We start from the raw sequence: 69,410 nt of genomic DNA, 5'->3' as shown, positions 1-69,410 counted from the left end.
ATTAGTTTTTTTTTCTAGAGGAATTTGAGACTCTTCATACCATCCATTTCTGCACTCTATGTACAAGTAGGACTTCTGGAAGGACTTTGTTCTTTTATAGCTTCAAAAATAAGCTTCATTAATTATTTTGATAAGATGGTCTCCTTGATAAATACATTCTAATTATACTCCAGTATGTTACCAAATTCTTTACAAATCATGTGGAACCATCTAGTTGCACACAAGTCAACTTTTAAAGAATAATTTCTCAATAAATACTGGGAATACTGATTCAGAAGTCTGGCCTCCCTGATATTGCTTGACTGTCATCATGTTTTACTGCTAAAATGATTAAATCATTAGGGCAAATGTCTAATTCCCATTACTACGCCTTCCAATAAGTTCATAAGCCATTGGAAAACTGCCATCTTTTCTCAGAACTGATTCTCTGATATTTGTTTCATTACACAAAATGTAACATGCTTCTTTATTCCTTCCAGCTGTTTTTTTTATACTATGTTGTCACTTTACTGCCTGCTAATTTTTACTTTTTTACCTTCCCATACTACAGCATGGACTAAAAATATATATTCTTTCTCTTAAATATGCATAAAATACTTTTATATGACTTATCTATAATGTATTGCACTTATTTGTTGACTGCCCTTGTGGTAGAACACAGACATGAAATTTCAATAAAATATGGTTTAAAATTGTGTAACGATATTGGTGTAATCTCACAAAACAGTGTAGATGTTCAGAGGCCCATGAGACCCTGAAATAACCATGGACCCTGTGGCAGAAAGAAGGCCAGAGTACCATGAGGACTCTGGGTTGATCACAGAGGGAAGGGGTGCCCCTTCCATGGCAGGCAGGAGAAATTCAAGTAGGTTTAATCCTGGATGTAGGCAGTCAGCTTTATTAAATTCAGATACTGCTAAACCCATCCAAGCCCATGGGAAGGGATCAGTCAGTGCAGTGAGTCAATGAGGACAGTGTTGCCTGCAGCAAATCCCTGCTCAAGCTGTCAAGGCATGGAGAACAAGGCATATGGGAAGCAGGGGGGCTGCCTGCATCAGGGCTGGGATAACCCCTGCCCCACAGCACTTCTCACAGATGTGTCCTGATCCAGAAGGCCCTTTTCCATTACCAGTTACAATGTTAATTCAGAATGCTTCAAATAAACTGCATGTGTGAACAAAATCAGAAGGCAAAATCAACAGATGAAATCTTGTGCACTGATTATCCATGTTATCTAGCTTATTTAATAGATGCAGCTAATTTATTTTTCTTAAATGATCAAAACCACACAACTTGAAACACGCTAGAAAGACATCTTATTATAAATTAATTTCAAAAGTAAAATCATGTAAGATACAGCTGTGACTGCTCTCAGAAAAACTAATGACCCTTAACTCTGGTGAAGATGACTCAAGTCTCCAGCCCTGACAGCAACTTGTAGTATTCACTCTGCATTTGTAACAACTCAAGCATAAAATGATTGTACTCTGTTTTCTGCCTCCCAATGGGAGGATGATTCATGCTGCAACTGAATGCCTTTGCCCTGCCCCAATTAATGACAGCCATTTGCATTGGTAATTCAAATGTATTCAAGTTCAGCTGACAGATTCTATTATGGCTGCTGGTATCAGTGAAGTACCAGATATAATTGGGATACAAACTTTGTAATAAGCTTTGTTGGCTGCCAAATGAAAGAATGCAAGTCATGACTTACCTCTTCTAAATAATGAGTTGTGCTAACATGAATTCTGAAATATTTATTACTATTTCTGTAAATATCAAAATCTATGTACTATGAAGCACCCTAGGCTGATTTTTCAGAAGACTCAAAGTTGAAGGCATCTTAAACAATCAAAGGCTCATGTTTTTATATATGTGATATGAACAACCAAGAACTACAGGCATAATATTGATGCAGACCATTGATTTAGTTCTAAAAGGTTGATGCCAGGCAGGGCCATTTCCCCAGTACTTCCCCTATCCTTTTCCTGACTAATGGACTGTAGCATCCACAGAAATAAAAAACTTCAGTTCTGAGTTGTCTCATCTAGGCAAGTGGTGATGCTAGGAACAAAACCTCCAAAGTCTGCTGCTGGTCTGACACACATGACAGTTCTGTCACCTAAAATCTGAGTAGTTCAGTTCCTGTATCAAGCTTCCACCCAGCAGGTGACTTGTCTGGGCCAGGGAAGGACTCCTGCATGTTTTACATCGGGTACAAACTCCTCTGCCGTGCTTAACATCTACATTCCTTCTTGCATGTCATCGAGCTCCTCAAGCAACGTGCCAGCATATTTCTCTGTTTCACTGCCAGCAAACATCGTGCATGAAGTCTAATCACCTATATGAATATGAGCTCATTAACTTTGTTTGATTTTACACCTGACGTTCAGTGGGCATCTGCACCACAGAATGAACTTTGCAAAGCCAGGTGCTGCATCCCCCTCCCGTTCTGGAGTGAGGAGCAGGGTTCAGCAGCTCATGCCAGAGTCAGCTGTGGCTGCTGCACTGCTCTGGCCCTGGCTGCAGGTTGTGTCCCCTGCTCCTTGAGACAGCACTGGTGTCTGTATAAGCTGTGTTCAGCGAGCTGGTCCTGCAGGAAACTTCTCCTCCTTCAAGGGATGAGTTTCCTGCTGATCGTGTCAGTGATGGTTAACCATGCTCATTGTTAGGGGAGGGGAGGAGTGAAAAAGCAGAGTGAGACTGCAGCAACTCGGATTTCCTCCATTTGCTATTGGAAAGTAGCAGTTCTGTTTGCTCTTCTCTGGATTTGAACATATGGAAATTATCAAATTGCTTCAAATTCTGAAAACAAAAGAATTAAATAACCAGAAGACTCTTCCCACTAATAGTGGCTTTCATTTGCTCTCAAGATTTGTTAGATTCAATTTACAGACCCAGAGCAGTATTTTAGGTGATCTGCTGAAGCATTTTCAGGACAGACTGTGATCCTGGATAACCCTACTTGGACTGTTCTGGAAGGCTTGATTCATTGGTTCAAGAATTCCTTTTTTCTTCTTTTTTCTTCCTTTTTAAAAAAAATCTGGTCTTGATTTTTTGTCTTGCTATCTTACCTAGAACCTTACATGTAGATAGAACAACTTGACATGGCAATGGTTATTTGCTGCTATTATAATTATCTTTTTTTTAATCTCCTGACACCAGAGAAATGGAAAAAGTTCCTCACTAACCTTCATGTTTATTTATAACTTTATGATGACTTTTTTTCTTTTTTTTTTTTTTGCAATGCAAAAGCAACAACAAAAACCTCTTTCCAAAAACTGTGACCTCAGAGATATATTGGACTTGGTTCAGTTGTTTCTGTCATGAGACAACAAATAGTGGAGGGGAAAAAAAAAAAGCTAAATAAACAAAGTTCAGCATTTATCTTACAACAGAAAACTGTTGCTGCTTCTAATTAAGGGTCTGGCCCTAACAATCAAAACTCAAATGAGAGGGCACTTAATTTTTCTCTTTTGCTGTTGCAAATGGAGTTTTTTAAACTCCATTAAGATGACTCTTTCCTCTGTATAATGGATATTTTCCTCTGAAGCCCTTTCTCAGCACCTGGTCTATCTTTTTTTATAAAACATTTATTTCATCGATTCTGCAATTAAAGGAAAACATAAAGCCCAGGAAACAGGAATTAAAGTTCCCCTGAGGGCTGTTGCTGAGAAACAAAAAAAGATCAAACTAAGAGAGATTAAAACTGAAGCTAATATAACTTTCATCACACAATTCAAAAGAAGATGCCTTTAGTCTCGAATACAAACATTTGAAAAAAGTTTAATACAGTTTTGGATTAGGATTAATCTTCCTGAGTTTCCTCCTGTAGATAAACTCAGCATCTCAAGAATCTTGTCTAGGCCTGTGCTCAGTTTCTTCTCTGAGCCCTTTATTAAAAATTAAATAGCCCATGACAAACCTACCTATGCTAAAAATGTAACTGATCTGAAAATTGATGCACAGAGTGGTATTTTTTCCAGCATCTTAATTGTACACTAAAAACTACTGCCATGTTTAACAAGATTGTTGTAGAAAACCTTGATACAGTTGCTCTTATTTGAATGTGCAGAACCTGGGTGAGTAGGAAAGAAATGGTATCTCAAAGACTACAAAAATTTCTCAGTTTCTAAAGCTGAGATTAAGGTTTTTTAGTAGAAATTACTATTCCATGTATCAAATACAGTTATAAGTAATTTTACAAGTGAAGCAGAAGTTCCTTAAAGTAAATAAACTTTGAAGGTAAGTGGCACCATAGTGTCCTCTTGTGGTCTTTTTAATGTTTAAGCTCTGATACGTTTTCTAGCAGAATAGCAAAATTTCCAGCTGTCTTCAGCAGAAGAGCTCCTGTCTTGCCACAATGTGGCCTTTCCTTGCCTTACTTTTCTCCTGGAAATGCCTGTGGAGAATTGCACACTGCATTTCCTACAAGCATTTATTCCATGGATGCTTGTGTCGTGGAGGATCTCTTCCAGCCACTGCCTGTCCTTGTCATGGGAACTGTATCCTGGTCTTTATGGGTGAGAAACCTTTACAGGCAGGTTGCCAGTTCCAGCCTGCTGTGTCCACAAGGCTGGTGTGACCCTCACATGTGGAGAAGCAGGAATGTGCTGAAAGCCAAAGTTCACTATGGTGAAATGCTGGCCATGAACTGGCAGAATTCTTGCCAAGCCTGATGTCCTGGGAAACTGTACCTTGGCAGTGGTGAATTTTGTGTTGTTATTTTATTCCTGATTGTCAGCTCTTGGCTATTTGTCACCCAGGTTCCACTCTAGTGGGAAAAATCTTTCAAAACAATACATAACAGTTACAGATTCCTTGCTGTGTTAGGGGCAGCATAATTCTAGAGATGATTTTTTAAAAATTATCTGAATTGCAATGTTATTACTTATTTCTACAGATGACACTTTTTGCTTGGCCTTGATTCTCCTAGTTAGAAAAAAACTAAACTATTTAAAATTAGACATCTCCATGAAATTCAGGAAGAAAGGAAGATAAGAAAAGCTGTCCTCAAACAGAGTTTCAGATGCTGTGTCTATCCTTTAAACAAATAGGAAATCACTTGCTTTGAGAAGGAATTGAAATGATGATGCTTTTTGTTGCTTGATTGAGCTTAACATCACATGCTGCAAGTCTGGAAGTTACCAACACTTTGGAGCTGACGCACCAGGACCTCCAAGGTGTGCACCACATCCCTGGTGAGGGCTGAACCCTTGTAAATGCTGATGGTAATTCTGATTGCAATACTGACGGTAATTCTGTGCTCTCTCTCTCCTAGGATGGCTGAATGAGCACCACAGGAGAACCTCTGAGTGCTGCTGCCAGGGAAGGGATGAAAGTCCCTGCAGGCGAGCCCAGCCTGTGTGACAGCTGAGGATGTGTGCAGTCACTGTCTCACACTGGGCTGTAAAAGCCGAGCTCCTTTTTTAATGCTTCAGAGGTGCCTTTACCTGCAGTAAAAAGTGTTCAAGGCAAACTTGACCTCTCTTGCCTGCCCTGAGGATTTATATCAGGCTCCACAGCAGTTTACTAAACCACCCTTCTGGAAGACTCAGAGTTTCTCATCCAGCCTTTGAGGTGAAAAACACAGTTCTCCACTGTGGAAGGGTACTGACCTTTCAGCTGGAAGCTTTACCTGCTAAAGGTAGTTCACAAATATCCAGTGGCTTACCAATGAAGAACAGAACTGTGTCTTTGATTACATGATTTGTAGTTAGTACCAACTTAAAAGCAGTTCCTGGCTGTGTATCAGAGGGGAGATGATGGATTTGCTGACCTTTAGGCTGCTGATTTCACTGATGCTGTAAATGTACACTACAGTACTGAAAATACAGACCTCTTCTAATAAGCCTTCTAATAATCTAATAAGATTCTTCAGAGCTGAACTCATTGTTTTTTTGCTGTGAAACCACCTGGCTTTTTTCTTAGAAGTGCAGTTTTTCTCTGTTGATATTGGAGTGGGATAGAGAGGAAATTAAAATTAATGTCTCTGGTTTTTGTTTTCACTGACCAGTCTGTACCTATATGAAACCATAATCCCAAATTCTATTTAGCTTTGTAAAAAAACTGGTAATTTTCGTCTCTGTCATTTAATGAGAGGATAGCAATGTTGTTTCAGGTAAATACAGTAGTATTGTAGACCATCCAGTTTCATTCCAGCATCATATTCATATCAGAAAACTTTTGAGCTTATGATGGTCACTCATACCATTCAGAATAAGTCACTTGCTATCCCCGGAAAAAAAAAAAAAATTAATCATCCAGGTTGAAATTGTGTTCTCTTACAAACCAGATGCTAAACAAAGTTGATATGGGTAGCTCTCAATACGGTCTTTCTGCAAGTCTGTAAAGAACTCCTGTCCTTAGACAAAAGAAATATTTTTGCTTCAATAGACTTGAATGGTTTCCTAGGGCTCAATTCTCTCCTAAGATATTTGGATATAGTTTCCATTCCCCAGAAGGGAGTTGCTGGTATATGTGCATGAGCCTAAATTTTTTTAAAACTTTTTCTGCTCATGGGTTACCGTATCAGTACCACTGATTCTATGATACTAAAATATTTTGTGATGGCATAGACGCAATTTTGGTGCCTAAAGAGTGTTGTCTCCTTGCCACATCTGCTTTCAAAAGTGTGAGAAGGAAGCACCCAGTTTAATACTTCTTTCTGAATTGGCATGACTCCAAAAAACATTAACTTTGGAGACTTATTTCTTACAGTCCCTGTCTCCTTTCTCTAGGCCAGTTTATTTAGACCAGATATTTTCACTCAAAAGCTTTATAAGGTTGAAAAGAGGAAAGGAGACTGAACATGAACAAATGTGCTTAAGGGTAAATTAGCATCTTGCCCCTTTTCTATATAAAATTATTTGTCCCCTATCAATTAATTTTCCTGTTTTCTTGGTGGGACTTATCTTGTTGGGTCAAACCTTTCCTAAACACTAATGAAACATAATTCAACCACAGAAGGTAAAACAGAAAATGCTACTTTTTGGCCCTTTGTTCTACTTTCCTCTGGGGGATAAAATTATTGCTTGCCCAGAGAAATTGTAAGTAAAACTTTACAGATCTCAGGGGACCACATTTACAAACATGCTTGTTTTAGGGTTACTAGAAAAAAGTAACTTTAAGTCTTCAAGAAACTAGGAGTTTTCAACAGAGGAAATTCTGTTCTTTTTTTTTCAGTCTTCTCCGAAACTGACAAGGCTGTTTACAGAGATACACATGGCCATATGAAGATCCTTGCTGTTTCCCCAACAGAGCAAGCATCAAAAGGAAAATGGAGGTTATATGAAAGCATAGGAGTCTTAGAAGTCTTTCCACCTGTCTGATCAATACCAAGAGGTGGAATTACTCTGACTTGCCCCAGAGGTGGTCCACCAGCAACCTTGTGTTAAGTGAACTGAGAGACCTGTACCCCCTTGGCAGCAGTCACTCCACAGCATGGATCCTTCATGTTTGTTTCAAACCCCAACTAATTAAAAGTAAACTTATTAGTCAGTTCTCATGAACAAAGCATTCTCCCCCATGTTTGTCTCTCTCCTGCTCATTACAAAGTTTTCTTCCTCTCAGTGACCTGGGGGGTGCTTTGTCAAAAAGGCAGGACGTACTCAGAAGGCTGGGGGTAAGGTGGTTCTGAGCACAGGAAAGGTCCGGCCTCTGCTCTAAGCTTTGTGTCCTCCTGTAGACTCCTGTGTGATCTGAAGAGAAATTTGTCATCCGTGCTGGAATGTCTTGTCACTGTACACCCGTTTCTTTATTAGGGAATATTTTAGTCTACAGAAATCGACAGAACTAGTTTGAAATGACAATCTATAGTAAAGCACACAAACTGTTTTCTAGAGTTTTCTTCTGGTGATTACACAAGACATTAAAAAGAGATCCTTCTACTGTCAAGGCCAGCTTTCAAATGCAGACAATAAATGGCATTATCAACTACTAATTCACATTTAAACTCCATGTGAAGGCTACCACACGCGAAACGAAGGCCAAGATACCCACTGCTGGCGCCAGCTCCCACAAATGTGAAGGCAAAATCTAATTTTGCTCACTCGGGGGGAAGAGCTTGGGCGGCATGTCCCGAGCCTTACGGAGGGGAGGTCACGGCTCTGCCTCCAGAGCGGGACCGAACAATGGTGTCCCCCGGCCCCGCAGCCCCTGGCTGAGCAGCGCATCCGTCTGCTGCCTTAGCAACCGGCTGCTTTGCATACAGCCAGCAACACCCCCGGCCCCGGCCCGCATGCAAATCTCCGCGGGCAGCGCCCTGCCCGCTGCCCCAGCCTTCAGCGCTGCCACGTTCCCGTTCCCGCGGGCTCGCTCCGCTTGCCGTGGCCCTGCCCGGGGCTTCGTGCCGCCGGAGCCGACAGCGCACGAGGGAAACCATGGCAGGCACAGGGAGCGGGGACAGCCGCACATGGCCCGGTACCGGCACCCGGAGCAGGGACAGCCGCACATGGCCCGGTACCGGCACCGGGGACAGCCGCACATGGCCCGGCACTGGCACCGGGAGGGGGGACAGCCGCACATGGCCCGGCACCGGGAGCGGGGACAGCCGCACATGGCCCGGTACCCGCACCCGGCTCTCGGGATGCTGCTGCGCCTTCCGCCCGTCCCGCCAGCCCCACGCCGGGCTGGAGCCGTGCTATCCCTAACCAGTACTGTCACTGCCCGGAGAGCAGCGTCACTTGCTGATGCTTGCCCGCACCACCCCGGCCCTCCGGGCGTTCCGGGACCATCCGGCTCCATCCCCGGGGCTCGCCCCGCCATCCCCACGCATCGCTCCTGCCTAACAAATGGCGGCACCGGGGAAGGGAGCTCGGCCAGGGCGGAGGGGAAATTTCCTCCCCGAGGCAGCCCGGCAGCGCCCGCAAGGGAGGGCGGCGGGCGCCCGCCTCGCCCCGCCCCGCTCCCGCCGCCCCCGGGCCCGGCTCCTGTCACGATGAATGCGGGAGGAAGGCTCCCCCTTCCCCTCGCCGGCCTCGCCGCCTCCGGCCCCTCCTCCGCGCCCCCGCTGCCGAGCGCGGCCGCCCGGCGGAGCGACCCCCGCCCCCGCGCCCGGTGCTCGCCCGGCGGCCCCGGGGGCGGCGAGATCCGCACCGCCCCGGCGCTCGTACTGGAATGGGTGGAGTTGAGGAGCGCGGTTTCCTGAGAGGAAGTGACCGCACGGGGCAGGAATGCGCCGCCGGCTCCGCGCCGCGTCCCGCCTGCCTCGCCGCGGTGCCGCGGGGAGCCCTCTCCGCCCCGCCAGCCATGCCGCACTTCACCGTGGTGCCGGTGGAGGACAAGCCCCGCGCCGAGTACGACAGCGTAGAAGGGCTCAGCTGGGTGGACTACCGGGAGCCGGCCGCGGCGCCCGCCCCCGGCGACTCCTACGACACCGTCAGCTCCGACGGTGAGCGGGCACGGCCGGGGCGGGGGGCGGCGGTGCCCACGCTCCGGGGGCTCGGGCGAGCCCGGCTCCCCTCCCCTGCCGCCGGCCACGGCACAGACAAAGGCGGGGGTGCCGGCGGCGGCTGCCGGGCTGCTCGGGGCGCCGCGCCCCGGGGAGGAGCCCCCGGCAGCGCCGGGCGGGCGGCGGCTCCGCAGTTGCCGCGGCCGGGATGCGGAGCCCGGCGCGCCGGGGCAGCGCTGCCGCCGGTGTCAGCGGGCCGGGCCGGGCCGAGCGGTGCCAGCGCAGCCCGCCCCGCGCACCCGGGGATGCCCTGGACACGGGGTTCCCCCGAGCGCACGGGAGCCAGCCCGGGGTTCCCTCCGCCTCCCAGGCGCTGGGTGATAGCCCGGGGTGCAGCGGGGAGCGGGGCCGGCCCGGGGTATAGCTCTTATCGGTGCTCCCACAGGCTGCTGTCTCCAGAGATGATAAGAGTACGTGGAGATAGGCTCAGATGTTTTCAGTGCTTCACTGCCAAAATAAACGGGTGATAGAGCATTCGGTTAAATTAGCTGAATTTAACGGTGTCTGCTTTACTTGTTTATATCATCCTTCTAAACGCGGCTGCCCAGCAAGGTCTCCCTCCCGCAAACCGGGCCCCTATACTACAGCAAGTGCTTTGTGCCTTGTGTGGCTCTCACAACTGCTCCTGCCAGGCAGAGCTGCTTTTTCTTAGGGGTTAATTTATTCCAATTACAGAAGAAGATCACGTAAGTAGGAGGGGATTTTGGGTGGTGAGAAGTACATTCTTTAACTAGGCAGCTGGTATCAGGGCTCAGCCTGTCTTGATGTTTTGCTGTGACTTTGAGATATAAATCACTTTAAATACAGTGAGTGTTTCTAGTGGGAATGTGAAGGACGTTTAGATTTGGGCAGTAGTGTAGTTCTGGTACAAGCTTGTTTCAGCTCTTTGTGCAATCTGTTCTTCTTTTGTCTGCCTTGGTTATGTTTAGCTTTCTGTAACCTTTAGGAAGAGGATCTTCCCATGGGCTCATCTGGTGAATCTGACTTACCCTCTCTGAATCATGAGTGACTCTAGGCAACAAAAGAAAAAGCAGTAAACACCTGACCTGTTCTTCCTTGCCCGTGCAGTCAGACTTTTCAGATTGCAGATGTTATTGAATGTACAGTAATCCCTGAAGGGAGCCTGCACTGCTCAGGCCTGTGCTTAAGGAAGGCAACGGGGTTCTTTTGCTGAGTGATCCTCAACTGTCATAAGAACGAAGTTCAGTTCCTGCCTTGTTAACTTGCTCATTTCTCTGAGAATATGCGCTTCAATCTCCAATATGTGTGCATTGGGAGTTTCTTTCTTTCTTTCTTTGTATCCTTTTCAAGAAAAATTTTAGATTGCGAATACTGAGTTGCTTACCTAGCCCTAATGCCCGTTCTTTCCATTCCTAGTGTGAGTGTTTTAGGATGATGAAAGGGAGATGCTTTTCCCAAGCTGTCTGTTACCACAGACAATTTGAGGCACTAGCCCTAAAGGCTGTGCAGGGCCTTTAATTTGTTTTGTAAAATAGGACTGTTTTACTGTCAGGCTACATTACCATATAGTCCCCATGTGTATGAAAGTAACAGATGTTTTTTACCCGTCTCAGCAGGTCGAGGTGGACACCTCGTGAAATGCTTTTTCCAGTAGATAGCTTTGGCCATGGGTTGGTAAGTGTGGCTTGTGGAAGTTACTGCCGTGGTGGATAAAGAAAGGTCAACTCACACCACCTCTTACTTGGGTATGAGGCTCCCTGTAGGATGTATGCAACCAACACATTTCAGGATACCCACTCGGCTCCTGTCAGAGTCCATCAGTCACTGGCAAGCTGTGGCCTCTAACGTGCTGCTGTCACAACTGCAGTGCACAGCCATGCTGGAAGTTAGCTGAGTCTCTCTATTTTAAAGCTGATAGAAATCTAGTAATTTCTCTACTAATATATGGTAGCTAGTTCTGTTTCTGTTTGAACTCTAACTACCTTCCATTTTTTAATTTACTTTCACAGTAATTAAGTATTGTTTCATATCCTCGGGGTGTACATATAAAGATATGTGTCTTGCCTACCTGTACTGACAAGCATAGTCTTCCCCACTAGCCTTTTCTGTTTTTTTCCTAGGTTTCTTGTGTGTGTAGCTCTCTAAAGGGGAATCTGAACTCGATCTGGTGTTATTCCTTTCGGTTTTGGTGGTGGTTTCTACATCCTGTGCAGTTACCCTGGCCTGTCACACAGGGGGGATTGATGATATGACACAGCTCCTGTTGAAGGCAGAATGTCTCAGAGCTGTTTAGCACTGGCTGGAGCCTGCAGGCTTGGGGCTGGAGGGTGACCCTGCCGAGCCTTCTGTGGCACCTGATTATGGGGCTTTTGGAGAGATTTGTTGGTGTTTGGTGATGCCCCTGATTCGAGATAAGATAAACTGTTTGACTTGAGTGCAGAGTTCAAGTTTTGGGTTGTGGCCTTATCGAAGTGCACACAGTTGATACATGATACACGCTGATACACGGATGCACACAGCTGCCTGAGCAGTGCCCGTGGTCCAGGCTTTCTGTGCCATTGAGTAGCTCCACCACAGGCTGTGTGAGAAGCTGGTTGCAGTTGTTGTGGTGAACCTTCTGCTGGGAAGATTTTATTTAGTCAGGTTGCTGTTCAGCACCTGGTTTCAAGACTTGTTTGGATTGCTCAGTTTGATTGGATCTGTTGAGGTGACTCAGTAATGACATGGCCCTTCCAGAGTGTGGCCATGGCACTGCAGCTGTTTGTAGCTGCTCTGTAACAGTCTGCAGAGTAGTGGCTGTGTTGTCCAGTACTCCTTGCACAATATCTTAGGCTGTTGCTTATGATTCTGATGGATTCTTTTTTTGGTTTCATCTTTTTACAGCTGCGTTTATTTGTCATATCTCTGTTTTTGAAGGTTTTGCTTTTTTTTCTGAAATTTGCTTTTTTTAGGACATCAAGTGATAGGGTGTCATCTAAACTCTACAGATGTGAAACTGTTCTGCAACAGAGTTTCTCGTCAACCATTTCTATAAGAAGACATTAGTCAGTGTGCAATAATTAAGCCTTGTCAGATAGTTCTAGTGCTTGCCTATGAATAAAATCAGCCTTTTATTTCTAAGTAGGTTCCACTGACTGCCACTGCTTATAATAGACTTTGACATCTTTCATTTAGAAAAAGAAGTACAAAGAATTATCCTGTGATCCTATGATAAACACGTGAGCCCTTCTTTATGGATCGTCAGGGATGAGAAATGTGAATTTGGCATCCCCTCTGTCTTTGAAATAAAGCCAGAATATTAGGTTGGGTACACAGGGCAAGAAGAGGGACAGTGGGGTCTGAATAGTGTTTTAAAAACCAAATGCACTTTGCTTTAATAGAAATCTCAGCTCCACAGTCATTGTGCACCCTGTTAACCAAAGTATGGCAATGTCATGTGTCCTGTGGGAAGTTATTTATCTTCCCTTGACTTCTGTGTGGAAATGAGACACTGATCAGCTTGGTGTCACTAACTAGCTTTGGTCAACTGCCACCCTTGGTTTTTGCCAAGGAATTGCTCTGCTTATGTTCCAGTTATCACTTGGCTTCCTCCAAGCCCTGAGTTCTCTAACTAGACTTGAGACTTTTACCTTGATCTTACATTCTGTGTTGGCATGTTCAGTGTTCTTGTGCAGCAGCAGATTGTGCTGCTCATTTGCAGTGAGCTGCTTTGGAAAATGTGGGTAAAGTTCTGGTGTGATAGCAGTGTGCTTTTACTTTAAACTTCCTGGTTCACTGCTTTTATGTGTGGTAACTTAATGGTGAAGATTTTCAGTCTTTTGCAGGACTTGAAACTAAGCTCACAAGAAATGTATCTGAAGATACTTTTAATATAGATGCATAAATCATTCAAAAATTCTTCTTCAAAGTGCTTAATTCTTACATGTAGATGCTTTGGCGAAATCCAGAGATAAGATAAAATTGGTCACATAATAAATTAGACACTAGGGCTAAGTGGGACCGACAGAAACATGTCCAAATAGCATTTATGTTATCTTAAAAACTTCTGCAGGCAGCAGTGTGGCTAAATGGCACTGTTATGGTGACTGTAGTTGAATATTTTTGCATAACCTCTGTACCACAAGTGTCTTCAGCATTTTTTGTGTTGCCTAAAAGCCGCAGAAAGAAGTCACAGAGGAGGCAGCCTGGGGTGGAGTTGAGGCAGAACCTCTGAATTGTTTCAGAGAAAAGAAAGTAACCTGAGAATAGCAATACTGATGTCAGTGAGCTGTCTTTGCTGGTGATTTGTTAACTATTCTCTTACTGAAAACAGGGTGGAGACTGCATGTTCTTCAATGTAGGTGCATTTTGATGATGAGGGTTGTTTTTTTTTTTTACTGTTCTGCTAACATCTGGTTACTCCTCTCTGCAAAGTACGATGTGTAAATTTTGAGATATTAAAGGTGTCCTATCAGTGCTAAATACGTCAATATTTATTTCTTTTCACCAAGGGTACTTGGAGGATCCACAGCAATAGTTATAGTTTTCAGTGCAGATCCTGAAAGGGGTCTTTGCAGCAGGGTTATACTTTAGAAGTCCTGGTAGGTTTTTTGTTGTTAGGACTTTTTTCCTTTTCTTTTTCTAATATTTTTTTTCTTTCAGTTTGGCCAATCAGCAATTAGCACAGCACTGATTGCAATGCTAAATTCCAGAATGCTTTTCTCAACAATACAGGTGAATAGAGAAGTGGACTCTTGCTTCAGATAAGGAAAGATAAGAGCTCGGCATGTGAAAAATGAGAGTGGAAAAGTGCTTTGTGACATAATTACCTGTTTATAATAGCTGGGTGGGTGAAGGAGGTGATATATACTTTCCTTTGATTACAGGGTATAAAGAATTTTTCTGAGGAGCTCATTTTCCTGGAGCCAATGGTCAATACCTTTAGTTTCTTTTATTGGCTTGTAGTATAGTAAGGTTTAATGTGTTAAAATCCTTGTCTAGGAAAACAGAAAAGTTCTTAGTGCTGCATTAACTGCTACTTTTGCTAAGCATGTCTCATACTTCTAATTTGTGCAGTGATTAGGACCGAGCTGGAGAGGCTGCAGCTGTCCAGTACCAAGGGGATCGTGGTGCCAGCTGCTGGTGAACAGGAGACTTAGCTAAATATAGGAAAACATGGGCCTTCTTGTGGGTTCTGTGGTATTCCAGTTATTTGAAAAAGCTCTGGGAAGAATCTTTGTGATATGTCTAAGTGATGTGAAAGCAGCTCCCCTACCCGTTTGTGTGTGGGTCTGCATGTTGCAAAAAAAGAAGAGAAGATTGTTAAACAATCCCAAACAACCCTCTGTTGGTCTTTTGCAGCTGCAGGGTTTTTTTGTGTTTTGGAGAACACCTGCATTAGAAGGCTAAGCAGTTGTACATGAAAAGACATGGGTTTTCTACCTAATTCTCTCTGCCGATGCTTGCTAAGCAGCCATTCCGAACTTGAGTTAAGACTTAAGTTTGGGAATATTTGAATAATGCTGAAGTTATATATTCTGTACAATCTCTCAACTTTTCTGAAGAATTTTAAGTACATTTTTGGGTGTCTTGTGTTTGTAGTACATTTCTCTCTCATGCATAAAACTGATCCGTGTGTGTTATTCAATTTCCCCTTACAAATTTCTTCAGTGTTTCACTTCCTCAGAGAAAATAGTGACATCTGCTTTCTTTTCCCTACTGCAACGAAATTAAAGCATAAGCTTTTGCATGCTTTTCAGTATAAAATTGAGTTTTGGCCTTTGCTCTAAAGTTCTGTGTAGAATGGAGACTGAGGTAGTTTGCAGTCTCATTTACTAGGAAATGTAGCCAAACACAATAATTGCTGCTGGCTGAGGTTGGCAACAACCACCTTGAGAACCATCAGAGTTAGTGATCCCTGCCTTGTTCTGAAGTGCATGTAACAGGATGGGGGATACCCAGTGCCACAGGCAGAGGAAAGCTGCATTTGGTGAGTTTCCCTTTCCAAGACCAAGTTAAGGATTTGCATCTGTTTTTGATTGTAATGCAACAAATAATGTGCAGACTGCTTTAAATTACAGAACAATTGCTATTAGCACCAATATGTGGAGCAAGAGTTCTCTGATCAAAGGGTCCGTGCCTTCAATTTCTTGGTTCAAGGTTGCTCTTTAAATACTTTGCTCTGTGACCTGAATTACAGAGAAAAAAATGTGCCATTTTAAAGGCATGGTTTAGAGCCTATTTAAATTACATTTTAGGAGTGTTTCCTTTGTCATCAGTAACCTCCAAATTGGAAATTTTGCATCTCTTAATTGTATTAAGCTGATTTTTATTCTCAGATAATAAAATTTCAGGGTTTTTTTTATGTTTTTGTTTGTTTGATTTAGTATTGATTTAGTAAAACCTCTTTCTTAATTATTAGTTATCAATAGGCAACAGTTTAAATGCTGCCAAGTGGTTCCTTAGCAATGAGTAGTACTGTTCTTGTTCTTTCAGTTGAGCTGCTTTGGATGATTTCTTTCAGCATACTTGGATTTTGTCATGCATGAACTGAGCATCTTTCACAGAGGCTGCTGTAGCAACTGCCAAGCAAACATTTTTTTTTTAAGCAAGCAAAATAACAAAATACGTACACACACAAAAAATTAGTCTTTTCACAGACTCAAATGCATGACAGTTAATATGTCTGTATTTAAATTTAAAAAGTCTACACAAAAATACAGTCCTTACAATGCATGTATAGTAAACCTCTCTGGAATTTGAATATGACAACATTTTGTATACTGTAGCTGCATATGTATATATATATATGTAACTGTCTCTGGAGGTTACTTTGTAGCCTGTTTATTGCATATTTGCCCCCTGTAGCTTTTATTTTAAACCCTGTTTCACAAGTTTCAAACTGTCACTTCTGAACCATAAAAAGAAGTTGCTGGAGTGAATGGAATAGCATTTTTTTCCTAACAGACTTTTAATAAGCCTTTAGATTTTGTGGTGGGTTCTAGGTATGGCTTGGAAAAAAGTTTTTTTTTTTGCTTTTCAGCAGTCTTAAATCATGTCTGAGCAGTAGAGATACAGTTCTGGGAATACATTTTTTTCAAATCTTTGTTGCTGTTAAAGGTACCTGGTGGAGTTCTTTCTTAATCATCTTTTGATCTTCTTTGTGCTTTGTAGGACAGAGAGATGGAATTTGACATGCAGAATAAAGTGCTAATTGCCCCCAAAAAGCTTTTGCTCAATTAGTTTATGGATGAATGGGGAAGTTTGATAACTTGGCAGTTATGCTTTGCTGACTGGAGGCAGCTTTAGACTTGTTGGAAATGTAAATGAAATGGCATTTTGCTGAGCAGAAGGTGAGAGGCCAGTGCCAGGCAGGGCTGGGCAAGGGAGGAGGGAGGAGGTGGCTGGTCCTGGTGAAGGGGTGGCCATCATCCCACCTCTCTATTGATGGTCACAGTGCTGCTCCAGCAAGCCAGGAACTCCTTTGTGTGAGGCATGGTGTGCCAGCGTTTCCACAGGTATTCACATTTTGTGTCTGGATTTCTGCCCCACGGGTCCATCCTCTTGAATGCAAAATACTTAATTTGCCCCTTTCTCTCCACCCAAGTGACCTGCATTGTCCCAGAAGCTCGTTCATTGATCGGCACATGGGCTGTGCTGTCATGAGGATGCAGTGCATTGATTACTCTGAAAATGAGAATCAAAGCAGAGAGCTGCTGTTGGAGCTGGCTCAGGGCTTGTATAACACACCGTGCCACAGGAGCAGTGACGCAGGGCTGTGTGTAGGGCACAGGCACGCTGTGCTGTGCATGGGTTCAGGGTAATTACGCCTCAACTAAACTAAACGGGTTTGTTTCCCTGCAGTCTAATTACCACCCTTCAGTTTCGTGTCCTACCAGTAGCCAGCAATTTCTTCTGTTTGCCTGAGGGATTTAGAACATCATTCAGTCCCTGCAGTTACCCTCTTATCATGGAGCCGACCATACAACCTTCTGACTTTCACTTCCATGTCGAAGGGAAGAAAGGATTTTTATGGTGTGCCATTAGAAACTGCTCATTTGCTGAGTTAAGAAGGGCAAATTTGTTGAGACTTGCTCTTGCATACTTTAAATTGCTGATTGCTGCAGTAAAACATAGTTTTTATGCCCTGGAGTATAATTGTTTTCCATAAAATTATCTATAGCAATGCTCCTTTGTTTTATGGCCCTGTCTCTGCTTGCAAGCTGAGTAGCCCTGAGCTTAGTTACTGTGTGCAAAGTCCACCTCTGGATTTCGTTGTTGGAGGTCAGATCTGAGTCAGGACTAGGAGTAATTCAAGAGGATGGCATAGCTGCTGCTGTCTCTGGACAGCACATTACTGTTTCTCCTCTGCCTTCTACCTTTGCATTCAGGAACTTTGTCTTGCTGATCCTCTTCAAAATAATATAATATATCTTACTTTTTCTACTACTTGCTGTAGTATATATTTGTGTCCAGAGCTGACACAAAGGTAGAAGTTCGTTAATTGGTCTGATTTTAGAACCTACTGCTCCTGAATATTTCTGTCTTTGTTCTGCTAAGGTTTTAATTGTCCAGTCTGTGATTTTACTATGTAAAGTGTTTGACAGTGGTGCCCCTTGACCACCTCCCATCTCCTCAACATCATCCCTTCCTTTCCCTTGATTCCTGTTTGTGTTCTGCACCCTGTACCGAGGCACAGATGTTTTGGAAGCATCAGAAGCCAACACTTGCTTCAGCTCTTGCATGGAGCTTTTATCTTGACTTCTTTGTCTAGGCCAACACAAACCACTCACTCTTGATGTGTTTCTGTGTTCCAGGAAATGTGGTGGCCATGTCAGGGGTTCATTTGTGACAATCATGAGAGGAGGTATAGTTGAACCGTGTTTGGTAAATCCAATTCTGTGGGATGATTATCTGCCTTGTGTTAAGATGCCTTTTAGCACACATGCAAGGAGCTTTAAAGCTCTAACTCAAGGCAACACAGAATTATTTAATGGCAGTATTTTGCCTTTGCCCTTTTAAGACACTGTATTGTAGACTTTGTGGTAAAAGCATATATTTAGCAGGAGCAAACTCACTATTTGTTATACATCTTGGAGTGTTTTCTGACATAGGTTGTGTTCCAGCTGCCTAATTCCTGACTGCTGAAGCAGAAAAATTATCTAATATTGCTGATTGCTCCTTGAAGAGTTTCTCTAAGCTAATGTGTTATACTCCACTCTGATGCTTTTGCAAACAAATGAACTTACTGTAAAATGATGATAAAAGCCACTGTGGCTTCTCCAGATATCTGACTTTGTCTTGGTCTGTCCTGTGTTGCATGGTGTGAAATATGTTGTGCTATTTTGGGAGACCTGTGGGCTCTTTGTAAATGTCTGTCAAAATATTTGTGTTTTAGAAGAACAGTGGTTTGTTCTTTATGTGCAATGTAAGAACTCTTTCCACCCTCTAAAATGTTCAGTGGGAAGGAGTGACTCCCTTTGCTTGGAGAAGTCTCATGCTGACTTGTTCTTTCTGTAAGTATTATGACCGGAGTTCGAGTGAGTTTTGGCTGTTTGTAGCACTTGATACTGAAAGGTCATCCTTGGATTTCAGCCTTGGACTATACACAGACTTAATTTTTTTTTTTTTTTCGCTCCTCCTTAAAATGCCCTCCTCCTTTACTTTTCCCTTGGCTTAAAAAAAGAATCTCCCACGAACTTTATTTTCACATGGAACACTACTTCTCAGATGTAAGAAATATCTGGTATTCAGCACTTTCTGTATGAGTTAACTGACTGAAAACTAATGACATTCAGGGTTTCACAATCGGCTTGTAAGTGGTTACCAATGTCTTTCTGCTGTCTTTCAGGAATGGATAGTAGGTAGATGTCTGTAAAATGGACATTTTGTAGTGTGCAATGCACAGAATGTACATACATTGCAATGTTCAAAGCAATGAAATCTCCTTTCTTCAGTTATTTTCTGCATGTCTGGAGCATATTTAGAATCCTGGCTCTTACCTTCTTTCTTTCCACTTGCACCCTGTTGGAAGTTTGTTGAGGTGGTGGCAATACTGGCTTTTAGTGGTCACTGTTCCCATCTGCTTTCTCTCATTCCAAGGTTTGTGCCTGTACAATTGTTTCTTTGGCCTGTGTTGAGCTGGAGCAGGGAACAGGTATGTCCAAAATCGTGATGTGTGTTTTTTGGACTTATTTTTTTGTTATTCTCTCTTTTGTACTGTGAAGCCATGGTCAGTTGAACATGTATAGGGCTGAAAAGAATTCTCTGTATTTGGTATCAGAAAGAAAGGTGAATTTGAATTGAATATTGCATAGAATCTGCATACTGGTCTCATAGATGTATGTTGCAGTCTTTCAGAGAAAATAAGAACATTTTATAGCAAGACAAGAGGCTTTTCCTGAGGCAGGGGAAGTTCCAGGATGCTGCTCCCTATATTCTAATAGAAGGTGTGCTGTATCTGAGGTGCCCTCATGCATGTGAAGGGATGGAGTTTCAGGGAGGATAATCGTGAGAAATGGTTTTGGAGCTGTTCCACATGAAAGAACCTCTGAAGTGGATTACAGTGAAATAAAGGTTGTTTTTATAGTGTTTTTTTTTCATCTGGCAGTGACAGGTTATATTATGAAAGCTCCCAAGTGATGTGAGTTCCTAAATCCAATTTCTCAAAAGTGACTTGGCATCTTTAATGGCACAGGTATTCCTGGTGACTGCACCACTTCATCATATAGATAAGTCTTAGGGAGATGTGTGCTGGTATGTATCCAGAGTCCCTCCTTGTGAATGGGCAGAATGATGGGGGCCCTGGTAGTTATGAAGTGCTTAGAATCATTAAGTTATTATTTCTTGTGTATCTTGTATAAACCTCCTATTTCATCCTGCTGTTGCTAGTTAGGTTTTTTTTTGTGTGATCTTGCATGTGGTTCATCCATTAATGGGTCATCATATTCTAATGTATTGAAGATGGAAAGAAACAGATCACTATTTTCACTTGAAAGCTGCAGTGCCTGCAGGGCTAACGTCACAGAGCTGCACTTTTCATGGCATTAGCAGGTTTAAAACCCTGTGATTCCACACTCAGCAAGCAGCAGATCTGTGGCACACTTTTCTGAGTAAGTGTGCAAACAGCTGCAGTTTGCCTCTTAAATGTGGCTGGGCTTGGATTTGACAAGTAGCATTTTCTGTAAGATTCTGATATTTGTGTATTGTCTTGGTGTTGAAAGGATTCTAATGCCAGGATTATATCAGTGTCGGCTTAGCTTTCTGTAAGGAACTCTTGCTTCCTGGAGGAGATCAGTCCAACGTTGCAGCCAGCACTTTTCCAAAGCAGGTAGAAAAAGTTCATTTGGAAATACAATATTATTGAAGTTGTCCAATCCTCAGGACTTCACAGAGGAAGCATTTACTAAAACATGTACTAAGAGCTGAAAGAAGAATAATGGTAAACCAAGTTACTGAAAATGTCAAAGAGCTATTGCTAAAGGGTAAGTACCTTGTTGATATTATCACCTACAAAGAATTGTAGTGTTCTGAAAAAATCAGTGTATTTTAACTGAAAAATAAAGTCATAGTGCTTTCTGAAACACAGAATTATTAAATGGTTAAATCCTTCGAGTTGTCTAGGGTCAGGCAACTTGATGGGTAAGGCTATTCTCTAATCTAGTTTTGCAAAGTACAGTAGAAGTCTTCACACATGTTTATCTAGGGATAAATCCAAGATCTGTGCTTAATTGTATACTTAATTTTGTACTCTGCTCCAGCCTATCTGTTGCATAGGGTGTTGTCTGAGAAAGTTCTGGCTGTTTCTTTCAAGCAGGACACGAGCAAGTGCCATCTTTTTAAATCTGAACTGGTTCAGAGGAATGAATATGTTATCAATAATACAGCTTTTTGTTTTATTTTTTTGGGTACAGTTAGGCTTTCTTTGTGTGACTTTTGTAGGTGCCATAACTGTTGTTGCTGATAATAAATGTGTACTGCAATGTATTATGTGCAATGCAGTCAGTTTTAAGAATCACAGCTTTACTGGTTGGGTAAAATCCAGTAAACTCCAAACTATATTGACAGTGTCAATTAACAGTGAAGTAAATAATGTTATTACATAACATAATATTGTTATAATAGTGAGTAAACAGCATGTACTATTAAAATGAGAATGAATGTCAGTAGTTTGGTGTTTAAGCTGCAGTTTCTGATGGAAATGTTGAGTGTTCAGTGTTGCCAGTGAAAGTGATCGTTTGAACAGAGGATCTCAAAGCTATCCAGGGGAAGATCTGTCCTTTCATTCTGCTGTGCTTTCCTCTCATAAGCCTTATTGTTGCATGGGTTCTTATCTAGTGTGACTTTGGCCTTTATTTTCATAAAATACTGGGTCAGCTGGGATTTTACAGCTTGTACTTTCTGCCACCTTCAGTGGAAAAGACCTGGTAGCCCAAGGTCTTGTGTGAACAGGCATTAACAGATTTCAGTTAGTTATTTCATTAGCAGTGCCTAGTTTGTAGTGTGAATGAGTTTTATCTAACTAGATGCAATGCTGGTTATTTCCTGTTTCTCCTATTTCTAGTGTATACAACAATAAATACAATAATTCTGTTGAAAACCCCCCCCCACCTAAACCAGCCCAGCCTCAAAACAAGAACCTAATGCAGTTTTCAAAACATTTTGAGAAATGTTTTTTTCTGAGCACGGAATATCACTTTGCTACTTCTGTCTTTTTCTTACTGCAAAATAAAGAAGTTATTTTCAGTTTTGAAAAATATGAAACTTAAATGTCTGATTTCTGTTAATGAAATATCAAGGCAGTGATATCTGCAAAAGCATAATTGTACATTGAATTATTTGGTGTAGCCTCATGAATGAACCAAGAACAATGTTCCATAACAGTTCTGAGACTGAATAAGAGTTTTGTTTAGTCCAGCCACATGTGAGGAACCACATGAATGGAAGCAGACTTGGAATGTATTTGAAATCAAATTGTTGTCTGCATGTTTCTTAGGTTGTCCTAAGACAGTCTCTTGATTTACTTCAGCAGTAGTCTTGATTGCTTGGCTGCTGAAATGTGGGCATACCAGGGTTCTTGGAGTGCTGGCAAAGTACAGGAAGATTGTTGAGGTTTTCTGTTTCTCAGCAATACTCAGACCTGCAGGTCTTGGGTGGCCTGTGAGTGACGAGCACTGTGAACATCACACAGCCTTTGGGAGGAACAGTGTGAGCATTATCCCTACTGACACCTGGGAAACGGAGTCTCAAGAACTGGTAAAAAAAAAAAAAATCCCGGACATGGACAGCTTTTTATGTTAAAACTTTATCCATAAAGCTGTGAACAAATGCCCTCAAAATAATCTGACTAAGAAAACCTGATTATGCAATAATTTCTGTTTGGAGCAATCTCATTGTTTCTCCATTTTTTTTTTCCCCCACTAGAATACTTATTTTGGGCGTATTCATTTGCTTCTAGGTCTTGTGAGAACAGTTAAGTGTAGCAAACCTATTTTGATTTCGTGGTCAGAAATTAAAGTAAATTGTGTCTTAACTACCACTTGTGTAGAAATTTGCAGAACGTACTGACACATGAAAATCTGAGCACAAATAAATCAGAACAGAACTAACTTGCTTTCCAAAGTGGGATAAATTTTGCCCGCTTTAAAACATCTATAAATTAGGGTTTTGTTTAGGTTAGGCTCTCTTCAGAGGTGATTGGCAGCGTGTCAAGGTGCATGCACAGGAGAGGCACTCCAGGGGCTGGCTAATTGAGCCATCTCCTTCTGAGTGAGAAGTGAGCCTGTGTGATTAGTTGGCTCTAACAGCCTGCTGTTTGGAGTGCTTGTATTAAGGGAAACCCACAGCAGCTACTTGGGTATCGACTCTGGTTTCTAATCTTAGATTCCAGTGTTATTGGTAGATGAAATATTATAAATATGAATATTTTTTTGTTGTAATGAAAAAAAAAAAAAGACGAAGTAGTGTTCCCTGTGCATGAAAATGGCTCAGTTTGTGCCTTTAACTATCACAGGTTTTGTGGCCAGTAATTCTTGTGAAATAGTGTGTGAATAACAGCAAAACATGGTGTTAGCTGCTAGACAGGCTGTTTCATCACAGTGTTTGTTATTGTGGTGGACACGAAGGAGTCTGTACATGCACAGTACAATTACAGGTGAGATCCTAACACTTAAACTTCTCCAAAAATTAAATTATATTGAGGAGAGGAGTGTTGGGCTGTCTTTTGAGCTGGTTTTCTAGGAAATACCTGCTCTTTGTTAGTTATGAAGGGGTAAATAAATTAATGTGTTTCTTGGTCAAGCTGTGTGTTTCAGTTCCAGCTCTGACTTGAGCCTTGATTCACACTGAAATTATTTGAAAAATTTTAGTTCCTCACTTAAGACTCGGTACTTCAGGCAGGGAGGGTTCTGGCAGCCCTGCATGCCGTCCTTACAGGTCCCAGCAGTGTCTGGAGCTTTGTCCAGCTTTCCTGCCTGCAGAGCCTGTTGGAGGCTGAGATGCTGTGAGCAGGCTGTGTGTGCCTCAGCTGTGATGTGCCTGTAGAAGTGAAGTGGCACAAGTGTCTTAGCAATGTTCAGCCCTCTTCAGAATTTGCTTTTTCTCTAATGTTTTAACCTTGCTCTAGCTTAATTGGCATTGCTCTGTTCACTTTGTTCTCTGTCCATCTGTGCCTTCAGCACATCTAAACTTGCCAGGTAGATAAAATTTCCATGAGAAGGAGGTGAGCCTCTCTGGGTTAGTCATGTCCTCATGAAAGAATCTGTAGTTTTTTTAAGATGTACTAATTTCCACTTCTTTACCTGAATGTGATGAAGTAGGGGAGTGGTGGTTTTTTGTAAGGGAGTTTAGCAACTGGCAGAGAAAAATAAAACCTCGACAGGTCAAATCATGCAAAAGCTCTTGCCGCCTTCTCAAGTGATTATTTTAGTCTGGCAGAGTAAATCTTATCATTGTGAAGCTTCCTGGTCTTTTCTTTGCAGTAGTCTCACTATGCCTAATTGTTCAGCTTTCATTTATCGTCACTAATTTGTCTTTTAGTTACTTTCATATATGTTTGTTTGTAATTCTCTCTAAATTTTGGTTTTCATCCCTCAGTTACTTAAGAAAACACAATGGCTTGCACAAAAGGTTTGCATTCAGTATGCTCAAGCAGTGAGACTGTCTGGCCTAATCCTCCTCCAGAAGGAAAGCAGTAACTTGAATAGTGTCCTCCGTGTTCTTAATCCTTTTAATTTTTTTTTTTTTTTTTTTTAGTAAAGACAACATTAGCCTTTTGGAGAAGAACAAAATAAAACCAGTCAGTAGAATATCTGCTACAGTTTAGCCACAGTGTTTTTTCTTGGCTTTGACGCAAAAGTTTGGACATCCATTTATTGCTTGTGTTCTGTTTCCTGAGCCTGTGTGTTTGCATGTGTGGGAGCATGCACACTTGAGGGTTTTAGATTTTGTTCCGTGGATCACCTCTGATGTTTTAAGGAACTCAGGTGATCCACAGGATGAGGAACTTGTTCTCTGGACCTGTGCCTATATCTGAGTTCAGGGAACTATGCTGGAGATGTTTAGATAAACTGTATAGTTGAAGTGGTGGCTGCAGATAGAATTATCTGGTTTGGGAGAGACCTAGTAGCATTCAGAAATAAAATGCCTTAATTACCCAAAGATAATGAAGACTGAGAAGCAATGAAACAAGTGAAGAGGAAACATTAGCCTACTTGGAATACAGCTTGAATACCTCAAAATTTGAGATTAATTAGGGACTAAGGCAAATAAATTATTCTCTGTTGCAGTGTATTTAGCTCCCTCTTTGAGAAATGTTCCTTGCAAATCAATCTTGCATGATGAAAACTAGCACCACATAGCTACTGGCCAGGACCAAAGAATTGATAACTAAGAATGTGGAAAACTGTGCACATGTCACAGGATGGTGCTTGCCCAGGAGACTTCATGCTTCAGAATGTGAACTGTCCTCGGGTGAAGCCGGGGCAAGAATTCCCCAGGGTAGCGTTCCGAGGTCACATCCGCTCCCTCCCCAAACTGATGGAGATAACACACGCTTCCCATGCAAGTAAGTCTCTTTGAAGCTGCTGCTGCTCCTTGGCAGACACAATATACTGGATAAATTTATTTCTTGCAGTCTGGTTTCTGTACTGTGCTGCAGTCTGGTCTGTTTTGTCAAAGTACAGTTGTGATTGTTGTTGAGGAAATGGTCATTTGCTGGAAACACAGTATGGGAAGAGAGAAAGATTTAGAACATGTCTATATAGAAGAGATTGCATTGAACATGCAGCTGTGGTGAAGGTGATTTTTGGCTGTGATTTAATTACCTGTATTTAAGTTAGCCATGTAGTAGTCTTGAGTTAGCACACGTCTCTGCAGCACCAGTTCTGCTTATTGGTGATGTGAAACTAGGATGTCATTGTAAAGAACTTGCATGTAAACTTACACTCCTTCATTTCCTGTTGAAAATGTACAGTGTTTGAGAGGGACTTTAAAGTGGCACTTCATTAGATCAGCAGGAAAGTTCACTTTTATTTTTGCATTGTCTGCAGTAATTCATATGTATGTTATTTCAGGACAGTGGAGCTAGTGCTGTGAAAGTGGTAAAAACCCAGTTGTACTTCTCTGTCATCAGAACCATTGAGAATAAAATGTGCCCTAGCAATTGCAAAATCAACACTGTATTTCCAGTCACTAGTTCTACTGAATTTTCTGTTCAATTTGGGCTTCCTGTGTGCAGGATGGTGTGTAAAGCCAGCATGCCAAGGGGTCAGATTTGGAAGAAAAGTCTAATGGGAAGGGTCAGAGTGATGCTTGAACGTATAAGTGGAGAATGAGAGAGAAGATGGAAGCTTTTTTTATAGAGAGAGGTCTTCTGAACAGACCAGTTGTGAAAAATTCATTGTTGGTAAAATGAAGATTCATCCAAGAAATAATATCAATTAAGCTGAAGATTCATCTTGAGTCACTGGTCTTTGTCAGGCTCAGGGAGGTGATATGAAGTAATCTTCCTTAACTAAGGAGAGGTTATGTGGATTATGGTAACAAGAAAGAGCAAAAGAATTATCATCTTTTTTAATTAACTGAGATTGAATGTATGACTGTATCTTGGCAGGAGTGGGATTTTGTACATAAAAAGGTTGACAGTTTCTCTAAGTGTTACAAGTAAAAGAACACCCATTGTACTGGCTTGAGACAGTGATAAGTTAGGGTTCTCCATGGAAGAAGGAAAACTAAGGCAGCAAAGAATTGCTTTAAAAATCACTCAGGGGTAATAAAAACCAAACATTCAGGCTGATATTTCAAACATTCAGTCACCAGAGCCAGTGTATAGAGGAATGGAGGGAAGAAACCAAAGTTGCTCATGGCCTTGCTGTGTTTGATGAGAATAATGGAGAAGATACTGCAGAGGCCAGAGTTTTGAAGAATCAAGCAGACAGTATTTCTGTTGATGATTTGCACTATCATTTGTGTCCAATTTAATGAGTAAAAGGTATATGGCAGATGACTCCATTTCCTCAGCAAAAATTGTAAATGTGCTTTAACCACAACAGGATGGGGGGACTGCAGCACACACTGCAGCAAAATTGATCTGGTATGTTCCAGTATAAGCATGAGAAATACAGCAAGCAAGCAGTTTTTGCAGATGTTAAGCTTTGCTAAAGTTCATAACTGTTTGATTTTGATGCTGTGTTGTTAAGCTTACTGATATTTTTTTCTACTAGTATAAAAAAATTCTACAATTACAGCAAAGTGAGCATCTCTTATTTGTAGGTGGGGTCAGCAGATAAGCTGAGCCCCCTTGTTCAAGGCAGCTGCTCATTCACATTTTGGGGTTAGCTGTCAGAGCTGTGAGGAAGGCAGTAGGCACATAAACACACTAGGCTGCTCTTTTCATATATTTTTGGTCAGCTAAGTATTTACTTACATAAGCTTAAAAATCCTTCTGTTCTTTGTGAATATTGTTTTTTCAACAGTTCTTTTCAAAGCACCTGTGAGCAATTTCCAGAAAATTGTGCTACTTTCCATGCATGCCTTCCCTTCAGTAAGAGTAGGACTGAATGTTCTCATAATTTTTTAGCTTATAACAATTATGTTTGTGACAGTGCTGTTTGTGTTGATCACTGTGTGTAGGGGAGGACTCTTCACCTGTAGGTTCATTTTGTAAGTTGATTCAAATTTCAAAATGCAGAGAGATTTTCCACTTGAATTATATTAAAATAATTTAGTGTAGCCTTGTTGAATTGATTACTGTAATAATTGAAAAGATGCACCCAAAAATCCGGCTGTTTAATCTCTTGTTTTGGTATACTCAGTGTACAGTATTTTAACTTGCAGTATTTTCATTTGAGATAATAATTTCTTTTTCTTTCATTTTTAATTTCTGTAGTGGTTACATCTTTTATAAATAGAAGAAGGTATTCTTGGATTAATCCTTTCTTAAGGAGATGCTCTTGGAAATCATTCATTTGTATTGGCTAAGGGAGCAGGGAGTGAAGAGGTACAGGCAAAAGAAAAGAATTTTTGTTTGTAGAGCAGAGGGTAATGGGAGACATAGGTCCAAGAACTTTTTTTGAGGATAGAAATCAGTTTAATTTTTTTCCTTCAGAGGTTGTTTTAAACTGTAGTGCCCTTTTTTTTTTTCCTATTGCTACTTGATACAGAAAGCTCTTCTGATCTTCCATTCTCTTTTTATAAACATTGTTCATTGCATATGGGAATACTCTAGTTTTAATGCACCTGATATTAGGTTTTAATTTGCAAGTATAAGAGGAGCCTGAAGAATACACAGCTTCAATGTTCAAACCACAGTGAGGGTAAAAGCATGAGGGTGTTGAATGTCTGGGATTAGTGGTCATAGTGAATAACAAACAGCATTTAAGAACTGAAAAGGTGCTCTGGGGGCTGTTTACCTGTATTGCCATTACAGAATCTAGTCTTCGAAGTGTTCAGTCTTACTAAATGTATCTAACTGGGTGACATACAGTTCAAAGGCTGCTGTTACCATTAACAGTGATTTCTAAAAGCACAGGAGCTGTCCTAGTGCTTGTCACTGTTGTGTGCAAGAAACAGTTCCAGAAGTGAGTGCTAGAGAGTAAAGGCATACATAGCATTGTAGCTGCCTGTAGCACATTGTAGCTGGGACCCTTACTTGTAAATTCTACTCTGAGGTGAATTTTATTCTATTTTAATGAAACAGAGGAATAGAAATAGAAATAACTCTACCTTGAGAAGTAACACCTTTGATATTGCTAACATTGTATGACTTCAGGTACTAAAAAGAAGCATTCAGTTAACCAAATGAGTTTATTCCCTATGGATTCTTCAAGGTTACAGTCTCATTCTCTGCTTATCAAAACCTGCTTCTTTTTTTCTTCGCAGGTCATGGCAACCATAAAGAAAACAGTCCTTTCCTGAACAGTTCAGAAGCTGGCAAAGGAGGTGATTACTATGACAGAAACCTGGCCTTGTTTGAGGTAATTCCTAGCTGCTTTTTGTACTTCTCATATGATTTGTGATGTTCTATGGTCGGAGGGATTGAGCACGTCTTTCTCCCCCACGTGCCTTTTTGTGGGTGCCCATCTGTTTTTGGGGTGCCAGTAGGCAGAGAGGACAGAGCTCAGGGGTGATGACAGCTGGCTCTGTGAGGCAGAGTTATAACTCTGTGTAACTCTGTCCATCTGGAAGTAAGCAGAGGCAGGCACTCCTGCTTTTCCAGGAGCACAGGACCACACCAGGTGTGCAGGCTCTTCTGGGGGACTAAGTAGAGGGAGGATCCAGCAGGATCCCAAGGGCCATGCTGCTCTGCTGAACAGGAGGTACATGTTGTCTCAGCCTCTTTCTGGAAGGAATTGTAATCAGGTTTTTAAACATGTGAACTGCAGGTCAGATCATAGGAAGGAGTAAGAAAAGGGATGCTTGGCTCATGTCATCCCTTTAGGGATGACCCCATTTGGGGTCAGTTTCTGCATCATGTACAAAGCACGTAGTGCTACTGATCCCACCAGAAACTGTTCAAGGTGAGACCTAAAGACGTGATCAAGCTGCAGATAGTGAGATCTTTCTCAATTGGTTTTTATTTCCTGTGTGGAAAGTTGTTTCTCTTTACCATACATTCCTTACTGTGCTATGAGACATGCAAGACTTTAATTTCAAAGGAAAAGGGGATGATTTTGTGCTGGGGCTTTTTCTGTCCCCCCTGCCCCCAAACCAGAAACAGAAATTGATTGGGATGAGTATAAAGGTGGGAAGCCCTCTATCATGTGGCTTTTGGGAATTTTGTCTAGATCCACATGAGTGAGATAACATAGTTTGGAAAATGTAATAAAATCATCAGAGTGCATACATGTCTACAATGAGCAGAGTTTAATCATGGAATCTCTGATTTGTTTGGCAGCTTGACCTTTTTAAAAGTATATCTGTTGATGTAAGTTGATGTTAGAGCTACATGCAAGGTACACATTCATTTTCTCACAGTTCTAAGGCTCAGACTTCTTTATTGCTGTAATTATGCTTTTCAGCACCTAAGCAGAATGATTCACATGCTGTAGACGTTTTGGCATGGCCTTTTCCTATTAGAGTTGCCCTCCTTTCAGAAAATTAAAGCCTCTCACCAGTGGTTCAGGCACAGTGAAATACTCTTGTCATTCCATGGATGATTTTCCTGGTGTGTTCCCTGGTAGCCTCAGGCATGCCCATGAAGGTGTGATCCCAGCCACTCTTCAGAAATGCTGTGAGCTGCAGAAGTTCACTTGTTGTCTTCTTCCACAGGAAGAACTTGATATACGACCAAAAGTGTCATCTCTGCTTGGCAAGTTGGTCAACTACACAAATCTTACTCAAGGTGTCAAGGAACATGAAGAAGCAGAAAATACTGATGGATCGAAGAAGAAAGTATCAAAAGTAAGTAAAGATTTTCTCCATGGCCTAAACTGTTGAATTGGAATGATTCCCTGTGTGATTTTTGGGGAGCTGGCCTCCCTTCTGCTTTTTCTTAACCTCTCCAGGAGCCATGATGATACTGCAGAGAAATGACACAGAACCTGTAGGGACCCAGCTGTTACCAGAGAACTGGGCCAGGTGTGGTGGTTAAAACTGCACTACAGTGCAATTCCTTATACTTGGTGTGGATTTAGATAAGAAGGGGATAGGCTTTTAGTGGGGTACAAATAAAAACTAAACAACTCCCCAGCTTTTTCCTAATGCTGTTTTAGCTGCCCAGTGGTATCTGACACATCTCTGCAAGCCTGGTAGGTAATGACACAGGGTTTGCAGGAGACAACACCCACCTAGAGTGGTGGGTGGAGGTCACATTGGACACCCTGGGGCAGCTCAGGAGTCATTCTGGTGTCAGGCAACTGAATTCTGCCCCAAAGCATCTGCATTTAGATGGTTGGCCCATCGGGCTGGCCCTGGAGTGGATGTAGCAGGTGAGGTTTGATCTTTGGAAGTTGATTTCTATCAGTGTTCAGCTGCTCCCCTCTCCTCTGGCAGAGCCACAGGTGCTTTGGTTACTGCTGCATCTGCAAGTGGGGTGGTTGCATTTTATGGCTTGCAGGCTTGTCAGTTTGTTTGCAAGTTCTGTCAAAAGAAAGGTTTGCAAAAAAGCTAAGATAGCACTTGAATTCTGCAGGTTTTATAGCACTGCCCTACAAAGTTTGAGCCATTTCAGAAAGAGATGGCAGTGATAATGTTGCAAACCAGCAGTGCTCTGAAGGAGCATGCATATTACCCCACGCTGAATGCCTTTACTCACACTCCAGTTCCTTACTCTGCAGTTTTACAATGGGGATAACAAAGTTGTTTTGTCAATGTAAAGCTTAAAATTAAATTTTATTTGAGACCACATGCACTAAAAGTGCTGCAGTATTGTGGTTGGTGTGACATCATGACAGGAGTGAGCTAAGGTCATATGAGTGAAGTAGCTGCATACTGGTCCTATAAGCTGACATGAAAAAAGTAATTTAAACATTTTAATTATGATTTTCTTTTGTGTGGTACTTGCTATTATACTGATGGCTGAGTCTTGTCCAAAGCTTTCACCTTCACGTTGCTAATAGGGAATGTCAGCTGCATCTCTGTATTAGCATGCTTTTGGTGGAAATAATGTCAGGCATCAGCTGCTAATATGGTATTATTGAATAATCTAGAATAATTTTCACCCTCTTGCTATCAGAAGCAGATTGATTATTTCCCTGACAAAAGTAGAATGGTGGAGGATACCATAGATACAGTCCTTGTGATTTTGAGGAAGTTCTGATCAGTTTTGCTCTTTATTTCCTTATTAATTGCCTGACCAGAATACCAGGGTAAGATGCAGAGCAACCTGGAAGCTAGTCCCTTTCATTCCTGATGGAAAAAGAATTGGGAGAATTTGGCAATGGGACTGTAGTATACAGATGGTTAAAGCAAATTATGTAAGACTTCACAAGGTAAAAATGGGGCAAATACCAGAAAACTGAGAACTGATAGAGTACCAGGCATGGTGTGGTGTTAATATTTCTACATTTAGGTATGATTCATGCTTGCCTATTTTCAAGCTGTTTACTGCCATTAAAAAGGTTTATTATCTTTATTAAAGCTTTGCTTCTATCGCAAAATGGAGTTCAGGTTTAATAACTGTGTTTTCCTGAATTAGGCTTTCCCATGTCCCAAAAATGTGTGTTCACAGGCTTCTCAGATGTTTTTTGTAGAATGGGTTTGGTGACCTTTCCAAAAGTGACAGTATCACGCTGTATTAATATCTCAGTGTTTTCTGTGTAAACACTGCAGTTTCCTTAGGCGAACCTTTGTCTGCATGTCTGTCTCTGGGATAAATTACATCAGCTGCAATATCATAACTGCAGGTTGAATTTCTTCTCCCTCTCTTGCCATGAGCAATACAAAATTTTAAACATCATGCAGAATATAAGACGACTGAAAACCCTGGCCAATAATTATAACCATTAAACCCAGGAAATTGAAAAGCAGTAACAGGACAAGGGTATGGATTGAAGGTATTCAGAAACAGGGCAAGTGGGATTCTTCTACATACTTTAAAAATCATCTTTGAAGTATAAATCACTGTGCTGCTGTTACCTTATCTTTCCCATTTGAGCATGGGAACTGCAGTCTGGCAGTCCATTCCAGCTCCAGCAGGTCTGTTTGAAGTGGATAAAGCACTGTTAACCCCCCATTGGTGAGTGCTGCACTGGGTGTGCTCAGCTGCTGTGACAAAGAGTGACCTGCCTGTCACTTGCAGCAATTGGCGTCTCATGGGCAAGAGCTGGAGCAAGGCAGATGAGCAGGCTCTAGATCTGATATTTAAAAGTGAATTGATATTTAAAGAGGAAAGCAATCCTTTCAGGCAGTGACTGAAAGCTCAGTAATTCTCTGAGCAGGTAAGGCAGGTGAGGACCTTTTGGCACTTAGCACAGCCCTGCCTGCCAAATCATATACTTTGAAATTCATTTCATTTCAGTGCAAGACATCTTAATATGAACATATCTTGTTTCAGCAACCCCACTAAATACTTTTGGTAGAAGCATTCTCTGTTAGGTACACATCAGGTAAAATTGACACAACTCCAATGTAATAAGGTGGAAATTGGTGGTTTTTTTCTTTTCTAAATACAGTCTTGCAATAAAACACTTAAGAGTCGCAGTGCTATAGAAATATCCCCTTCTCATGATGGAAAAAATTAGATAAACTGTTGTAGTTCATGTGTCTTTAACAAGGCAGTTCATTTCTGTGCTGCTGTGTGTCCTCATGCTACAGTGCAGCCGTGAGAGCTGTCATTGCTGATCAATGTCCCTGCAGCCAAGTGCTTCAATAACCCATCACACTGGCACAATAGAAACAGTGTCCTTCAGACTCAGATCAATATTTACATAAATTATGTGTCTGCAGCTGATGAGACTGAACAGAAACATGATCTGCATCACTGAAACTGAGACTGTTTTCGAGATTTTTTCAGTCTCTTCTTGGTTGTTCTAAAACAGTGTTCTTCAAAATGGCTCTCTTTTATTTCCTTTATGCAGCATGGGGTGTTACATTTTTTCATGTGGTTGCTGTTGAGGCTGAACATAATAATACCCTTGTTTCAGGTCACAGCCTGTTGAAACTTTAGCAGTGGTTTTGTATCACTTAGTGATGATTAGATGCTATAAAAAGGATCAAGTCACTGTGGATTACTGGTGTTAAATATTTCTGTGAACAAGCTGGTTCAAGTAGTATTTGAAAATCGTTCTTTCTTATGAGTATTTTTTTTTTCCACAGGGTGAGATAATCCAGACTAAGCTCTTATGCCTAAGATACACTTAGTAATACTTGCTTGGGCAGACACTTGGGCATTTCCTAGGCTGCTCTGCTCTGCAGTGGTCTCACAAGCGTAGAGCTAATGCACAATTGCTCTTCCTCTGTGGTCGAAGTGAGCTTGTAACTTGATAGGCTTAAGAGGCCACTTAGGAGGGAGGGGGAGAAGATGATGGAAAGGTGGAGCAAGGCTGCAGGGACCACATAGGGCAGAAGATGGAAAGAGCTGAGCTAAAGTGGATTCTTATGCAAAGGAAGCAGGTGTTGGGAGGTGTGTAAAGGGTGTGAAATCTCACCTGCTTTCATAGTGTGTGAAGCACTGTCCTGTAGAAAACACAATAACCAATGGTCCATTTGCTTCTCGGGATGGGCTTCTTTCCTTCTCCCAAATGCCAGTTTTGACAAACTCTTTAACTCCTTTATCCTGAGATACTCACGCCTGACAAATTCACTTGATGGGTTCAGAGATGTTGTGAGGGATGAATGGTCAGATAGATGATGATAAAATTATGGGAGTGTGTCCTTTAGAGGCAAAGTGTGCATTAATGTGGCAGTGGGAAGCCCCTGTGCTGGGCAATATCTGCCCAGTGCCTGGCAACATTTTTTAGTCTTTTGAGTTTATGTTTATGGTGTTAAAGACACAGTGTGAATCAGGTGAAAGTGTTGGAATCAAAAGTATTTACTTTACACCTTCCCTTCCCTGAGGAAACAAGTACACTATAGATAATACTCCATGAAGCAAGTGTCATTTCTGTTACTATCCGACAACAATTCATTTTGTCCTCATATATAATCCTGGCAAAACTGATCAAGCTGCATATTTAGGATGGTAATTTTTATAAAATGGCAGGTGATGGTTTAGGGAATTAATTTTTTTTTTTATACTGTGGCACTGGAACAGCTGAGGAACAGCTCTGTCCCCATGCTTGCAGGTGTCATAGGGTGACTCCACTGCAAACCCTCAGCACATGATTCTGTTGCCCACTTTCCTTCAGGAGGTTCACCTGAGCTGCAGCGTGCATGAAAAAAGTCTGGTTGATCTGTTTCAGCTTTAGTCACACCAGGAATTCAAAGCTGACTTCAAAAAATTCAGTCAGCAACTCCAGGCACTTGTAATGAAGAGTGGTTCAGATCATGTTCCTGGGCACAGTTTTGTCTCATGTCTGGCAGGGCAGGTTTCTAGTGCAGATGAGGGAATTCTGCATTGTAACATGTGATTGCAAGTTGAAGCACTAAATTCCTTGGTTGCTTTTGACCCGGTGATCTTATAAACATGTGATTCTTTAAGGGTTTTGCTTTTTGTAGTAAAATATACTCTTGAATTACCTTATGTAAAGTTTTTGGCACACCTTTTATTGCTTGTCTTACATACTGTTGCTTTGAATTCATGACTTCATTTGCCTATAAAGTGCTATTTATTTTTGCATCGAGTTAATGCTGTGTGGAGTCAAATTTGAACAAGTTTTGTCATCTCCCTTTAATATCCTTCTCATCTGAATGATTTTTCAAGGGCTTCTTTAAATGCTGTCTATCCAATGTGTTTTGGAATTCATGTTTATTTATAGAAGGGAGTATGAAAAGGGATGGGCCTTTCAGAAGTGACACTCTGTTCCCCCTGTGTTTTAGAATTCAGTATAATTTTAAATGCAAAAGGAAACCTTAAAAAGCAGATGCACTGAAATATCTTGGCAGGAAACCACAGAGATTTGGGACTCTGAAATGCTGCTGGTGCCAGGTGTACCGATGCAACAAATATTTTTATATTCCTTGGAATAAAGCCCTTACCAGTGGTACTTTGATGCCATTATTTTGGATGATTATTCTGCAGGATGCTGTGTTGAAGGCCAGCCACGTGCAGTTGCTGTCATGTAGCTTGTGTTGTCTCAGTCACTGTCAAAACTAATTCAGAATCTGGTGCTGAACTTGAGAAAGGCTAGAACCATTAGTTTTATATATATGGAATATGTAAATGGAAGAAAAGTCATTATCTATGTCTCCAGATTGCTTCCAACTCTTTTCTAGTGGTAACATGACAAAAGTAGGTTTTCCTTGAAACTAGTGTGTGCACTCTGGGCAGTCTGGTAAGGATCTGTCTTACTTGGGGTCTGCAGCACTTGACATGTTTCATACTAAAAGTTCTATGGATCTACAGAAAACCAAATAAATATATCTCCTCTTGTTACTAGTCAGTGTTAAATACTGAGGATAATTACTTCAGTATGTGACAGGGTCAGCATTTTCTTCAGAACTTCATGATTTTGGAGTTTAGATTGTGTTTTGTGGAAGTCCAGCGCAACAGTATTTGTTTGTGTCTACCTTAGGTTTCTGCCCTTTAAAAAACTGAACTTCAAGGCCTTTTTGGCTATCTCTGCTTTGAATAATTTCAGCTAATGAATGCCAACCCTTTTTTTTTTTTTCCAGTCACCCAGCATGGGCACCCTGATGGGAGTGTATTTGCCATGCATGCAGAATATCTTCGGGGTTATTCTCTTCCTTCGGCTGACTTGGATGGTGGGGATGGCTGGAGTTCTTCAGTCCTTCCTGATTGTATTGCTTTGCTGCTGTTGTGTAAGTGCCTAGGTACAATAATGCATGTGACATAACCTCTGGGAAACTACTGAGAAACTTGGGGAGGCAGCACTGTAGATGTTTGTGTAAAATTAAGTCAGATTTAAGCCAAGCAGCTTTGCCATATTCATAGCTGCAGGATTAAAAAAATAATAAATTTACTGTTACTTCTAAACTGGCAAACTGTAGTGTAAATACAGGCTTATAAATAGTGTTGGTTCAGCAAATTGCTGTTTTTTCATGCCTGCCCCAGGTGAGGGCTGCCTGCTTTGCTGGACCAGCCTTGGTTGGAATCTGCAGATGGAGATGGAGGAACACGTGTGTTCTGTTACCTTGCCTTGTGTGCAGACACCCACTGTTTGACCTGATAAAGCAGGGGCCATCTCTCAAACAGAAGTCTCAACAGCTCAGTGATTAAATTCCTGCTGCCCTTGTTTTCTTTTAGATAATGACAGGCAGAATAAATAGAAATGCTGTATCTTATATGCAGTGGCAGCTTTATTTTATCAAGGAATAAGTTATGTTTTAAAAAAATGTTGTTGACACAATTGCTTCCTTTTCCCTGTTTTCCCCAGACTATGTTGACAACCATATCAATGAGTGCAATTGCCACAAACGGTGTTGTTCCAGGTAAGTGTAGTCAGCAAATGTCTCAGTTGTATTAAAAAGATAAAAAACCTCTAAAACCTAAGTTGCTGTAAGCTGCTACCGTGGTTTTATTCTAGAGAAAAATGTTTAATCCAGAATGCAAAGCCTGAATTAATATCTAGTGTTTCGTCTTGTTATCAGTCATGCTAAAGATCAATTTATTTGGTTTTTACCTGTGTGCAGATACTTCAGTTGAACCTCAAAATAGCAGATACACTGTATATAATTCTGTTGTACTCTTTTGTGGCTATTTAAACATTTATAGCATGAAATAATAATTTTACTCTCACTTTTCTTGTTTCACAGCTGGTGGCTCCTATTTCATGATATCTAGGTCATTGGGCCCAGAATTTGGTGGAGCTGTAGGGCTGTGTTTTTATTTGGGAACAACATTTGCAGGAGCCATGTATATCCTTGGTGCCATTGAGATTTTATTGGTGAGTAGTACCAGAGTAATCCTGCTTTAAAGACAAATAATATAAAGAAAGTGCCCCAGTATTCTTGTCCCATATTTGCATACACATTTACAGGAAGGTCTCCAGTTCCTTGGTGTCCAATTCTTTACCTCTAGTGCTTCCCTTTGGAAGCTGCACACTCTGAGTATAGAGCCTGGGAGCTCTTCTGACAGCACAGATGAAAATGTGACTTAATCCAAGACTGATGCTCATCTTTGATAAAGTTGGCTCAGTTGTAGTGCTGACATAGAAAGGGCTGTTATCCCTTGCCTTTTCCTGTAAAAGATTCCCAGTGAAGAGCATGCTGCAGAATGCAAAGTGCTTTACATTTCTAGTGCAGGCACACGATCCCAGAAGAGCTCTGTGCTGGTGTTCCTCCAGCTCACTTTTGCTTTCTCTTTGTTTCAGACATACATTGTGCCACAAGCAGCAATTTTCCATCCATCTGGTGCCCATGATGCATCCAGTGCCATGCTGAACAACATGAGGGTGTATGGCACTGTGTTCCTCATCCTGATGGCAGTGGTGGTGTTCGTAGGTGTGAAATATGTCAACAAATTTGCTTCCCTCTTCCTGGCCTGTGTAGTAATATCCATCCTGTCCATTTATGCTGGAGCTATCAAGTCCATCTTTGATCCACCTGAATTTCCGTGAGTAATATTTCTGGTTGTGGCTTTGCCTGTGGGTCTGGGAGTTGAGCTTTAATGCAGGTTACTTAAAGCTTGTGCCTCACACATTGTTGAAGCTACACTTTTTTGTGAATTACTTCCAATATTTTTAGCTGTGCATAATGACAGTGTGCAGAGCTCATGGCACTGAACTTTCTTAGGCTAAAATGAACATATTATTACGTTTTTTAAGCTGGTTTGGTTCGTGGTGAGGCTGATGGAGGCTGACACAGCTCTGCTTCTTGCAAAGCCAGCCCAGTCTCTTGGCCTGCAGCTGTTGGGATTGGAGTGATGGTGTTGCTGGGTTATTTGTGCAGTTCTTAGGGAGCAGTTTGGCAGGTTCCTTTTCCCCGGGCCAGTCAGACACCACACACTGCCTTCGTGGTTGGAAATTCATGGTGTGGTCAACTCCTTGCTGAGAAACTGTGCACCTCTTGGCAGTGTGATGTGGGGCTGTGTGAGGCTCCAGAAGAACTTTCTCTGCTCTGTGAGGAGCCTGCCCTGGACCCAACATCCTTGGCATGTTGGCACCTAAACGTGGAATCAGCTTCTTAACTGGGAGCTGGAGCAGCAGAAATGTGGATGGATGTGTTTTACCAGGAATGCAAACTGTGTTTTCTGATACTGCTGACAGGAGATGAATGGAATGGAAATAGAGGAGTTGGATCTGCATAATTATTCACCTCCTGAAATGCTTTGACCATAACTAAGTACTTGCAGCCCTCAAGTGTTCCCTTTGGATATTTAAGGCCCAATGATTATAGTGTTTTACAACAGTGAAGGTTTACAGCAGTAAAAGTAAAACAATGTCTCTACATCCCCCTCATTATCTCTTAGATTGTTCGTGAATGTTTTCCCTATCTTTCTTCTTGGACTGTATTCCTCTGTTTTTTTTTCTGAAGTACCAAGATAGTGTATTTATTTTTAATTTTGTAGGGGAAGGCTTCTTGGAAGTTACAGTTCACAGGCTTGCAAATTGTGCAAGAACAGCCCTGTGTTTTCCATTTTCCTGTCTTCAGTGATAAATAAGACCCGTGGAACAATTAAAATGGAATTAAAATTAATTAAAATTAAATTAGAAGAAACTTTATTTTCCTGTGGGTGTTTTCTGACAGTGGGAAGAAAAGCTGAATGAACTTTTAGTAGCAGGAAGCTGTTACATTACATCACTGTCTTGTGGAATTGTCTTTGGACAAGTGGGTTAAAAATTTTTCAGTGCTGAAATAAATGATGTTTATGGTTAGATGGAGCACAACAGGCAGTGGAGCATTTTAGCAATTAAGCACAGTATCTGCTGGTGAGAAGAACCTTTGCTTATTGTGATTTTAATATATGTTCCTAATTCTGAATCTAAATGTCTGTTTTGCAATATAGAAACTGGGTTGATGAGATTCCAAATATCTTTTAAATATTCTAAATATCTAGTAATTTGAATTCTAATTCTCTTCGCATTTCTTACACTCCAATAGTTCTGTTGAATAAACAAAAAGAAACCAACCCCAAACAACAAAAAGCCCCAAAATTGTCCTTACTGTTTAAGATAAATCAGTCAAATTCCATGAATCAGAAAAATAGCATTATACTTCTGGCCATTAAAGGGAGCAGATGCAATCATTGTCATGCTACAGTTATCCTTTTGAAGGTGAGAAATGATGTAGCACAGTAGAACCCCTTGAAGTTTCCACATGCTATAAAAGAATAAATATGGGCAAGCGTGGATTTCATTTTCCCAGTAACATCCAATAACTCTGGTGTTCATGTTTCCCTTCCAGGATCTGCATGTTGGGCAACAGGACTCTGTCAAGAGATCAGTTTGATGTTTGTGCCAAAACTGTAGTTAAGGATAACATAACTGTGGCCTCTAAGCTTTGGGAGCTCTTCTGCCACAGCACAAACTTAACCACCGAGCACTGTGATGAATATTTCCTGATGAACAATGTCTCAGAGATAGCAGGAATCCCAGGAGCTGCTAGTGGCATTTTAATAGGTATGGTAGAACTTTTTTTTTTCCCCTTAAAGAGGAGGCATGCTGAGCAGCTGAAATGGGTCAAACGCTTCCCTGCTGGTTAAGAAAAAAGGAATGAAGAAATGTAATTACAGTGAAGAAAATTATCTTCAATAAAGTCCAGTCTTACAACCTTTAAAAAGAGAAGATAAAACCTTTGTCTTGATACAGTGCTTGTCTCCTATAAAATTTATTAAATTTCCCTTGTTCATATAATAATTTCAGCATGAAGTCAGCTGTAATTTTAAGTTATACTAGCATGAGTAAGTTATTAAAAACCTTTAGAACTCTGTAGTGGCAGCTCTCTACTTTAGACAGGTTAAGATTATGCCCTGAAAGATAAGAGGACTTGTATAGAAATAGTGTGTCCCCTTCTTTGCCCACTCCTGAATAAAGTATAATAGAAAAGTGTTCATTATTGAAATGAGCACCAGAGAGCAGCTGCTTCGTGAGTGCTGAAGGTTCCCATTTTCACAGAAACCAGCAGCCTAGTTTCTAAGATTACAAGAAGACTCAGCATTTGTTAGTGAAATTTCAAATGCGTCATTTAATTCTGTAATTCTTCCACTGACTGAAGAACAAACCCATTTCTGTCTAGAAAACTGGTCAATATTGCTGCTTTGAGCTCTCTGAGCTACTGTGTGGTATGGTGGCTTGTAAAAGTAGTGTATTTCCTTGGGTTGAAATAGATATGAGGTTAAAAGAATGTTACATTTAGTAATAATAAAGTTTAAATTGCTTAGACTTCTGTAGGCTATTGATACATATTTGAGGTTTTCCTGTGTTGATCACTGAACTGCTTTTGTAATCCTCAGTTGTAAACCCATTACAATGAGAACAGGTTTGAACTGAAACATGCTTTTCTTTTCTGTGGCGTGATAATAACCTTGAAGACAACTTATGGAGCAATTATTTGGAGAAAGGAGAGATCCTGGAGAGAGCACATCAGCCCTCTGTGGATGTAGCAGGCCAGAAGAACAACCTGCACCTGTACGTGCTTTCAGACATCACCACGTCGTTCATGGTGCTGGTTGGCATCTTCTTCCCTTCAGTGACTGGTGAGAACGAGGGGCTCCCTGGGGCTCTGAGCTTCCTCCTGCTCTGTGATCTCACCTCAGTGTCCTTGCAGGTATCATGGCTGGTTCAAACAGATCAGGAGACCTCAAAGATGCACAGAAATCCATCCCTGTTGGAACAATTCTTGCCATTGTCACCACATCTCTAGTCTGTATCCTTTTAAAATTGCTGGAGTGCTGGTACACTGTATCTGATTTCTGGAACTGCTTTCAGCTCAAATTGTCAGTGCAAGTATGATTGACCAGTGGAAAAAAAAGCAACAGAAACAACAACAGAACATTAATCTTTGAGCTGAAAGAATTGTAATTATCCCGTTACTTTCCATCTCCCTTTTTGTGGTGGGTTCTTTTCTTTAGCATTCCCATTGCTGTTCTTTGCTGCACAGTGATCTATAGCTTTTCAGACTGGTGTACTTGGAGATTTATTTTTAGGTTGCAGTGAAACATTAAGATGAGGGGAGGCTTTAACGGGAGAGTTCATAAATTTCAGTTCCTTTTTTTTAAAAAAAGCCTTTTCTTTGGAGTGACTTTAAGGAGTATAGGTTTTCTTGAACATTTTAGAACAAGATAAACTGGAGTCAGAAATTAGACTAAATGTTCCCAAGTGTTTTTTCAGGGCTTAGGATGACAGGAGCTTTGCTTATGAAAGACTGTCTTCATCTCTGTTCTCCTGCTAAACAAGAGATGAGCCAAGATCTCTCAGCTTTATCTAGCTCTTGGTGTTCTAAAGGACAATTTATCAACATAGAAAATTTAAAAAAAGTCAGAAGAGCTTTCTGAATCAGTCTCACCCAAAGGGCAGCTCGCCTAGATGGTGACTCTCCTGGAAATTCTGCTGTTTCATTCCTGTTTTTTGCCAAAACTTGCCAAGCTGTAAATCAGGATCCAGCTTGCTTGTCCCAGCTCCTTAGGAGTGCAGCCTTTCCCTGCTGTCACTTTGGGAACTGACCCTGTACCAAGAAGCAGCATTTCCTGTGGACATAATGAATATTAAAACAGGTCAGAGCCTTAACCCGCAGCTCTGCTGAGCTCAGGCCTCTCCCAGTGGGTGACTGGATGTGCACCCTGGGGAGGCTGACACTGTCACCTTCAGGAGCCATGTTTCTCCTTTTATTGCAGTTTGTGACTTACAGTGGCATTTCAGGGGTAGAATTCAAGATTTAACCATTTGTGTGAGCTTAATTCACAAGAGCAAAAGCTTTACTGGAATGTTAGGTCCGAAAAGCCTGAGGTATTTTGTAGTCCCCAATGCAGAAGCAGTACAGTTAATAACAAACCTGATAGTCAAAGACTTATTGGTGATGTGAATACCAGCAGAGATACAAAAAAAGAATGTGCAAGGTAATGGTTTTCTGTATGTTCAAAATATCTTCAGACACAAGAGAAGGAGAGAGAAAAGAATGATTTTAATGTCAGCTTTGGTAGTAGCAGAAGATTAAATTGACATTTTAGAATAAAAATGCTTCAATTGTTTTTTTCTCCACCTTTATCATAACATTTAAACCTGTCCTTTGTAAAAACTGAATCTTAGAAGAACCTTTCTCTGTAACATTAGAAGGTGTATGTGAGCAGTGAGACATTAATTTCTTTGCCAGCTTTTCCCTGTACTTGTGGAGAAGCTGGAGTGCAAGTGCCATGGGATGGAGGCACGTACTGTCCTTTCCACAATACATTCATCTGCCATGTCTAAATAAATTCTGCTTCCTTAGCACACTCTGTCCTCCAGACTTCAGCTGTGTGTTATTATTTGGAGCCTGCATAGAAGGTGTTGTCCTGAGAGATAAGTAAGTGTTGCTGCTTTAATGCTCTCCTTTGTTTTTCTTTGTTTTGCAGTGTAGGTGTGTTCTTGCTTGTTTGTCTGCATGCCCCACTCCTCTCCTTGTTTTTTTAATTTTTTTAAAAAAATTAACTGTTTTGTAATTTTTACTTCTGGGTGCCACATTTGTATGTAAATTGTAAACACTGTTTTTGGAATCTTCTTGTATTCCATTTGATGTTTTCTGGCATGGCACCCTCATTTTCCTGTGTCTTACATCTTGCATTTTTTTGGTGATAGTAAAAAATAATGTTGTGATAATCAGACAAGAATTTAAAAACATGTATAATGAAAAGTTGAAATCCAGCTGCAGACACCTCCAATCTGTATATCAAAAGTAACTCAGATTATTTGCTACTTTCTTTGTTTTCTAGCTAAGAAAATGATAGAGTAGTATTAATAATACAGTATAGCATATTAAAATTATGGTATTATTGATAATAGTATCTGAATGCCAAGTTAAAGCTGACACAAAAGCCCCAAGCATGAGTCTGAAAGCAGTCCTTGGATACAAATGTTCTGCCTGCAGGTTCGGTGATGCTGTGAACAAGAACTTGGTGGTGGGGACCCTGTCCTGGCCCTCGCCCTGGGTCATCGTCATCGGGTCCTTCTTCTCCACCTGTGGGGCAGGTCTGCAGAGCCTCACGGGGGCCCCCAGGCTGCTGCAGGCCATAGCCAAGGACAACATCATCCCTTTCCTCTGGGTGTGTATGCCTTCAAGGGCTTTCTGCTCACTCTGCCTCACTGACTTCATGCTCTTAAAATCTCATTTATGCTCCCCAGTTTGGCCAGTGCTGAAGTGAGGGGCAATATTTTTTATTTTGGGTTTTTTTTCTTTTGTTGAAAGCAAAGAATACTTCTGAGGATTTTTAGCTTGACTTGTGGGGTGATTTTATCAAGAAGTCAAACATTTAATTCTGTGAAGCATGGCAAGCCGTTAGAATAATTTGACTCCTTGCTCTAGAGAAGGAAATATGTAGGAGAATTACTGTTGATTTTAAAAAAATGTAATTTGCTTTTTTCCCATTACAACCTTATGAAATACCTGGAAGATATGCTTAATGTTTCTGTTTCTTCAGATCTTTGGTCATGGAAAAGCAAATGGTGAACCGACATGGGCTCTTCTGTTAACAGCATTAATTGCTGAGCTAGGAATCCTTATTGCTTCACTTGACATGGTGGCTCCAATCCTCTCAATGTAAGGAACAGCCTGGTTGGTGTCTTGGAGGGTCAATAGAAATACTCTTGAGTTTTGCTGGTTTGTCTTTTGTTACTTTATCTTAAAACCAGTAAATCAAATTCCCAGAGCCTGAATTCCACTTCTGTAATTCCTATGAATCCTCTGACTTCAGACTTTACATATAAATCTGTTTGTTTCTGCTCTGGAGTATTCTGTGAATAAGCAAGTTTTTATTATATCTTTATTTGGTTTGGAAAAACATTTACTCACAGAACAAAGACAGTATTATGTTGTGAACAGATCTAACTTGATGCATTTAAAAAATTGCTCTGGCTACTTTATGCTGATAGTTCAGGCTAATAAAAATCAGAGGGGTAGGGGGACAGGACATGTGATAGGGCAGTGGGAGTTTGACTTGAAATCAATCATGTAATTATAATATATGCCAGGATCTATAAATGTGCTTGCTAAAAGGTTTTGCACTTTTTGTTTTGCAGGTTTTTCTTGATGTGTTATCTCTTTGTTAATCTTGCATGTGCAGTCCAGACACTTCTGAGAACCCCGAACTGGCGGCCTCGCTTTAAATACTACCACTGGTGAGTGAAGGGCTGGCACCTCTCTGAGCCTGCAGTCTGCACCTGAGAGCCTCCTCCTGCAGGACAGGGAGCATCTTTTATTTCTCTGGGTATCAGCTGTACACGAGCCAGACTCAGATATGTCATGGCACAAGAGTTTAGTTTTAACAACAGGATACTAAAACTGGTGGGACTCAGGAGATCCATTGGAGGCTTTACTTTCACTGCAGTTCAGCGTAGACGATTTAAAGAAAAAGGAAGAATGTGATTGACTTGTTTTTTAAGCTTTTCTGCCTCACTACTTATTAATGCCTTTGCTTTTTGTTTTAGGGCCCTCTCATTTTTAGGCATGAGTATTTGCCTGGCACTGATGTTCATTTCATCTTGGTATTATGCTTTGGTAGCTATGCTCATTGCAGGCATGATTTACAAGTACATTGAATACCAAGGGTAAGTATTAATGGGATAAAAAAGGGTAAGAAAGAGACTGGATCTCTTTAATGAATTATCTCTAGTCTTCACATTTGGAAAAGGAACTGTCCAGAGATGACTTGGAGGGATTTCCTTATTAGTTAATTTTTATTTTCATTATTTTACTGTGTCACTGCTAAGCAAAAGCCCCTGAAGTACTTTGCTGTTAAACTTCTATAGGTGTTATGTGAAACATGAATCACAGGAAGTAGAAACCTGGTTGGGATCTATCTGCTATGTACTGCACATGATTACTTCAGGCCCAGAACAGCTGATGCCATCCATTATATTCCACTTTATCTAGTGCAAAGGTCTGTCTAGAACAGTCCTTGAAAAGTTGAATCTGCTGCTTGGGTTGCTGGAGATCAGTGTTGGATGCAGTCAGGCTGTAGTGTGGCTTTGTGGCTTAATTGGCCTAATAACTAAATAGAGTGTTGAAATGCCAGATGTTTGTGTATGCTTGGGAAGCCTTCTCTGTGGTGTTGATTACAGATTAAGCCCAGAGTGGTGGTTCATCATATATATTTCACTGAAGCATTTTCACTTTTCTTATGTGATCTGCGATACCGCAGCCATTCACATACAAATTATAAACGTGGATGCGATCTGTGCTGTGTGTCACGATGTCAAACTCATTGTAAGGTGCTCAGATCTCTCTAGGCTGACTGTAAGTGTGCAGCTCAGTGCTCGTGGGGCCTTGTGTTGGCTGACCTGTTTGTTCTTCACAGTGCAGAGAAGGAGTGGGGTGACGGCATCCGGGGGCTGTCGCTGAGCGCAGCGAGGTACGCCTTACTCAGACTGGAGGAGGGCCCTCCACACACCAAGAACTGGAGGTACTCACCTTGCACTGATGAAATGGCTGTCATTAAACTGGACTCTAAACAAGTTGTGTGAATGAATTTAAATGCCCAGAATTTTAAAAAAAGTGTTGAGTTTTCAGTAAGCTGCCATGTCACTGCCAAGCCTTGCTGTGTGGACCCTGTATGGGCAGACCTTTAGTGCCCTTTGGATCTTTAACTGGGCTCCAAACTGGTGAATTCAGAAGTGGAACCTGGGGAAACTGGAGGTCTCTGAATACAGAAGTGTAGAGGCCAGGAAATGACCAGTGGCCAACATTTTTCATTCTCATGTCATCCCTACTTGGTGTTGAAAACAGATTAATGGGCAAGGGCCCTCCTCTTGGTTGGGCATTGCACAACCCTTGGGCTCTGAACAAGAGCAAGAGGAATCTATTGAAGACAGAGTTTTGTAAATACTTCTATACTTGTTCAGCCAGACAGAAAGCAACTCGATTGATTGTGTAGCAGTAGCTTAAGGAACAGAAAGCAGGTGGGATCTGTGTTTAGATGAAAATATTTGTGTTTGCCATGTGCCAGGTTTCTGGATGCAGAATACTGATATTTTCTTGGCACAAGTATCCAGACAGATCTGGGAGAACAGCCCTGCAATATGAACACTATGTGCTCCAATAGTACTTAAAAGAGCCTTGAAAAACATGCCTGTAAATAAAACACTAGTGCAAGCCTCTCAAGCTGAATATATCAACAGGTTTTATTACTGTCAGCACAATGCAGCAGCAGAATTCCCACAGTTTCACCTCTGCTTTAAGCTGAGAGAAACAAAATATTAAGTAAAACCCCTTGAATGTGTGAGATACAGAAGGATTGTTTCAGAATTAATATTCAAGCACAATGTAAGCGATGAGAGGCAGTTTTTTACATGTGTCATTGTTAAACCTTTAGTTAAAAAATATGTTGTCTTTTTTATTTTCTGCAGGCCTCAGTTGCTGGTGCTTCTGAAACTTGATGAAGATTTGCATGTGAAATACCCTAGACTGTTAACATTTGCCTCCCAGCTGAAAGCTGGTAAAGGTTTGACTATTATAGGATCAGTCATCCAAGGGAATTTCTTGGAAACTTATGGAGAAGCCCAGGCTGCTGAGCAGGTCAGTGTCCTAAATCCTGAAGTAGAAAGGGGTGAGTGGGCAGGTAATGCAAAATTTTGTTTCCTAATCCTACGTGTTAAAAAGCATATTAATAAGGCTTCCATGAAACACAGAGTAAATTCAGCAGTACCACAGCTGTTCAGTAAAGGACTTGCATACCTGTTTCAGCTGCCAGTTGTGCCTTTGGGAATGCAGGATCAATGCTCATGTTTGTAAACAGCCTTACTGCATAAAACTCTCTTCAATATATAGGAAATAATTACTATAGAAGTTTCTGTATACTGCTGAATGGAAGGAAGAGGGCTATTTAATTTTCTGAATATTCCAACTAAGAAGTTTTTTATTGAAAGAGTGATAAAGTACTGGAATTGTCTGCATGAGGAGGTGGTGGAGTCACCATCCCTGCATGTGTTTAAGAAAAGATTGGATGTGTCACTTGGTGCCATGGTTTAGTTGAGGTGTTAGGGCATAGGTTGGACTTGATGATCTTAGAGGTCTCTTCTAACCTAATAGTTCAGTGATTCTGTTATTTCAGTAACTTTTAAACCTATCAAATGTGTTGTTTTTCAGTATGTTGATAAATATATTGCAAAAAGCATTGAAGGATGGTCTTGAAAATTTTTTAATAAATTACTTACTTCCTCATTGTGTATATATGATATCACAGCCCTTTTTATATCTGTATAGTATCAGCATATTTGTTTTCTACCCAGAGACTTTCTGTAGGAAAATTGTTACAAAAGGAAAACTTAATTCATGGGCTATGTGTTGATCAAGTTTATTTAGTTTTTAAACAAATAAAAGGTATACTTGCTCATGTGTGGGATTTGGTGCTTATATTTGTGTATTTAATATAATACAGTATGTTACATAGGAATCTGAAACTGGAAATCCAAATAAAGTCAATTGGCCTTGGGTTTAAAAAGGTGAGTGTTATAGGATTAGAAAATGGGAAGTAAAATAGTAACACAGCTATATATCACTATCTGCTAATATGAATAAGAGATGACAGCACAAAACAAAAAAATCCTTACTTCAGTCTATTAGAAATGATTATGTTTGGAAAGAAACTGTGTTTTAAACAAGTGGGTGTTTTCCCTTTTGTTTTATTAAGGAAATCTGATGAGCAGAACTTTGCACTATGATATGCTTTACCTATGGACATGTGAACCAGGAATTTACATTGTAATCTCATGACACAGAAATATTAGGAGTTCCTTTTGGAATGGAAAACTGAGAATCTTTCCTTGTCTGTCTTTCAGACTATTAAGAATATGATGGAAATTGAGAAGGTTAAAGGATTTTGTCAAGTAGTTGTAGCCAATAAAGTTCGAGAAGGAATTGCTCACTTGATCCAGTCCTGTGGACTCGGTGGCATGAAGCACAACACTGTGGTTTTGGGGTGGCCCTATGGCTGGAGACAGAGTGAAGATCCAAGGTCTTGGAAGACATTTATAGGTGAGCTTTAAAGGTTTGGAGTGATCAGACATTGTGAACAGAGGTATTTATAACACACAGGGAGTTTTAACAGAATCCTTGTAAGATTGGTTTTCAGTTTGTCTTTTTTTGTATTGAGGGAGAAGTAGATATTTTCTCTTAAAACTGAGTATTTCTGTTTGAAATACTAGTTCCTGCAGATAAAAGACCTAAGGAAGAGCTTCAAAGATTAAACTAGCAGCTAAAACTCATGTGTCTAACGGATGGTTAAAAAAATTACAGGCTTGAGAACGCTGGTTTTGTGGCAAACTGTAATTTGTTTCCTAGATAATCTCTTTTTATCATTGGTTCTAACCTATCTTTCACTAGTGGATAACACTCCTTCCCTCTATCTCTCTCCTACTGTGGTCCAGTTACTTAATCAAATTAGAACAGAGCAGATGCTGTCTCATACTTACTTTGAAGGTTGCTGCTTTTCTTTGGAGTGTGAAATAAGGCTTGTGTTCCTGCAAGTCTGCTTTATCCTGCCTTTGTCACTTGGACTGACCTGTCTGTGCAAGCCTTGCTCTGCATACTTTATTTAAATGATGACTTTTATGGTTTGCTGACACTTGCTCAGTGAGTAGCATTTTTCTACCCCTAAATGCCTCTTTGTAGAATTTGGAAGTAACCGTGTTCTTCCCTTCCTGGGCAGGTACTGTTCGCTGCACCACTGCAGCTCACCTGGCTCTGCTGGTTCCCAAAAATGTGTCTTTCTACCCCAGCAACCACGAGCGTTACAACGAAGGCAACATTGATGTGTGGTGGATTGTGCACGATGGAGGCATGTTGATGTTGCTTCCTTTTCTTCTCAAACAGCACAAAGTAAGCAGCTACACAGAGAATGCCCCCCCCACCTGTTTCTGCATTCTTCAGTTTAAAGAAACATGGTCCAGTTGTAGAACCTGTGTTGATAAATGAGAGTGGATATTTTGCTAAGCTTCTGTCTTGTAGAGCAAAGTATTACTGGTTCAAATAACTGAGTTTGTGTTCCCTCACCAGGTTTGGAGAAAATGCAAAATGAGAATTTTTACTGTTGCTCAGATGGATGATAACAGCATCCAGATGAAGAAGGATTTGGCTACTTTCCTCTATCAACTCCGTATAGAGGCAGAGGTAGAAGTGGTAGAAATGGTAAGGGAATTGAACCCATTTTTCACTTTACTGTGCATGTTGTGATGTTTGGCAATGACTTGATTACATGCACAATATTTGTCCTTACTTTTGCAGCACAATAGTGATATCTCAGCATATACTTATGAGAGAACTCTTATGATGGAGCAGAGATCTCAAATGCTGAGGCAAATGAGGCTGACAAAAACTGAGAGGGAAAGGGAGGTATGTCATTTGTGGTTGTTCTCAATGGGCTGCTGAGGGGGATGACACAAAGTGCCTTCATAGTAGTGTGTTATGTAGCTGCTGCTTAAATTTAACTCCTGTGCTCTAAAGATGTAAGGAAATACTTCTAGTGTAGCTATTTTTGTTTCCCAAAATTGCATGTCGTTCTTGGTTTTTTCTTTATATGGGATATCCGGTATTTGTGTCAGTTTATAGCATATCCTGTTTTCCTACTGAAGATGTCTTTCTAGTTTGGACTTACAGGACATGTGACTATGATGTTTGTGACATGTAGCTATGAAAGTTGATCCATCTTTTCTGCATGTGCTTGTCAAGCTTTTTTTTTTTTGAGTTGTCCATTTTGGGCCAGTCTTGTTTGTTGTTTCTGACCATGTCATGATGTGAGCTAGACTGACATTTTTTCTTGTATAGATACAGACTTCTGTCAGTCCAAATTCTGCTTGGCTTACACCCATCAAAACTGCTAAACATCAGTTTGGTATGTAAGACTTCTGGCTAGGGCAGATGCCTGGTATCAGATCTCTCATGAAGGCTAAATTAAGCAAGCAAAATAAAAGATTCAATGGAACAAAAAAGTCTAGTTTAAATAATTATTTAGAGCACCAGAGAGCATAAGAAAAGTCTCTTGAGTTCACCTTGTCACTCATGTGCCCTCCAGGCTCAGCTTGTAAAGGACAGACATTCAGTAGCACGTCTGGAGAGCCTCTACTCAGATGAAGAAGATGAGGGAGACCCTGTTCCTGAGAATATCCAGATGACCTGGACAAAAGAGAAATGTGATGCTGAGAAGCGGAACCGGGGCAGTGCTGTGGGCAGCTTTAGAGATCTCATCAGCATTAAGCCGTGAGTCTTGTCTAAGTCTACACTTTGCATCCCTTGAAGCTCTTCATGTGCTGTGCTTTTATCATCTTTTGTTTCCTAATCCTTGGTTTGGACTTGTGCTATAAACATTGAGACCTGGCTATGAAAAGACAGCCTCCCCAGAAATCTCTAACCAATCAAATGTGCACACATCCCTCAATATTTCACTTGGTATAGCCAAATTGTAAATTGGAGCTGTTCAATCCTGCGACAGCTTCGCTTCTGTCTCTCAAATACCTCAACAAAACGCACTGATAATTTCACTGATCTAATCAGAATTTAAAAGAAAAGATGGTAATTTCACTGTCTAGTGTGTAGTGTGGACGTTTAATGCATAAAGGAAAAATCTGTGGAGATGGTGATGAATGATTAGGAATAGCATCTGTGTGATAAACCGTCTGAGACTTGCTGCAGGAGCACTGACATGGAACAGCAGCTGGGGTACTACCACGTGTGTGCCCTCTGAAGAGTGAGAAGTAAAGGTCTATTTTGGCTTTGTATAAAACTGTGACTCTCCTGTGACTCCTTTGATGTCCTACAGCTCACATGAAGAGCTCAGTCAGTTTTGCATACTTGGCAAAGTTCCAGATTTTTCTTCCTCGTAAATCAGAATTCAAATCTGTTTTAGGCTGAATCATACTGTAGAAATTCTGCTGAATTTGGTGTTAACTACCTGTACTTTTTCCTCTTCCATGCTTTCAGAGGGTGGGAAAACTTGTAAGTTTGTTATTTAAATTAGAAGTACATTAAGATGGTTGAGAGGAAAGACTTAATTTTCTCAGCTAAAAGCAGGAAAACTGTGTACTGATGGAAGAACAGGCACTGGAGTTGAGCAGTCTTAGCAATGTTTTAAAAGGGAGCAGGATTAGCTACTTAAGCTAAGTATCATTGTAAATAGGATGTCACAAACTACAAGAGCTGTCCTGACAAGAACTGAGGATAGAAAACAATTCCAGTCTGCACCTGTTTTCCTAAGCAGAGTATGACACAGGAGGAGGAAACATTACTCATTTAGAGAAGCTCTCATTCCACAGCACTGCTAGGATGTTATTTCTGGCAGTGTCTGGGCTCTAAACAAGCCCTTTCTTGTAGCCTACACCTTCAAATCCCTGGGGAGATGCCAGTTTTAAAAATCACTTTAGAGAAAACCAAAGCTTTAGTTTTCAACTCCCTTTCCCAAACTATACATAGCTAACAACTGGTATGTTCCTGCTGCTGGATTTTTCCTCACTTCCTGTGAACATAATCTGGCCTCAGTGTTGTCCCTGGTTTTCGGAAGCTGATGTGGTGAAGACAAGAGAGTGTCCTTGCTCCAAATTAAATCAGAACATGAAGTAACAGAGAGGTAATGCACAGTGGGTAGATTATTCTGTTAGCATAATAAACATGGTTCTTCCCACTGCATCTTCTTTCTGTGTATATAAATTATTTTAATTTGTTTCTACTAATACTTATTTTTACTATATTAAAATGAAGACAAAAACTCAAGTGGAAAAGCCTCAAAAGTATAAATATATTCTTCTTTTGATTAGTTTATTTCTGTATTGTATTTCCTTTTTTGTTACCAAAGTAATGGTTGATTTCCTGAAAGAAGGAAACATTCCCTGGCTTGAAATCTCTGAAGGTTACTTTTGAGTTCTGTTCCTGCATGAATTAATATTATTTTGTATTAACATATTCCAAATAATTAATGCTTTTACCTCTTTGCCTGGATTCTTATGGAGCGGAGGCATATGAGATTATGCTTCACCTATTTCCCTCTTCTCCCCTAACTTTTGAACTGTGGCTACTCGAGCTTGAAAGTGTGATTGAGATTTTAAAGACACTTGGGTAGAAGTGTTTCTTGTAAGCAGCCAGGCAGAGAGGTTGATCAGTGTCCTGAAGGAGAGCTGCACATCCCTGTGATCCTCCAGACAATCCCCTTACATCCAGCCTGTTCCAGCTGCCATCCTGCATTTCCCCGTTATGAGACTGCAGTCTGCAGCAGCCCAGCCTCTCTCTGGAGAGGCCAGCTGCTGTGAAACCGAGAGGGAAGTGTGCTCCTGGGCAGTGTGGGCTGGGCACCGTGGTGCCAGGCTGCTGCTTGGCTCCCCGGCCACGGGGAGAGTTTGGGGTGCTGGGTCTGGAGAGGTGCCTGGCTGTGGGTGTGAGGGGTCCCCGTCACCACCGTGCCTGCTTGAAGAGCAAATCCCCTCGTGCAACTCTTTTAATTTCTTATGCAACACTAAGTCATCTTTACCAAGTATGCTCTTTGAAGAGTAGTGTAACTTTCTAAACTGGAGACTTGACTCACAGAGATCTTAAAACCAGCGGACTAGCTGTACCTGAGGAAGTCTGAGAAATGTTTTTGTGTCTTCATCATAAAGTTTGAAGAAAATCACTGTGTTGAGTTGACATTTAGCAGGGTATTCAGGAGATTTGAGTATGCTTTTAAAGGACCTTTTTAATAATTCATTGTTCAGAGGCGTGTTTCTAACAGTTAGTCTGCATGTGCTTGTTCTACAGGAACCAGTCTAATGTCCGAAGGATGCACACAGCAGTGAAGCTAAATGAAGTCATTGTAAATAGATCCCATGATGCCAGACTTGTGCTCCTCAACATGCCTGGTCCTCCAAAGAATACTGATGGAGATGAAAACTGTATCCTTTCTGTCAAGGCCTGGGCCACACAGAAGGTTTTTCTTTAATCTGTTCTCTTGAATTCATCTGGCCACCAATGCAGTTGAGCTGTGATATGTGACAGTGTCCCCTGAGTGGAGAGTGCTGGCTTGTGGCTGTAAGGCAGTAATTGCTTAAAGGAAAAAGTGCCACAAACTCAAAGTGTTTTGGTACTTAGAGGGGTGCTTGCACTGAGCAAGAGCAGAGCTGAGGGCTGTGAGCTGGCCCTGGTCTAATCTCTGTGTATTTTGGTTCTGATCTTTTTGTCCTTGACTTTCCTTGACTTTACTGAAACAGACATGGAGTTTCTGGAAGTCTTGACTGAAGGTCTGGAGAGGGTACTACTTGTTAGAGGCGGGGGCAGAGAGGTCATCACCATTTACTCCTGATTTAGAAGCTTCTCACCCTGGTCTACATTTACCTTCTTGGCCATTACGGACATTCCAGTTTTAAATGGAGAAGAAAAAAAGGTTTTTTTGCCTCACTTTCTCCTCATCCAGTCCTGTTCATTGTTTTTCCATTTGCAACATACATATCTTTCAGGATTGCAGTATTTGTTACACCATCCAATTAGCAACATAAATTGTGAAGCTGCCACATTATTCAGTTTCTGCTTTGGTACCCCAGCATTTGTGCATGTAGTTTTAACACTAAACCTATTTTTAGTCAGCACTTCTACGTGCAGTATTTTTAGTAACTGTATGTAAAGTTAGGACATGAAAGCCAGTTACTGTAAAAAGATTTAAAAAGCTTTTTATATTAGGTTTGGGGGATAGAAGTGCATTATATAGCAGCTAGTTTCTGCTGAAGTTCAGCTATAAAGCATTTTCTAAGAGCACACTAAATTGTAAGAGAGGACTGAAAAAGCTTTCCTTTTCTGGGTTTATTTCCAGAACTAAACTCTCAGTATTGGGTAAGAATTTATACTTTTAATACATTTATTGATAGAGATTTAAATAAATTATGTTGATATAGTTGAAATTATGTATGTAGCTTGCTATAAGTTTTGTTGCTTCTGAGACTTCAGGTTGTGTGAGGCCAGATCCCTATTTATTTTTGTATTTATTTGTCAGAAATATTGGATATGCAGATGCAGACTGTTTAGGAGAACAGAGATCTCACAATAAATTCTGAATCACCAGTGGATTGAAGGACCAGTCCTGTGGCAGTTCTTCCATGCTTTAAATTTCTTGCAGACCATCCATCAAAAGTACATTGAGCATGTTGGAGTCCCGTGTAGAGCCAGGTGCTAATGCTGCACGCACAGTGATGGGATTGCACTTGCACAAGTACAGGGGACCTGCTGCTTCATTTATGCTTTATGCCCTTAGAGGGAAAAGAAGAAAAGAAGACCTATATTAACCAATAAGTCTCTGGAGATTTTATCAAGCCCATTCAGTTGTACTTTATGTACAGAACATTCGTATTTTTTCAATAAAATGTTGCATACACTTTGAACCTGCTCTCTGTTCTGTGTGTGAGGGTGGATTGTGCAGGAGGAGCCTCTGCCCTGCCCTGGTCCAGCACTGGCCCTGCTGGACCACCAGGTGAGGGCCAAGGGCTGGGACTTGTGCCAGATGGTACAAGTCCTGCCCAGGGGAGCTCAGACTTCCGAGCAGCTGGGTGTGTGTGTGAGGAGTAAAGAAAGGCTCTGGGGGCAGTGCCAGAACCGCAGCCACACCGAGCTCTGTACCTGCAGACCACTGAACACACCCGGGCTGCTCCCCCATGGTGATCCCATGCCAGGGACACGTGTGAACTAACATCCCAGGGAACTGGAAGAAAGGGGTTGGCACATTTCTGTCCCATGGGCTCTTGCTAGGTGCTGGGCTGGTTCTGCTGTGCTGGTACTCCTGGGTGTTTCACTGATCACAACATGACTCAAATCTGAGAAACTATCCAGGCTTCTATCTCGAATAACTTAATAAAAATGCTGTTCATAGGAGTTTTATAGTTAAAGCCTGTTTGTGCTCTCTGTAAAGGACATACCTGATGGGAACAGGATGGTATTCATCTTTGCCAAGATCCCTTCAAGACAACAGCCAGGAAATATCTCTAGGGTGTGCTCTCTATTGAGTAATTTTTTGTTTTAACAAGCCTTTGCCGTTTTGATTTTGAAAGCCAAAATTAATGTCACACTTTCAAACCAATGGAAAGAATAAAGCTTTCTTATTTGCAAATACTGTGCTATTTGTACAGATTATTTTCACATCTTCAGAGCACTGAGTAATGGAGTGCAAGTGTGCAGCAATTTTGATAGTTAATACCTATTTGCAAACATTCTTTTATAGAAGTAATACTATGAAATCTTTTGTTCCTCAGACTTTTACCAAATGTGATCTCATTCAAGCACTCTGAGAAATACATACACCTTCTCCTTATGAGATTTTATACACTTGGATGATGACTCCATCTCACAAAAGGATTTCAGTGCCATCTGTTACATGACCCAAGTAACCTGTTTGTGGCTCATTGTGTTTTAACATCAAAGCAACCAAGTGAATCTCTTTACAAATAGAGAAGATTGGGTTTTCAGAGGTGATTACAGACCGTGGGGATTAAAAACCTCCATACTATTTCAGCATTGTGGGGACCCTAAGGATTTTACAGGTTCCAATTATGTAAGCCTTCATTGCATCCAGAAGATTTATAATAAGTTCCTCTGAGACCTTGTTCATAGCACTGGAAACAAAGTAGCATGGAAAAGGTTGTGTGAGAAAAGATCACTGAAAAAGCAAGGTAATTTCTATCTCAGTCATCTTCTGTGAGGGTACCTGAATGGTCATCTTCCATCTTGTGCCTATGCTGGGACCTTTTTTGGTAAGGAGACGAGAACATAGCAGCTAAGATACAGTGTGACAGAGTTGATTTAAACTCTTGCTATATGGAATTACACTTAAAACATCATCGGTAGGGTTTTAATAGTTCGCGAATTATTAAGAACACTCCCGTGGAAGCACAGGGATGACTTTGCTGTTTGTTTTCCCTGCGCAAAGCTCTCGCCCCGCGCAGCCCCCGCAGCCGCTCCCGGCCTCTGCCGCGCCGCCGGACCCCACCAGGGGGCGCTCCCGGCGCGGCTGCGGCCGGCATCGCTCGGCTGCTGCAAGGAGCGCTTCCCTTCCTCCGGGAGCGCTTCCCTGCCCAAGGAGCGCTTCCCTGTCCAAGGAGCGCTTCCCTTCCTCCGGGAACGCTTCCCTGCCCAAGGAGCGCTTCCCTGTCCAAGGAGCGCTTCCCTTCCTCTGGGAACGCTTCCCTGCCCAAGGAGCGCTTCCCCTCCTCCGGGAGCGCTTCCCTTCCTCCAGGAGCGCTTCCCTTCCTCTGGGAACGCTTCCCTTCCTCCGGGAGCGCTTCCTCCGGGAGCGCTTCCCTGTCCAAGGAGCGCTTCCCTTCCTCCGGGAGCGCTTCCCTTCCTCCGGGAGCGCTTCCCTTCCTCTGGGAACGCTTCCCTGTCCAAGGAGCGCTTCCCTTCCTCCGGGAGCGCTTCCCTTCCTCTGGGAACGCTTCCCTGTCCAAGGAGCGCTTCCCTTCCTCCGGGAGCGCTTCCCTTCCTCTGGGAACGCTTCACTGTCCAAGGAGCGCTTCCCTTCCTCTGGGAACGCTTCCCTGCCCAAGGAGCGCTTCCCTGCCCAAGGAGCACTTCCCTTCCTCTGGGAGCTCTTCTCTTCCTCCAGGAGCGCTTCCCTTCCTCCAGGAGCTCTTCCCTGCCTCCTGCATGCCCTGATAGCCAGTAAAACATGCTAAATTAAGAGATTTCCACTTTCCTCCTCCCCCGTCCCCGTCTCTCATTTTCTCATCTGCGTCATCCATAATAATGTTTGCTTCTTCAGTTGTTCCCCTGGGAAGGGGAAAACTGCCTCATGCTGTGCTCAGGAGGTTGTAAGTTCTCATTCCATTCTGGAGCAATTATCCCCCTGCACAGCCACTGGCCCGGGTCAAATAGGGCATCTATAGGCAGATGCTGCCAGTACTAAGTGCTGCTTTTCCCTGGGGAGTGCTTCCTCATTGCTCTGGATTTCCCAGGTCAGATGGCATAGTCAGACCCTCAGCAGGTGGTGGGTTTTGGAAGAAAATTCCCCATTTCCCCATTTCTCCCATTCGCCAGGACTCAGCCTGTATTCCAAGCTCTCTGAACACAATACACCCTGCTAGAGGACAGTTGACTAAAACGGAGTCTATGGTTGGCAACACCTGTCCAAAATTCTCTCCCCACCCTTGAAACAATGCAGGTAGGGCTCTTGCTGTTGGGAACAGCATCATTAAGGGCACATCTCTTCCTCTAGCCAGGGAAAGTGCCCGCCAGCTGGGCAGACACTGCTTACTCCTGGCAGGCCTGATGTTCTTTCCTCTGAGTGCTTCAAGAAGTGCCAGGCAGTGCAGCCACTGTGTGTGATGGGCTGCAGCTCACTGAGCCTTGGGGGAAAGCCTAACAAATGGGACAGTCTCAAAAGTAAAGGCATCCCTGAGTAGGGCTGAGGGGTAACAGGAGCTGTCCCCAGCTGCCCTCTGAACAGGGCTTGGTCTGAGCTTCTCCTTCCCTTCTCTGAGCCATCTCCTGGGACTCCCAAAAGAGCCATCAGTGCTTGACACCACAAGGTCTAGGGCTCTCCAGCTTGCGATGATTTCTGCTGTTTCTGGCAATATCAGTAATATAGATAGTACTGAAACAGAAATGTTTCAAGAAATGTCCATGGCCCACAGTGATGGAATTGATAATGGGTTAACAATGCCAGAGACCTCAGGCAGGTCTGTGTCATACAATAGGCCAGTGATTTTATGGTAAGAGAGAGAGGATGGGACTGTATACAGTGTAATTCTCATTATTAAGTAAGTAAAACAAAAATTGATTAATCTCACCAAAGAAAGTGGTTTTACAGAATCACCAAAAGAGGAAAATACAAGTTGGGCCATGAACCTCCTGGGTGAAGGCAGTCAGGATCTATGACAGGACATTCTGAGTTTGCTTTAACAGGGAGATGAAAGCACCAAGTTGCTATTTTAATGCATAAATATTTAATGGTTAGATACTCTTCCCCTGTTTCCTTTCACCAAATCCTAGGCTGCCTATGATCTGTCAAATACACATAGAACCATTTAATTCTTGCTCAGCATTCCTCTCAGCTCAAATCTAGGGAAATCATGTGAAGTTTTGAATTGCCATATACTGCTCCTGGAGGCAGTTCTGCCTGCCCTTGCCTGCTTCTTCTCCTGTCTTCTCCCCCTGCCCGTTTTGTGCTGGCACAAGCAGCTGTCCAGCCATGTAGCAATGGATGAGGCCATGTCTCTGGGCAGCAGGGACAAGTTTTGCCTATTTAAACTGCAGCACTGGATGTGAGATAGAACTTAAATGTCTGGCAAAGTCAGTTCTCATAAGCTGATGCTTTTTAAGAACTAAAGCAGACAATTCAGCACATATTTTGCCTGCCAGCTCCAAGCTGGGGCATGTCCTTTTAATGTAGCTTCTTCTCTTGTCAATAAAATACTACTGCTGGGAGAAGACAATATTGTCCATACACCTCCAGACATAAAGAACTCTCCACAGTTCAAACACAGCAAAGTGTTGGAGGGATTTGAACTCTAGCTGTCATAGTGCAGGGGTTGGCTCACACTCAGAGGGAGGATTCAAGGGAAACACCAGTGTCATATTCTGATGGGATTGGCCTGTCCTTGGTACATCTGCAGGAGGTCAGGGCAGTGAATTTGACTGAAAGCCCAACCCAGACATTTGAGTTTCAAAAATCAGTGCCTTTGAAAAGCTCTTCTCTTCAGCAAACTGAAATATTATTTAACAGCTGAGGTGAACCTCCCTGAACAAATGCTGATTTCCATGTGCCTTCATACAAGAGTGTCTGTATTGTACAGGCTGTGAGCTATATCACACATGCTTATAATGTATTTGATGTTGTCAGTGCTACAGATGTGCAGTTCCTTTCTGACAATTCAGTCCTCTGCATTATGTATAAACAAGAGGGAAAACCAGTAGCCAGCAAAGCACGTGAATATAAAATAGTTTGTAGAAATAAAAAAAGAAATTAAGAACCCAAAGTCGAGAAGCTTATAGACCACTCTGTTACTGCTTCTCAGATTCTTGTAGTTGGTTTGTGAGAGTTTTGGTTGGATCAGGCAGTTACTTCTACAGAAGACCCACTCTCAATCTACAATCAACAAGGATTATAAGAATCACAGCTTATGAGAGACATAAATTCTAAATGTAAGGCATTTTACAGGTAACAAGGTAGCAAATCATACAAATGCAGTATTTGTCAAACTTCCCTCCTCTGCATATCCAAATACATCAGAATTTCCTGTTACATGTCTGAAATAATTTGCTAAATGTAGCAACTAATTTGATCCTGATTTTAAATTTACAGTTGTGATTAAAATTTTGATTTGCTTTCTCTTAGATGAACACCCCCCTCTCCCCAAACTGACTAATACGGAATCAATTGCTGAGGCTTAAAAAAAAAAGAAATTAACTTCAGGAACATTATAGATCTAAGTGGAATATGTAAATAGTTCCCATCAAAATAAGATGGCTGCAATCAGGACTGAGTATATTTTTATTTGGCTCCTTTCATGTCCTTCACCAGGGTCCACACAAGCTGTCCCCACAATATAACTCTTTGTGGCTTATCTGCTCTTTTCTCTTTCAAGGACAAGTACAGTCAGCCTCCTCAGAGGCCAGCTGTGCTAGGGGTGAAGTGTGGCCCTGCTTATTGTAAATGGACTTTAAACAAGCACAACTCCTGTCAGAGTGGCTTCAGCTCTGTTTTTCATAACAGTGTGTTTAGTTGGGCTCTACTCGTTACCATTTTCAACAAATTGCTTGCATTTATGGAGATATTTCTCACCTCAGAAGAGCTTATTGAAGTGGTCAGCCAGGGCAGTGAGCTGAAATGAACATACTGAAAATAAATAGCAGAGAGAGAGAGGGAGAGATTGGCTTTCCTCCAGCCTGTCTCAGGTGTTTCAGTTTAACTCTCATGCCCAGTTTTTAACACAGTAAAGTTAAAGCTGTGTAAGACTGCTGTGAGCAAAGCTTAGCATCTATGTTAGTGCCAGAGAAATGCATCATTTCTACAATGCTGGGGTATTTTTTTTTTTGTTCTCAGATTTTAAAATCAGCTACTTCAAATAGGCCTGATTTACTTCTTGTGTCTGGAGACAGACCCCACCCTTCATCTACTTTATTCTTTCTGCCACCTGTTGTGTCAGTAATTAATGAAAACTGGCATAAGCCCCACATCGTTGGACAAAACAGAAGTATTTTACTTCAGTGTCTGTACAGTCAGGCCATACATCCTAAGAAAGCACACTGAGAGGGGATAACATTGTCTTGGAGCTCAGTACAGCCTTAAGTGGCTAAGCCCAGTTCTGATGTTTGCATCTCCTGCTGCCTCATGCACAAAACTTTCAAAACCTCTATAGGCTGTACCTTGGTACAATGGCATCCCAGAGTGGTGGCTTTGGAGGAAAGAGCTCATTGCTTCAGTCACAGTTAAGTGATTTTTCATTCTGAAGGCCACTTGACTTCTATCTGTATAAACTTATATGAAAGATGGGGGAGATTAATTCCAAGTACAAACTGTGATCTAAAGCACATGTCAGCTTTTAATTGTGTATAAATAAATTTTATTGCTGGTGAAAACTGTGCCAGACATATCTAGTTACTTGAAACGTGTCTGTAAAAATGAGTACTTTTGGAGAGGATGTGGAGGAAGGACAGGTATGTCATAGAAGAATACTAAGTCATAAGCTCTAGACCATGTGCACGCTAAAATATTGCATTTATGCCCCTGTATTTCCCCCTCCCCTTTAGCTTTCCTCTACTACTAAGAGTGGCCTTTTTTTCCCTGAAACAGCAATTTTGCACAGTCAGGACAAAAATAAGAGTGGAAGTGACAGACATGCTCTTTACTATGATTTCTTACTGACACAGAAAGAACAAGTTACAGAGAACTTGTTGGGAGACTGAAGTTAGAGGTAGTGCTATTTCTGTGTTAATTCACCTCTGTCAGTGAAGTGTGCAGAGAGAACAAATCCTGTTAGAATTCACAGAAGTTGTTCAACTGGGCATCTGTGATTATGCTGAGTTTGTTTCAGCAGGACAATATGTGGGGTGTCTTTTCGTGTCACAGTTCAGTGCTGTGAGGTTATGAAATGACCTTTTGCCTTTATGATTTTTTAGCTAATACAGCAACGTGCCAATGTTTTACCAAGTTACATTTAGTGTTGCAATCCAGTTAAAGAGAGGCAGCTTTTAGAGCAGAGTGTGTAAGGAGGAAAAAGTCACTCATAATCTCTTCAAAGTCTAACGCGATTAAGAGACTGACCCTCCTCACACCAGGCTTAAGTATCAAAATCTAATTAGAATGTCATTATTAACCATATGCCCACAATCAAATCCTGGGCACTGCAACTTGCCTGTCAGTATTTTTAAGGAAACTCAATAATGTCTTTAAATTTGGCATACAGTGGCAAATCTAAGAAGCAGAGAAGGAAACTTAGGAAAAAAATTTAGAAGTCGATAGTCCTACAGATAAGACGCACAAAGGAAAAGGTTCACATATTTTAGCAAGATTGACCTTCTGTTGATGCTGACATTTCTTCTGCTTTAAGGTACTAAAATTAGCCAGGAAATTGATCTCACCTTTATAACTAAAGAATTAGACATGCTTCAACCCCAGATGACCAAGTCATTTTGTACACTGGTATCATCAAAAAAACCCATGTCAAACACTTATAAAGAGACTCCAACTGCAAACCTACTGCATCCAGGTGCCTGCTCTGTGACATCTGTGCATTTCTTGGAGATAGTTCACCGAAATTGTTGAACTACTCATAAAACAAGTCTCAGGTGTCATCACCCTAGTTTGGGCCAACTTTTCAGTTAAATGTTGGATTCTAAAATGACCACTTGATGATCAGTTAAAAATCAGAAATTACTCCAAATGCAATACTGTGAGGTTAAGTTACTGGACTAAAATGGAGTTTGGATAAAAATTGAGGTACTCTTCATAGGTTATTTGTATCACAAATAAAACAAAGAAGCAAAAAGAAACCCTAACAGCACACAGGTGCCACTGTTAAGTCAAAGGAAGATGCTGGAGTTTTTCTTGTTTGAACTTCTCACCACGATTAGAAACAGCACAAATACATGATCTTGCTTGTTACTTGGTGCTTGATACTGCTTGTTTTACAATTGAAAACAAAGCAGACTGTAACAGTCTATAATCCCATCTTATATTTCATATTTCTGCACCAAAGGGGAACGTGCCTGTGGCCAAGAAAAGGCTGTTACCGGGTTTCTGGTTCTGTTCGTTATTGCCGTTTTTTTTGGTTTTATATATGCATACATACATATATATATATATACACACTAGTAAAAAACTGTTATTCCTTTTCCCATGTCTTTTCCTGAAAGCCCTGTAATTTTGAAGTTATAATAATTTGGAGGGAAGTGGGTCCTATTTTCTTTTGCAAGGACAGTTCTGGCTTTCCTTGGTAGACACCTGTGGTCTTTTGGTCTTTCAAACCAAAACACCTGTGGATGCTGGCAGTGCCTTCAGCTGACAGCTGCTGCTCAGAGATGTGCTCTCCCAGTTATCTAGCTGATTCTTTTGTGACTTCTTGAGCAGCCAGGATCACAAGAAATATCTGCTGAGTTAAAGATGACTTAATTCACACAGCAAATCTAGAAGGAAACAAATATAGAAAAGGAAATTAGTGCTTTCAATTCCTACAAAAGGCCCTATCATTTGATAATGTAGTAACCAGCAGTCCTTTGCTTGACTGACTTCCAAACAACTATTGCATAATCTGTTCCCTTGTTAGACCATGTGCAACGCTAAGGAAACAAAAGGCGGCAACTTCTGGCTAAATACTCAAGCTCTAGTTTGTCTTAAAAAACACTACAACAACAAACAAGCTTCAATTGCTTTTCCAACAGTGAGTAAACTGTATAAACAGTCTTGTTTGTCCTTTGTGCATGTGATTAAAAAAAATGGAGCTCAATTCCCTCAGCTGAAGCAGAGCAGAGGAAAAGAACAGGGAAAGATCTGCTTCAGAAGTAGAAGACTCAAGCTTTTCAATGTGCTGTACAACCTGCAAGAAAAGGGGAAACTGCAGAATATATCAGTTATAATTTGGTTTTACTTCCTCTTGCAATGTCATATTCTCTATTCATGGTGAGTTAAAGGGACATTAATCTCTATTCTAAACAATTCTGTGGAGTAGATCTCATGAATTGAATGTAAATTCTAGAAGAACCGAACAAAACTGAACTTCCTCTATGAATTTTTCCAGCAATTAGAAAGCTAATCTCAAGATTAATAAAAGTGGTAAGCTGTGCACTCTTGAATGTGGTGCATGTCTACAGGCCATGCCCAGAGTACTCACCTTGTTTCTGCTGCTTACTGGACAGACAAATATTTCCTTGTGTGATGTGTGAAAGCAAAACTGTTCCATAATTTCAGAAGAGAGCAACAAGTTGTCAGAATGCCAGGAAACAATGTTGGAGTTTGGGTGTAGCTTGCTTGAGCAGGTCAGTGCAAATATCCTTGTGATGCTGTAAAAAGGACTATCCATGTGTAGGTGTTAAATGGTGTTCTTGGAGCACTGAGTTTAATCACTTTGACAACCTGTATGCAGCTGTGGCTCTGCTGGCTGCAGACTTTCTTAAAAAACTTGTCCAAAGATTTGACCAAATTAAAAGGTACTGGTGTAGGAATAAATGCAACCTCAGTTTTTCTTGAAGTGTTCATTCTTTGGCAAGACTTGTCATATTTTATCACAAAATGTGATTAAAGTTTTGAGATTAAACACAAAAGCCCCCAGCAAATGCAGAGGTTGTGTTAGTTCTAGTTGTTCACATGGACATAATGGGTAAGTTTAGACAGTTATGCTACTGTTACTGATAAACATGTATATTTATCTATATCTTCCCTCTACCTTCAATGCTACAGCTGATACTCAAGCAGACCTGTAGGCATTAAAAGAGAAGGTGGAGACAATTGCTCCTGCCTTTTAAGTTTTCTTTTGCACTGACAAATGGCATTTGCTATAGGCGTGTTACCTGTGAATCTAATTCCAGATATTTAAATAGATGGTAGACATTGACCTCCTATTACTTCAGGCAGCTGGTTAGACAGGAACATTTAGGAAAACAACACTGACTGCTGGGACCTGCATCTCTTAATGCTTTTGTCCTCTTTTCTCCTTTCTACACTGCCTGTTGTTTTCTATAGTTGGTTGGAGGGGAAGAACCATATACATTCTATGTAGAGATTCATAAACATAACCAGAATTTTAAGGACTTGATTTCTAATCAGGACACTTTTGGGGCCCTCCAAGGATTCTTCTATGACAATTACAGAAGATTGGTGGGAAAGCAGTGGCAGGTGACAGCATTTGAACTACAACTAATGATAGCGATTATTAAACGAGGCACAAATGTGCAGCCTTGAGCACTGTACCTTCCACAGCTGTGGCAGATCTGTTTGCAAGGTGACTGCTTGTAAACCAGCACATTTGAGACTTGGATAAGCATTTACCTTCTGCCAGCTCAGTTTCCTTGCTGAGGCTGTCACCACCCCAGGACAAACCTCGGGTGACTGAGGATTTTGGTGGCTCAGGCTGCTGTTTGTGCCAGGGTGGTGCCACGTGGCTGGAAGGACCTCAGGATGGCACAGGAGGACACCTGCATCCCTGGGCACCGGGAAGAGAAGCTGCACTGCACACTCCATACAAGGGAGCTCACCTGAACAGAGACTGAAGCATGTACTCTGAAACTCAAACTATGGTAAATAAATCAGATAGATCACCTGCTTTACAACAGGCACTGTGAGGGGTTAGTTTCAAATGATGGTAAGCACAAAGTTTAGGTGCTCTAATAGGAGGTTATTTTTTAATTGTTATTCTGTCATTAACAAAGTTTTGTGCATGTGGTGGCATTTTTGAAAGCTGGAGAACAGAAGACAAACATAAGAAACAAAAAATATCTCCAAATCTGGGGGCTAGGATATTCTGGGGAGGTGTGTGAAAGCCGAAATAGTTTCTCACTGAAAGCCAGGCTCTAGGCAAGGATCTGCAAATATACTTTGTCATAAACAAGCCCATAGGCTTTGGGCTAAAATTCTGTGACTGTATAAAGCTCTGGAGTTTTATGAGCACTTCAGTTATCTTTTGTTGCCATGAGACAAGAAGATCCTTTTTATTTTTGAGAGAAACTGAATTTCTTGTTTCTTATCCCACTCCTAAAAGCCCTTTAGATCTTTCTAGTTAGCAAATCATGTATAGTTTAGATTACCTTTAATAGGTGAGAAATTGGCATAAGGGTCTGGGCAAGTATATTCTAAAAACTATGAGCAGTAGTTGTTGTCTAGTACTCCTAGTGGGCTGTGAAAATTCATGTGTGAGAATATGAATCAACCTCCTAAATAATACAGGTCAGAAGTTATAGATTATGTGTATTATTTTTTACTCTTACGATTCTTTAGGGGATATTGCATTTGATACTTTTGTCTTTTTACATGTCCTTAAAAATGATACTTCTAAACTGCTTTTGTATTTTTTCTTCAGTTTTACTGCTGAGACCTGGGTGAAATGGCCCAAAGAAAAATTTTCAGGCTCTTCAAGGAGCAGTCTATGAGCTCACAGAAGTGGAACTTCCTGCAACAATCATGTCATCAAGGTAAGCCTAAAACTCATGTAAAACACCTACAGCTGGTATTACAGAAAGAAGTCTTAAGGGTGACATGGATTTAATGCCTTTTATTTTTAATATTTGCAGCTTGCAGTTACACATTCTGTTCTGATAGTCTGATTGATTTTACTAGTATAATACCATGAAAATATCAGGTATTTAACTGATTGCAGCATGACAGCTTTTCTAAAACCATTCTTTGTGAGTGTATAAACAGTTCCACTGATCCTAGCTGGTTGTATAAGAAGTCACTCTCTAATTAGACTTGACTCTGTGTTGGACTGTTTAATTTATTGCTCTAAGAAAATTTTAAACGGGTTGCTGTTGACAGTCTAAACTCTTATTTTCATGACTATTTAAGTTGCTTTTAAATCTGGATCTAAAAACTTTTGAATATGACATTGTGACAATATTATGGCTTATAGAAAAACTCTTGTAGTGGCTTTGCTTAACTATAAAGTGGGGATAAAATGATAAAATTATTAACCAGAACAAAGCAATTGCATTTTTCTCAGGAAGGGAGATGCAGAGGCTCAAGACCTGCTGCCAAAGAAGCTCCTTTGAGGAGAACATTTTGTGTCACGTTGAACATGGGTGCCCCCATGTGTTCTGTGTGCTGACAATGCACAGGCTTGTGGCTTGTGTCAGTGGGCCTTTATTTAGCTAATACCAGTGTTTGGAAGTTTCACCACATTTGAATAATTGAGCTGAAAACCAGCCTTTATCTATCGTTTGTTATGGCACAAGAATTCCAGATAAGCTCATTTCAAATATTAATTTATGTGGCTTCAAACACATGCTGTGTGCTGTGAAAAACTCATATTGAATAGCCAGCGTATATCACAGTGTGCTGTTGTTGGTACTTTAAAGTGATTTCTGGAGTGACCAGATTAATCAGAAGTATTGCAGAAGCTTCTTTTAGTGGCTTGGATAAATTTTTCCTAAATTCCTGTTGTGCTGAAGTGATAACTTCAATAATTCAGAGAAGCAGATTGTGAAATGCTGCCATGGTCCCACCCCCCATGGTCTGCAGTTCCCAAACCCTTGCATGTCCCTGCTGCTGTAGTTTTCCATTGAGGCTGTTTTTCTGGAAACACCCTTGAAGCCAGATCACTAAAGGCATCAGAGTCAAAGCCCCTGACATTGTTGCAGTGCTGCAGCCTGTGGAGGATGCTGAGACAATGACCCACAAGCTGCCTTTGCAGGAATAACAAACGCTGGAATGTGGCCTGGATTCCCTGCTGGGCACTGACGGAAATGCTCACAGGGCAGTTTTTTCATTTGTTCTAAGGCACTGAATAAGGTTATCCTTGTTATGACTGCAGCTGTACAAGAAGGCACAGCAAAGCCTCCAAAGGGTGTCACCTGTGCTCTCAATCCAAACAAGCAAATACTTCAACTCCCTGTGGAAGTGGAGTTCAAGTCTTTCCTGTCTGGGGAACTCGATGCAGAAAGGTGCAGGAGTCTGGTTTAGAGTGTGTGATGTCTGTGGCAGCTTTTGCTATGGATCAGACTGCTGGGATATCATGATTTAGGAGGAGTGTGGCATCTGCTGCTGCAGTGTTTTTTCAAGTAGTGTTAGCTCTCTTTTTGTGTATTCCAATTGCAGGTTACTATGCATTGGTCTGTTGGACACTGCTTACTGTGTTGACTACCCTGTCAACATTTCATCAGGAAAGCAGTTTTTCTAATGGAATAAATGAATCTCTTGCATTCTCTGCTCTCTCTCAAGTGGTATCCATAGCTTTTGTTGGCAGTAATAGATTTTTCTAATACTCATCGTGATCCAACTAGGGAATTGATTGTTCTTAAATATCTCTCAAACTTTTCTGAATTTTCTCAAGTTTTGTTTTCAAATGCTTGCTTCAAGTTCATATTTGGACATGTAAAAATAATGTTTACTTAGAAATAACATTACTAAAAACAACGAATTAGACAATTAATTAATCTTGCCAGGAATATATTTTGTTTCTAAAAAAGAAATTAAACTTATTCCAATTGCTGGTGTGCTTTGGCTGCTGACTGAATTGTAGCTGCTATGGAAAATTCCAGGAAAAGGTGTAAAATGATGAGTGAAAAATGTCAAGGGTAATATTTGTTTAATGTGATTTCATTCATACGTTTATATCCAAAAATGTCTCTTTAGACCATCTGGGAGTTCTACTGTTGAGTCATGTTAGCCCTTTCTTTTTCACATTTAGTCCATTTTATTTGTACTTCCCAAATCTATTTTATTTTTCTCATTTTCTTTTACCCTGCTGGTTTGCTCTTTCTTGGCTTTATTTTTAATTAGTTAAACATAAGTGGCCTTTGACATAGCAAAGATTATGAAAACAGTGGGACATTGGTTACTGCTTTGAAAGAGTAAGGCAAATATTTTTGTGTTTGTTCTCCTTTGTCTGTTACCTCTCTCCTGGGGTTATATTGTCAGTGAGTGAAGTAAAAGACCCACTTGAAGGGAGAAAGGGAGTTTATTTGGAATCTTTCTGTGTATTATGGCCAGAAGCCCTAATAAATCTCAGTTCCACTGTGCTATGCAAAGCTACAAATTCCTAATGAGAAGTCTGAAGTTTATAGCGTGATGCATTCCGAGACCAGAGCTGGCAGGGAGATAATATTTTAACAGGGAGATGATATTTAATTTTATGCATGCAGATCAACCACCAGAGATTTTGAGCCAGCATCTAATCATGTTTATCATCTCTTCAAAATCTACCCTCTTACAGTGGGAGCTCCTAGATGGAAACTGGCCTACTAGAAAGCTCTCCTTTTATAGTCACTTCAAGGTCAGAAGGGGATGGTGATGGTGAGGTCTGAAAGTGTTTCCTGGCTTTGGTGCCAGTCCAGCACTGTAAGCTTGAGAATTTACCCTTTCACTCGCTTCAGACCTTGTCAGATTCAGTTCCAAATGTGGTCAGGCTGTGCATGTTTGGTCTCCATTTGAGATTTGTGCTGTATTTAATTTGAAACTCCAGAATTGCATGATAACCAGAGGCAGTGGCAACTGGGATGGCTGATTCTGTTGCAAATAATGAAGGTGTGTGTATACTGTTCTCTTGCTTGACTTATACCAGAAGTTATTAATGACATTCTGCTAGTTAAGTAAAATTCAACTTTTGTCTAAAGGAACATGCAAAATAGTTACAGAATCCTGCATCTGTCTCTACATTTCTCTGTAATGGGAACCAGTTAGCCCAAAGAGATTCAACAATAATTCCTTGGAGATTTTTCAGAAGATAAAAAATCCATACTTCTGTTGTCTTCCTAGAGA

At 41.3% G+C, this 69,410-nt stretch overlaps 1 protein-coding gene across 2 annotated transcripts; it reads left to right on the top strand.

Annotated features, from left to right (window-relative positions):
* The first annotated feature begins 9,117 nt into the window (after window positions 1-9,117).
* Window positions 9,118-54,897, top strand: SLC12A4 (solute carrier family 12 member 4). 2 transcript variants are annotated; one of them, XM_014880802.2, is made up of 24 exons: window positions 9,118-9,391; window positions 28,769-28,863; window positions 30,158-30,289; window positions 36,101-36,247; window positions 36,823-36,877; window positions 37,202-37,332; window positions 37,759-38,000; window positions 39,791-40,005; window positions 40,917-41,081; window positions 41,153-41,251; window positions 42,826-42,883; window positions 43,445-43,619; window positions 43,995-44,113; window positions 44,593-44,691; window positions 45,001-45,120; window positions 45,870-45,974; window positions 46,918-47,086; window positions 48,349-48,544; window positions 49,218-49,387; window positions 49,565-49,696; window positions 49,793-49,900; window positions 50,580-50,764; window positions 53,288-53,421; window positions 53,737-54,897. In XM_014880802.2, the coding sequence occupies exons 1-24, from the start codon at window positions 9,118-9,120 to the stop codon at window positions 53,826-53,828; spliced, it is 3,417 nt and encodes a 1,138-aa protein (XP_014736288.2). In that variant the 3' UTR covers window positions 53,829-54,897. The 2 variants fall into 2 exon arrangements, with proteins under 2 accessions (XP_014736288.2, XP_014736286.1); XM_014880800.2 differs by lacking the exon at window positions 9,118-9,391 and adding an exon at window positions 25,243-25,454.
* Window positions 54,898-69,410: the final 14,513 nt, after the last annotated feature.

Source organism: Sturnus vulgaris, chromosome 12 (assembly GCF_052056855.1).
Source record: "Sturnus vulgaris isolate bStuVul1 chromosome 12, bStuVul1.hap1, whole genome shotgun sequence".
NCBI classification, from domain to species: domain Eukaryota; kingdom Metazoa; phylum Chordata; class Aves; order Passeriformes; family Sturnidae; genus Sturnus; species Sturnus vulgaris.
This window is presented reverse-complemented; position numbering and strand designations above follow the sequence as displayed.

Excerpts from the sequence above, each read along its gene's own strand:
- SLC12A4 (XM_014880802.2), top strand. The coding sequence starts at position 9,118 with ATGGGTGGAGTTGAGGAGCGCGGTTTCCTGAGAGGAAGTGACCGCACG. Across the intron at positions 41,082-41,152 it reads CTTCTTCCCTTCAGTGACTG|GTATCATGGCTGGTTCAAAC; the intron begins GTGAGAACGAGG and ends GTGTCCTTGCAG. Across the intron at positions 49,388-49,564 it reads TTCTTCTCAAACAGCACAAA|GTTTGGAGAAAATGCAAAAT; the intron begins GTAAGCAGCTAC and ends TTCCCTCACCAG.